This window comes from Leopardus geoffroyi, chromosome E1, assembly GCF_018350155.1.
Source record: "Leopardus geoffroyi isolate Oge1 chromosome E1, O.geoffroyi_Oge1_pat1.0, whole genome shotgun sequence".
In the NCBI taxonomy this organism is placed as follows: Eukaryota; Metazoa; Chordata; class Mammalia; order Carnivora; family Felidae; genus Leopardus; species Leopardus geoffroyi.
In genome coordinates this window covers 1732607-1800620 of record NC_059330.1, presented here as the reverse complement: position 1 = coordinate 1800620, position 68014 = coordinate 1732607, and the positions used below count along the sequence as shown (strand labels likewise).

General features: G+C 57.6%; 3 protein-coding genes, 1 long non-coding RNA gene and 1 pseudogene across 12 annotated transcripts in view; 3 read left to right on the top strand and 2 right to left on the bottom strand.

The window, feature by feature from the left end:
* LOC123604211 (polyunsaturated fatty acid lipoxygenase ALOX15-like) overlaps positions 1-15852 on the bottom strand; it is a 16231-nt gene extending 379 nt beyond the window's left edge. The window contains 13 exon segments of the mRNA XM_045490022.1: positions 1-356; positions 924-1101; positions 2531-2559; positions 2614-2778; positions 2857-2907; positions 2910-3053; positions 5734-5793; positions 7091-7140; positions 14051-14132; positions 14405-14519; positions 14737-14897; positions 14987-15531; positions 15710-15852. The exon segment at positions 1-356 is cut by the window's left edge and continues 81 nt beyond it. Of these exon segments, the coding sequence (XP_045345978.1) occupies positions 1-356; positions 924-1101; positions 2531-2559; positions 2614-2778; positions 2857-2907; positions 2910-3053; positions 5734-5793; positions 7091-7140; positions 14051-14132; positions 14405-14519; positions 14737-14897; positions 14987-15531; positions 15710-15852 (2079 nt within the window).
* LOC123604286 lies at positions 3646-8442 on the top strand. 4 transcript variants are annotated; one of them, XR_006715285.1, is made up of 4 exons: positions 3646-3960; positions 5386-5472; positions 6733-7596; positions 7823-8442. It is a non-coding gene; the product is annotated as an uncharacterized LOC123604286 (long non-coding RNA). The 4 variants fall into 4 exon arrangements; XR_006715283.1 differs by lacking the exon at positions 3646-3960 and having other exon boundaries at positions 5236-5472; positions 6733-7224; positions 7355-7596; XR_006715284.1 differs by lacking the exon at positions 3646-3960 and having other exon boundaries at positions 5236-5472; positions 6880-7596.
* Positions 15853-18048: 2196 nt separating the features above from the next.
* On the top strand, positions 18049-20038 carry LOC123604281 (annotated as a pseudogene).
* Positions 20039-30542: 10504 nt separating this feature from the next.
* On the bottom strand, positions 30543-54156 carry PELP1 (proline, glutamate and leucine rich protein 1). 3 transcript variants are annotated; one of them, XM_045490131.1, is made up of 17 exons: positions 53767-54156; positions 44789-44853; positions 44289-44394; positions 39522-39671; positions 39281-39352; positions 35435-35494; positions 35031-35181; positions 34756-34885; positions 34537-34624; positions 34063-34151; positions 33855-33971; positions 33606-33753; positions 33342-33501; positions 32699-32754; positions 32374-32580; positions 30791-32242; positions 30543-30691 (listed from the first exon to the last, which is right to left on the bottom strand). In XM_045490131.1, the coding sequence occupies exons 1-17, from the start codon at positions 54013-54015 to the stop codon at positions 30599-30601; spliced, it is 3393 nt and encodes a 1130-aa protein (XP_045346087.1). In that variant the 5' UTR covers positions 54016-54156; the 3' UTR covers positions 30543-30598. The 3 variants fall into 3 exon arrangements, with proteins under 3 accessions (XP_045346087.1, XP_045346088.1, XP_045346089.1); XM_045490132.1 differs by lacking the exons at positions 39281-39352; positions 39522-39671 and having other exon boundaries at positions 53767-54063; XM_045490133.1 differs by lacking the exons at positions 44289-44394; positions 44789-44853; positions 53767-54156 and adding an exon at positions 39790-40242.
* A 5453-nt stretch (positions 54157-59609) lies between these two features.
* On the top strand, positions 59610-67806 carry ARRB2 (arrestin beta 2). Of its 4 annotated transcripts, none has more exons than XM_045490135.1 (16): positions 59625-59723; positions 60214-60298; positions 62513-62543; positions 63133-63193; positions 63299-63343; positions 63528-63724; positions 64014-64073; positions 64488-64555; positions 64697-64832; positions 65029-65113; positions 65285-65357; positions 65646-65783; positions 66588-66671; positions 66770-66849; positions 66960-67014; positions 67308-67802. In XM_045490135.1, the coding sequence occupies exons 2-16, from the start codon at positions 60255-60257 to the stop codon at positions 67399-67401; spliced, it is 1251 nt and encodes a 416-aa protein (XP_045346091.1). In that variant the 5' UTR covers positions 59625-59723; positions 60214-60254; the 3' UTR covers positions 67402-67802. The 4 variants fall into 4 exon arrangements, with proteins under 4 accessions (XP_045346092.1, XP_045346094.1, XP_045346091.1 ...); XM_045490137.1 differs by having other exon boundaries at positions 66588-66645; positions 67308-67377; XM_045490136.1 differs by lacking the exon at positions 60214-60298 and having other exon boundaries at positions 59610-59723; positions 67308-67806.
* The last annotated feature ends 208 nt before the right edge of the window (positions 67807-68014 follow it).

Sequence of the window (68014 nt, the reverse complement as noted above, 5' to 3'; positions counted from 1 at the left end):
CCAGCAATACCCCTCCGGCTGCGAGCACGGGAGCCGCTCAGGAACCCAGGCTGGCGAGCCACGCGTTCGCTTCCCCGTCTTCTACGGCCCAGGAGCCCCTGGGGTCTGGCCACAGCGGGTTACCTGGCCCAGGTGGGCAGAAGCATGCTGACCGGTGCACGTGAAGACACACACGGTGACAAAGCGGCAGAGCTGAGCCCAGGAGTCTAAGGAGACAGGGAGCCTGGGTGACACGAAAGACAAGTGAGGCCTCGAGCGCGGGACACGAGAGACCTCGGTGAAAGGTACCTGGAGACACAGAGAAGAGCCGTCTGTGCTCACGGCCCCTGGAGTCCACGGCTCCCGCATGGCGTGTACTCAGATGTGTATGCCCCCGAGAGGAACGTGTCTGGTTCCAGAAGCAGCCCCGAGTGCGTGAGGGCAGGGAAGGCTGTACGGGAGGGCGCGGCAGAAGGGGCGGGAGCGTCGGGAGGGACCGCTGGGATTTCTGGAAGCTCCGGAGGGGCTCCCTGGGATCCTCAGGGAAGCCGGGGTGGGGAGGGATGGGCTAGGACGTCGTGAGAGGGCACGGCTTCCCGACACGCGGGTGGGCAGGGAGGGTCCGGGGCTCCCTGTAGCCCGGTCTCCGTGATCGCTCCGCACCAGGCCCGCACCTCTGGGTCCCCCTCACCGGCTGACGAGTCCCCACGGCCCGAGGGCGTCCGGCCACAGAGAGAAGAGCCCGCCGGCAGCCAGGCCGTCAGGAGGGCCGAGGGAGCAGAGCGGTGGGTCAGGCAAGCTGTGGCCCCACTCCCGGTGCTCACCGCCCGAGGACCCCCCCCCCCACCGGACACACCAGGGTGAGCCGCATCAGAGGGCACGGAGGTCAGGGTCAGATTCCGGGTCGGTGGGCCCGCTCAGGCCCCTCCAAGGAGAAGACCGACTGAGGTGCGAGGCCGACCAGGGAGAGGCCTTCGTGGAGGACAGGGTCAGCCAGCGACCCTTGGGACTCGCCTCTTGGCCCGTGGCTCTCCATACCAGACCAGAAACGCCCCGTGTGGAGACAAGACTCTCCCGGGCCAGGCTGTTGATGTCCGTGGTGTGGCGCAAGGGGACCAGGAGCTGAGGGGGCAAGAGAGAAGCGGGGCCGTTAGCAGGGACCCCAGGACCCACCGCGGGGAGAGGAAATTCAAGGGCCGGGGATAGAGAAGAAGGGACAGGACGGGCCTCCCTGAAAATCACAGACTCCCCTGGGATTGGGTCCAGTCAGGCTGAGATCGGGGAAAAGCGAGGTGCGGGGCCGTCTTCCCGAGGCCTCCCGAGGTCAGGGGTTTTAGAAGTTCACCCGTGGGCACGGTCTCATGTCATTTTTAAGAATGCCGGGAACCCTTGTCTCACGCCACGCAAGTTCACGTTTCCCACGCACAGAACTATACCTCTCGGCCTCTGTCTCTGCTCCCGCCAGAAGCCAATCTCCCCTTCTCTACGGCCTTCCCCGGGACGTCACTCCTGCAGTCTGTCCCTCTCCCTCTCTCTTCTTCACCCTCCCCTGCCCTTCTCCTCCCCCCTCCTCCCCTTCCCTCTCTCTGTCTCCCTTTCCTTCCCCCTCCTTTTCTCCCCCACTTCCCCCCTCCCTCCCCCTCCTTCCCTTCCCTCCCCTTCCTTCTTCTCTCCTCCCCCTCCCTCCTTTCCCCCCTCCCCTTCTTTCCCCTCCCCCATCTCCCTCTCTTTCCCCAATCCCTCCCCTCCCTTCCCCCCTCTTCCCTCCCTTCTCCCTCTCCGTCTCTCCCTCCCTCCTTCCCTTTCCCCATCCTCTACCTCCTCGCCCTTCTGCCTCCCTCTCTCACACACACTTAATCCTGGACACCCTGAGAGAAAGCCCTGACCTCACCCCCCCCCCCTTTCCAGCAGCTTCCTCGATTCTCACTTCCCTCCCACAGTGAGTCGTCTTACAAGAGTCGGCCTGTATCGCCTGCCCTTCCCCTGGGACGTGGCGCATCGGCCGTGCCACCGTGCTGACCTTCGTGCTGACCGCCCGAAGGGGGCTCCTCCGTCATTTCGTTGGCTTCGCAGCAGCATCTAACACAGGTGATCACGCCTCCCTCTTGAAACGCTCTCTCCTCTTGGCTGCCGTGACATCGTGCCTTCGGTCTCCCTCCCACGCCAGTGGGCGTCCCTTCTTTGCTCCTTTTCTTACCTCACTCCTTCCTCTCGATTTATAAGGGCCGAAGCGTGATTCTTCCGTGCACCGAGCAGCACGGCTTCCTGTCATCTGTTGTCACCTCCCTTTTCTCCCACCTGACACTGCGGTCACCCACACCCTACTCCTCGGTCGCCCCTAATGTCAGCCGTGGGTGACGTGTCCCACCGCCCCCCGCAGGCATCTCTCACTGGAACGCCCCAGCGCTCATCATCCCCTGGCAACCTCCTCACCCCAAATTTCCCCTACGCCTTTGTAAAACGCTTTCCCCAGCCCCGGGTGTGGTGGTTCTGTAACACGCTGTGCGCGTGTGCGTGCACATAAGCTAAGATCGCTACTGGCCTCACCTACCACGAGCTCAGACTCCACAGAGATGCTTCCTGAGTGCCGTACTCAGGAGAGATGCCGAAATAGCTCGCAGGTAGGGTGCGGGCCGGGCAGGGTCCTCACTGTGGCCACAGAGGTCACCTCGGCCATCAAGGGTCCCCGCGGCAGGCGTGACTGTAGCTGGGACAGCTGGAAATGGGAGCCGCGGACCCAGGTCTTGGCCAGCAGCCAGGCCACGCGGGGACCGGAGGGCAGGAACAGTGGGGGCGGGGACATCCGTGGCGCGGTGGCTGAAGCCAGAGCAGGGGAGAGAGTGGGGCCTCGGGGCCTGTGCGTCGGAGCCCCTAAAGGAGATCCGTGTCTGTGAAAGACTCGCTGGGCGACGGTGGGCAAGAGTCTCGGTCGGGCTGGAGCGTCAGCATGATCAGAGGGGCCGCCACACCCTGTTGTCTTAAGACGACGTTCGGCTTGACCCCACCCAGCAGGGGGAAGTCGGCTTCAGACAGAGATCCAACCTGCGGGGTGGGGAGCAGGGATAGATCAAGGGCTTGGGGTCGGTTCCGGACCGCCTGTATTTCATTGGCAACGGGCTTCCTTCCTCTCCCCTCCGACACCCCTCCCTTTCCCCACAGCCAAAGCCCCCCCCAACGCAAGGCTTCCACGCCCAGTGTCCCCCATCAGAGTTGGAGCCCCCTGAAGTGAACGTCCCGGTTTTCCGCCACACCGTCTGCCCCCACAACCAAAGTCCTATCACCCCCCCCCTCCAGGTTTTAGCCAAACTTAGCACAAAATAGTTCCTTTATGGGGCGCCCGGGGGGCTCAGTCGGTTAAGCGCCTGACTTCAAGTCAGGTCATGACCTCAAGGTTTTTGGGTTCGAGCCCCGCGTCGGGCTCTGTGCTGACAGCTCGGAGCCTGGCGCCTGCTTCGGATTCTGTGTCTCCCTCCCTTTCTCTGCTTATCCCCCGCCCACACTCTGTCTCTGTCTCAAAAATAAACATTAAAAAAATTCTTCAAAAATAGTTCCTTTTCCCTCCCCTCCAAAAAGCCCCAGAGCTCCAGCTCTCTCCAGGGCTTTGTTCCGTCTCCCTTTCCCTCCCTTTCCTTTCGGCCCCCCCCCCCCCCCAACTAATGTCAGGAGTGACAGAAACGCTCACACGATTCTTGACAAACAGAAGGCTCCCCGGCGGGAGGTGCCACCGAGCCAGGCGTGCTTCTGGCACAGTGTGGCCCCGTCGGCCCCGCCCCCGGCGCTCAGCGTCGGTCACCTGATGAGCCAGTTCGGCGGAGACGATCTGGAAGCTTTCGTGCAAAACCCACTCGTTTTCTGAGGCTACCTCGTCCGCTGCAGCCACCCCCCCGACACTCAAGAGTCGGGGGCCGCGAGCCATCCCGACACTCGCCACCGCACAGCACGTCCCCGGGGGCCTCTCTTCTACAGCTCACACGGTCGCCAGTGACCCTCTTTTCTTCTCCCCCCCCCCCCCAACCGGAAGCACTCTCCTCTCCTCCGCATCGACTCCAACCCCTGACAAACCCCACCTCCGCTGCGCAACCTACCGTTCCCCGCCAGAGCCTCAACCTCCATTTCGGGAAGAACCTTCTTGCTCTCTGGCAACGTGTTCCCTCCGCCAACTCGGCTTCCAGATCCCCACGGGTCACATCCCAGTTGCCCCCCCGCCCCCGCCCCGAGCACAATTTACACGCCATGTATGATCACTCGGAACTGGCCTGCGGTATCACTCTTCCTGCCTCTGGACTGTGGGTTCTCATCCATCCTCCGACGGGGGCCGGGACGGAATGAGGAAACGCCGCTGAAGCCGCCGGTCAGAGGCTCCTGTGCCCCCCACTGCCTGTTGCTCGTGCGGGTAGGATGGTCTGCAGGCCCCGCGCTTGGCTCTTGGAGCAGTGCTCAGCTGCCGGCCGGTGCTGTCGAAAGAACTCCCAGGACAGCAGCCAGGTGTCCTCAGCGCAATATCCCGACGCCGTTTTCAGCTAGACGTGCCATCGTTTGGCCTGGAAGAGAAACCCGTGGTCCCTTGGCTTCTGCCCCTCATGTGGGGCCACGGGGCCCTGATGCCCTCCGCCGTACCCTTTCAGGACGGAGGAGTTGGCAACGGCCCCATCTTCCCCCAGGCTCAAATATATTAAGATTCTTTCAGGCCTTCTGGGAACTCTTTACTAGATCCGAAAGGCTCCAGTAAGATTCCTCCAATCCCAAGGCCTCCAGACCAATAGCAAACACGGGTTTCTCCCTTAAGATATGCCTCCAGGGGCGCCTGGGTGGCTCAGTCGGTTGAGCATCCGACTTCGGTTCAGGTCACGATCTCACGGTGTGTGGGTTCGAGCCCCGCGTCAGGCTCTGTGCTGACAGCTCGGAGCCTGGAGCTGCTTCGGATTCTGTGTCTCCCTCTCTCTCTCTCTGCCCCTCCCCTGCTCGTGTGCGCTCTCTCTCTCTCTCTCTCTCTCAAAAATAAACATTAAAAAAATTTTTTTTTTTTTTTTATAAAATTTTTTTTTTTCAACGTTTATTTATTTTTGGGACAGAGAGAGACAGAGCATGAACGGGGGAGGGGCAGAGAGAGAGGGAGACACAGAATCGGAAACAGGCTCCAGGCTCTGAGCCATCAGCCCAGAGCCCGACGCGGGGCTCAAACTCCCGGACCGCGAGATCGTGACCTGGCTGAAGTCGGACGCTTAACCGACTGCGCCACCCAGGCGCCCCAAAAAAATTTTTTTTAAATATGCCTCCAAATTCAGAAGACAAATTGCTCCCTGTTCTTCCCCAAAATGGAGAAGGACAACTTAAAATGGCAACGCCCTGGGCCCCTGGGCAGTCAGAAACTTACGCGAACTTTTATTTCGCTCTCCTCCACGCCAGTGATGGCACCGAGAGATTCTCACTCTGCTGGTCTCCCTCGCATCAGCCCAGCACCCAACAGAAGACAGAGGACACATTTAAATTCGGGTAAGTGGAGGACAGCTTATTAACAAAGGGACAGCTGGCGGAGGAAGGGTAGGGTGTGACACGACCGGAGGAACAGTACAGGATCCTGAGCCCATCGGCCCTGTAAGCTGTCACCACCCATAAGCCCGAGGAAAAGGGGACTAAAGCCCAGAAAGAGGAAGCTTTCCAGGGAAGGCTTCCTTGAAAGGACCGGTGTCCTTTTTTCAGGTCACACAGCCTAAAAGGAACTTTTAGGGGAGGGACCCAGGGGAATAAACATACCGACCTCACTCTCATCCATCCCCGTGACCTCCCGCTGGGGCGCTGCCTCGGACAAACCCCCTAGAGACCAGGGGGCCTGAGAGCCCGTTGACATAACCCACAAGACCATCCTCCCAGGGAAGACACAACACAAAATGAGGGGCGCCCGGGGGCTCAGTCGGTTGAGTGTAAGACTCTTGATTTCGGCTCAGATCATGATCCCAGGGTCGGGAGATTGAGCCCCAAGTGGGGCCCTGCGCTGACAGCATGGAGCCTGCTTGGGATTCTCTCTCTCCCTCTCTCTCTCTCTGCCCCTTCCCTTTTTTTTCTTTTTGTGCGTGCTCCCACTCTCAAAAACAGAAACAAAAAACAAATCGAACAAACAAAACCACTACAAAGTGGGTCTAGAGGCACAAGAGGAATTTATCCAGAACATTCCCTTTATAGCAGACATCTTTACAAGAGCTTCTCTCACACCCGACTCTCACCCTGGCCTTAGTGAGAACACCACCCTGCCTCTCTCTCATGTTGGTGAGAAGAAAGGAAATAGTTCCCTCCAAAACGCCAAACTCCACGGAATACTAGTGACTTGTTCTATCAGTCTTCTTTTTATATTGACCAGAATGGGGTGGTTGATAATAGAGCCATTTGAATTTTTTTTTTTTTTAATTTTTTTTTTTCAACGTTTATTTATTTTTGGGACAGAGAGAGACAGAGCATGAACGGGGGAGGGGCAGAGAGAGAGGGAGACACAGAATTGGAAACAGGCTCCAGGCTCTGAGCCATCAGCCCAGCGCCTGACGCGGGGCTCGAACTCACGGACCGCGAGATCGTGACCTGGCTGAAGTCGGACGCTTAACCGACTGCGCCACCCAGGCGCCCCTGAAATTTTTTTTAAATTTCATTTGAGAGAGAAAGAGAGAGAGCACAAGTGGGGGGGGGCGGGGGGGGGAGAGAGGGAGAGGCAGAGGGAGAGAGAGAGAGAGAGAGAGAGAGAGAGATTGATTGATTCTTAAGCAGGCTCAACGCTCAGTGTGGAGCCCAACGTGGGGCTCGATCTCACAACCCTGGGATCATGAGCTGAGCTGAAATCAAGAGTCAGACACTCAACTGACTGAGCCAGCCACCCACCCCATAATGGAACCATTTTTGAACTGACGTCTTTAGTAAGCTCTACGTGCGGTGGAAAAATCGAGGTGGAGTGGGGGGCTAGCGAGGGTCCGGCAACAAAGCGCTTGGTTAAGCGCTCACTGGTCGTCTTTCGGGGCTCGTGCCACATGACCACGAAGGCCGCGGCTCTGGGAGACGTCACAGCCGCCTTTGAGAAGAGCAGTCTAGTCCAAGCTCCCCTCCCCCAATGGAAAAGCACCGTACTTACGTGACTCCACGATGGTGCGCTTCTCGACGACAGTCAGTGACCTGGGACCACTGGCGCCAAAGCGAGAAACTGCCTGTGAGTCCGAACGAACGGTGGCATCCAAATCACCTCAGCACCTGGTTTCTGACGGCAAGGTTCGTACCCGACTGTGAAAGCAGAGAGCCTGGCAACCAAAGAGGGTATCTGGCTGGAAGAAGAGATCTTAGGGCGCTGTCTCCCCAGACATTACCGCTCCACCAACCCCGTCTCCGTTTGTGTCCCTAGTGATGACCAAAGGCATCAGGGTATTTCCCTGCCACGTCATTTCCACGCCACGCGATTTCCACCACTGGACGGGAATCCAGCATATGAGCCTATGACGGTGACGTTTCAGGACTGGACCCCCGTGCTGTTTTGCACTTCCCATCGATGGCCCAAGGTCAAGGCGATAAATAGAGCCAAGAGGTCAGCAGAGACGCGTGGAGGTGCCGGGCTCGATGCTAAGACACTTAAACTCCACCTGGCCAGTAAGTCTCTGATGATGGCCCGTGTGCCAAATAGCACGCTAAATTTCTGTGTGGATTTCTCTGTGAATTTCTTTCTCAGGGAGAGGCATCGTGGGGAAGATCGTTAAACACAAATACAGTTAAAGATATACGGAGAGATAGAGATCTACTCTACAGATACAGATCTATAGATACGTATATCTGTCTATCTGTGGAAAGAATACAGAATTTTTTCTCTACGGTTCAGGAGCACGGGTATGCCTGCCAAGAGACCACCATGGTACGACGCCTTCAGCACATATCCCCTTTGGGGGAAAACCTACAGCTACCCGTTACCTCCAGTTAGAAAATATGAATCAAAAGCTTAACATTAAACTTGTCAGGGGGACTTTGGGAATCTCCATCCTCACCGCTGCAACATCTTTAGGCAATGGGAAAGTCCTCCACGTTAAACAGGGTTAAATCAGGTCCAGACGAGGCCATCTGCCTTGAGTGACATCTAAAGATTTGAGACCATCTCAAGGGAAGAACCTCAGGGTGCGAGATGAGGGGGGAAGCCGGAGTGGTGGTTAAGGGCACAAGCTTTTGAGCCAGACACGCTCGAGTCCAATCCCGGCCCCGCCTCTAACTTGTGACCGTGCGACCCATGACACGTTACCGAGCTTCTCAGAGTCTCTGCGTCCTCAGCTACGAAATAAAAACAATCACGCCGACATCATAAAGCTGCTTGGACACTGAAAGGGTTACTGTGGAAACTGCTCTTAACACAATATGTAACGTTTAAGATGCATTCAACAAAGGGGCACCTGGGGGGCTCAGCTGGCTAAGCGTCCAACTCTTGGTTTCAGCCCTGGTCGTGATCTCACCGTTGTGAGATCGAGCCCCACGTCGGGCTCTGCACTGAGTACGGAGTCTGGTTGGGATTCTCTCTCCCCGTCTCTCTGCCCCTCCCCTGTGCGTGCTCGCTCACTCACTCTCTCTCAAAATAAATATTTTTTTTAAAAAAGAAGCATTCGGCAAATGGTAAAGGTCATTATTACACACCAGGAAACCCCGAGATTTAAAGAGGAAGCAGGGCTTGCGACTGAAGCCAAAGGAGACCAATACCGGGCACATGTGGACCCGTCTGAAGTCATCAGTTGCAATGGCTGTCGTGTCGTGGCTTTGTGAAGGGGCAGGTCCGAAATGAAACTATATTGAAGGCAGGGATGTTCTGCGCTATGTGGGTGAGTTTTAGGGTCCTATGGTCAGGGCTTTCAGACCTTTATCAATTAGTACAGTTTCTCAAATTTCTCAAAATTTACAAAATTCATAAAGACGTACAGTTAAACCAAAATACGCTGGGACCTATCACAGAGCTGGAGAGATCATAGGAAAGACTTCAGATTCTGTTTCCACAGCCTTCCATCTAGAATTGACTTGTCTGACAGTGCGGAGCCTGCTCAGGATTCTCTCTCTCCCTCTCTGTCTGCCCTTCCTCGCCCACCCCCAAAAATAAATAAATAAATAAAAATAAAAAGGGCAGCACACCGCATAATTCCAACTATATGGCACTCTGGAAGAAGCAAAACCGCAGAGATAGAAGATGGGTGGTTGCCAAAGAGGCTGTGGGGGAGGCAGGCAGGATGAACAGGGAGAGTTTAGGTCAGCGAGACCGATCTGTAGGATACCGTCGACGAATGCACGTCATCACACCCTTGTCAAAACCTGGTAACTGTAACACCAAGAGTCACCTTTAACGTAAGCTATGGACTTTCGCCAATTCTTGTATCAGTTACTATAGTTGCTGTAGTGTAGTTACTGTATCAGGATCAGTTCAATGATTGTAACAAATGTACAATATCACTGCAAGGTACGTTACGTATTATTATTAATAATGTGTAACATTAATAGGAAAACACACAAGATGGGGGAGCAGAGATGTGTTGGGAACTCTCTGTACTGTCTACTCAATTATTTTCTGTAAATCTAAGACTGCTCTAAAAACTAAAGCCGATTGGGGCGCCTGGGTGGCGCAGTCGGTTAAGCGTCCGACTTCAGCTCAGGTCACGATCTCACGGTCCGTGGGTTCGAGCCCTGCATCGGGCTCTGGGCTGGTGGCCCGGAGCCTGGAGCCTGCTTCCAATTCTGTGTCTCCCTCTCTCTCTGCCCCTCCCCCATTCATGCTCTGTCTCTCTCTGTCTCAAAAATAAATAAATGTTTAAAAAAAAAATTAAAAAAAAAAACAAAAACTAAAGCCGATTATTTTTTTTAAAACCTAATGGGAGGGGCACCTGAGTGGCTCGGTCAGTTGACGGCTCAGGTCATGATCTCACGGTTCACAAGTTTGAGCCCCGCGTCGGGCTCTGTGCTGACCGCTCGGAGCCTGGAACCTGCTTCGGATTCTGTGTCTCCCTCGCTCTCCACCCCTCCCCTGCTCACGCTCTGTCTCTCTTTGTCTCTCAGACATTAAAAAACAAAAACAAAAACAAAACCTTAATGGGAAGAAAGATGTATATGAGTCCAAGACGTGTGGGCCATAAATAAAGAAATAAAGGCCAGATTCCCTCGAGTTTCAAGCCCTCGTGCCACCCTGCCTTCAGTCCTCCCCGAGACCTGTTACGTCACTGTTACTGACTCCTGCTCCCGCCTCACAGAGGGATTCCCAGCACCTGTTTGCCTTCCCCCGGGAGAATCAATGATGCGTCTGGACGGTATGCACCAGGGGTTTACAGCCCATCTCCCCCACCCCACGCCCAACCTTAATGCAGAGGGCTAGAGGTCGGAAAGAATCAAAGAGAATTTCTAGCACTGGGGCACACCCCTTCAGCCAACCTGAAGGAGAGAGACTTTCTGCCCCAAGGGTTTCGTTTGGTTGGTTGGTTGGTTGGTTTTTTGCTCCAAGGTTTGACCACATCGCCACCCCTGGTTCTTTCTAGCTTGAACACTTCTCATACCAGAGAAAATTTCTTTCTGACATTTGAGACACTTGCAGATCTGGTGGTCAAAGTGGTCTCCCCACGCAATACTCTTGAATAATTCCCACCTACTAAAGTCTGGATTTGTTTCCATTTGACAACGATATTGGCAAAGGGGTCCTTTTCCTAAATTGTATTAGATACTAAGTAACTTCGCTCTGAAGGTCCATGTGGTTTAACTGTGGGCAATCCTCTTTTAATCTTCAGGTCTCGAAGTACAAGTTACATATATAAAAGTGCATTGTTACCAGGGTACAACCTGATGGCTTTCTCGGGCTGGACGCACTCATATATAATCAGCACCCAGATAAAAGGGAAAAACAATCACCATGGAAAATGACCAGTCCCCCAGAAGTCTCTCATGACCCCTCCCGGTCAGTACCCTCCTCCAAAGGTAACCACTGTTCCGACCTATGGCACCATGGATTCGTTTTGCCTGTTTCCGTACTTTGTATAAAGTTGCAGCATCCGTACTCTTTCCCGTCTGATTTCTTTTGTTCGACAACGTGTTTGTGAAATTCGTTCCCGTGGTTGCTCATTAGTTGTTCTTTCATTCTCGTGACTGCGTGGCATTCTTTTGTGCAAATTTGCCATCACTAATCCCATTCTTTAAAAAAAAATTTTTTAATGTTTATTAAAACAGAGAGAGGGGCACCTGGGTGGCGCAGTCGGTTAAGCGTCCGACTTCAGCCAGGTCACGATCTCGCGGTCCGTGAGTTCGAGCCCCACGTCGGGCTCTGGGCTGATGGCTCAGAGCCTGGAGCCTGCTTCCGATTCTGTGTCTCCCTCTCTCTCTGCCCCTCCCCCGTTCATGCTCTGTCTCTCTCGGTCCCAAAAATAAATAAACGTTGAAAAAAAAAAAAAAAAAAACAGAGAGAGAGACAGAGCGTGAGTGGGGGAGGGGAAGAGAGAGGGAGACACAGAATCCGAAGCAGCTCCAGGCTCCGAGCTGTCGGCACAGAGCCGGACGCGGGGCTGGAACTCGTGAACCGGGAGATCATGACCTGAGCCGAAGTCGGACGCTTAACCGACTGAGCCACCCAGGCGCCCCACCAGCACGCAGTGAGGAAGTAAAACGTGTGCGTGTGCGGGGACAAAATCAACACCGGACGGAAGACTCTCGGCGTAACAGACCTCGAGTGTTCGGGAAGATTGAGGATTCACACTGCAGACGCTACAAAGTGCAGCAAGGGGCGTTAACAATAAACACCAGGCTGAGGACCGTCCCCGGGAAACTCTCCGAGGCCCAAGCCTGGGAGGTACCGTTTACCCCGGAATGCGTGTGCGTGGCACAGGGCTGGGCCGAAGATCCGTACACGTACAGGCATACAGGTACAGGTGTACGTCCCCCAAGGGCACTGCCCACCTGTCAAGGTTTTCTTCTCCGGAGAAACTGAAACCAAGAGGAAATGAACCTGGAGCAGTAAACGCAGAGACAATCTGGGGCGGGGCGTAAGGCTTACGAGGGGGTGTGATGTGAATGACCCCGGAGAACATATCTCCAAATGTGGACATTCAGTGGGGCGCCCGGGTGGCTCAATCGGTTGAGCGTCCGACTCTGGATTTCGGCTCAGGTCATGATCCCAGGGTCATGGGATCGAGCCCTGCTTAACAGCCTCTCTCTCTCTCTTCTCTGTCCCTCCCCTGCTCATGCGCACACTCTCCCTCTCTCTGAAATAAAAAAACAACACCAAGAAACCAAATCCTGACATTTAGAGACTCCCCCATAGGGGCGCCTGGGTGGCGCAGTCGGTTAAGCGCCCGACTTCAGCCAGGTCACGATCTCGCAGTCCGTGAGTTCGAGCCCCGCGTCGGGCTCTGGGCTGATGGCTCGGAGCCTGGAGCCTGTTTCCGATTCTGTGTCTCCCTCTCTCTCTGCCCCTCCCCCATTCATGCTCTGTCTCTCTCTGTCCCAAAAATAAATAAACGTTAGTGACTCCCCCATAAACAGAGCCAGACCACTCGGAGAGAAAGCCACGGGCCCTTCCTGCGCACATAAAGCTTCCGTGCTGCCTTTTTATTTTTGATGCAGCCAGATGGTTCCTTCATCTCACAAGCAGTTTTTCTAACTTTTCCGCAAATATTGTTTTAGTGCCATTTGTTATCTTTTCCTTGGGTGCAGAACGCAGACGACCCCCACATCCGTGTGTGTCCGGCGTGGATCTTTCCCCGAGCTCCGGACACCCACCCGCGTCTCCGCCCAGGACCCCGTAACTAGCCAAACTGATTTTCGAAAGCTTAGTGGTATCTCCCCCTCAACCCCCTGGTCCCCCTCTCGGCAGTCACTGCCCTCATCCCTACTGACGTTTGGGACTCTGCCATTTCCCCAGACATTCATTCTAGGAGTTTCCGGTTGACTGGCACGTCTCCAACTCTCCTTCTTCTCCCGCCACCCATCACCAAGCCACTTGATTCAGCCCCCACCGTGTTTCTCACACCCGTTCCCCCTCACCTCTCCCTCAGTAGCATCTCCCATTTGGAGGGCTGAGGTACCGTCATAATTGGCCTTTCCCGTTCCACTACCTTTCCCCAATCGCCAAACTTCTGCCAAGTTAAACTTCCGAACCGATCTGATGACGCTTCCATTCCTCAGAAATCAACACTGGCTCCCTGCCATAGCGACCTTCCAAATAATGCCCAGATTAAGCTTCCCATACCTCAGGGGTTCTTAACTACAAAAAGTAATACATAGAGTTCCTGGGAAGGTGGTGGCAATAGGTTTTGGATCTTTCTGAATAGTCACATAAAAACAGAACAGAGAAAATTCTCACACAAAAAGCAGACAGCCACCTAAAACCAGACCAAACAACAAATCAAAACTATAATAAGATTATCATCTCACACCTGTTAGGCAGCTATTGTCAAAAAGACAAGAAAATAATAAGTGTTGGTGAGAAAGGGGCACCTGGGTGGTTCAGTCCGTTAAGCACCCGACTTTGACTCGGGTCATGATCTCACAGTTCGTGAGCTTGAGCCCCGCGTCAGGCTCTGCGCTGACGGCATGGAGTCTGCTTGGGATTCTCTCTCCTCCTCCTCCTCCTCCTCCCCCGCTTGTGCTCTCTCTCAAATAACTAAACTTAAAAAAAAAAAAAAAATACAAGAATTCAGAAAATAAACGCACAACGCTGGTGTTGTCATCCTGCCCCGGATTATAGTCACTAGGTGAGAATCCCCAGCCCTGAGCTCCTCTTGGGGCTGCAGGGAGGAGGTGTTCCAAAGTTCCCTGAGGCCCCAGCAGCTCGCCCCTTTCTCCGAATTTCTGCGCCCAAGGCAGGTCCTCTGTCCAGTACTGCCTGGCGGCCAGCAGGTGGCGCCCAAAGCCCCGTATGGGCCGCGGGGCGCAGGGGGCCGCGCAGGTACCCGCCGGAGGCAGAGAGCAAGTACCCAGAAAGGGGTGCTTTCCGCGGCCGTGCCTTCCGTCGCCCTCTCCTGCATCGCTAGGTCAGGAGGAGTCGGGTGCGGGAGGAGGGCTGTCGGGTGGGGTCGGGAGGAGTCGGGTGCGGGGGGGGAGGGCTGACCGGTACAGCTTCCTCCGCTCCTCCAGCTCGTGTTCCCGGCGCTGCCTGAACAGGCCCTGAGGGTCGTCCAGCACCGTGCGGCCTACGCGTGGGGAGGAGGGGTGGGCAGTGAGGCTCCTCCGGAAAGCCTCTCCCCTGCCCGCCAAGGACGCCTCCCCTGCCGGCCCTGCCCGCTGGCCCTGACCCTTCAGCATCTTGCCCTCCCCCAGCCTCCGGCCGGCAGGTGTATCTCCAGCAACCCGCCTCTTCCAGAACCGCCCCGAACCCCGATTTCCAGGTTCCAGCCCGCGCGCCCTGCCCTCTTTCCTCCGCTCCCCCGACCAGGACTCCTCACACCCCCAGCCCCGCGCTCACCGGTGCCCTCGGGCAGTCCCAGGATGCCAGCGCCCTCCACCCAGCGGTAGCACGGGAACCTGAACTCGTCCCCACTGGCCCCGGGGCCCTGCACGTCCGCCTGAAACTCCACTTCCTGCGGGCGACAGGGGCTCAGCCACCGCGGGGCTCCCCAGAAGCAGCCCGGGACTGAGCCCTACCCGCGCCGGACGCCCTTCCGAGGGCCTCTGGGAAAGGCGCGCGAAAGGAGCCGCACAGCCGAAGGGGCGCGCACGGAGCAGGTGGCCCCACGACCCCACGCGGGTCAGGGTGAGGCGGAGGAGGCGAGACGGGGAGGTGCACCCCTTCCTCACTTCTTCCTCCCTGGAGTCACCGCGCCACGCGCTGCGCCCCGAGGGAGGGCCCCCGGGCGCGGGACCGCGGAGCAGAACGGCAGGGGCGCCCTCGCCAGCGCCCCCAGGATGCAGCGGGCAGTCCCCGGCCCTGGCAGGCCTTCCGAAGCACGACGTGCCGACTAGAGAGACCCCTCCAGGGGGCGGCGCTGGTTCGGGCCGCGAGGGAGAGGGAGAGGGAGAGGCGGGGAGGCGTGCCGCGCAGGGGTACCGGGAGACGGGGCCGAAGCGAGCCGAGCCGCGTCGTGGAGCTGGGGCTCAGGGCAGGGCTGTGGGGAGAGGGGCACGACCACACCGTGCAGCCTCGAGGGTAAGCCACGGGCGTTGGGCTGGTCCCGAGGACACACGGAAGCCACTCCCGTGTTCTGCGCGGGGGCACCTTTGAAGTGGGAACGTTTGGAGAACCGCTCTGGTGGTGGAAGGGCGGCCGGGGCGGGGCGGTGGAGGGCGCGCAGGCGACTCGGGTTCAAGGCGGCCCCGGTGGGCGGGGGCGGGGCTCGGGGCCCGAGAGGTCCGGGAAACAGAACTGAGCGCGCGCACTCCCGGTTAGAGGCGGCGGAAGGGAAGCGGGAGGAGGGGGGGCGCCGCGGGGAGGGCTGGGAAGAGGGGCAGGCGGTGAGGCCCGGCGGGTCGGAGCCGGGCGAGTGGCAGGTGGATGCGGCGAGAGCAGGGAAAAGGCTGGGAAACGCGGGCTTCGCATCTCGGGCTTCCTCCCCGGCGCCCGCATCCCCCGGGGAGGGCCCGCAGGTCCCCCACCTAGCGACGCTGCAGAAGGCTTGAAACGGCAGCTTTTAAGAACGGGGGACACGGGAGGACGGACGGCCTATTCGAGGAAAGGCCGAGCTCTGCGCCACGATGGGCGGGCGCGCACTGGTCACCTCCAAGGAGGCCGCGGGGGAGCGCGCTGTGCGCCCCGTCGGGGCCCTTGTGTCACCTGTCCCCGCCGTCTCCTGTTCCCGCGGCGCCGGTCTTGAGCGCCGCCTCCCTGTGCTGGCCCACCAGCCACAGCTGCACTTGGTTGTTGGAACCCGCGCACAGCGAGGAGCCGGTGGACACGCGGCGGCGGCGGGCACCCATCCTGCCGGAAGACAAGTCGCGGTCTCAGGGGGAAGAGCGGACTCTCTGAAGAGCAGAGCCCGGACCCCTCCCCCTCGGAAGCCCAGCGGGCCCCCGGGTGTGGGGGCCCCCGGGTCTCCACCAGCCCAGAGCCCAAGAAGGCGGGCCTGGCGGGGGTGGGGGTGGGGGGCCAGGGAGGCACACAGCGACCCCGGCTGGGGGAGGAGGAGGGAAGGGGGCCTCCCAGTGTGGGGCTGGGAAGGCCTCCCCATCTAATTTCTTTTAATCTTTTTGACGCTTATTTATTTTTGAGAGAGAGACAGCGCGAGCTGGAGACGTGCAGAGCGAGGGGGAGACGCAGAATCGGAAGCGGGCTCCAGGCTCCGAGCCGTCAGCCCAGAGCCGGTCACGGGGCTTGAACCCACAAACCAGGTGATATTGACCTGAGCCGAAGATGGACGCCCAACTGACTGAGCCCCCCAGGTACCCCCCCCCACCTAATTTTTTAGATGTTCTTTTATTTTTGACAGAGAGAATGTGCCACAAGCAGGGGAGGGGCAGAGAGGTGGGGGGGGGGGGATGGACAGAGGATCCAAAGTGGGTTCTGTGCTGACAACAGAGCCGGATACGGGGCTCAAAGTCACCAACTTTGAGGCCGGTGACCTGAGCCGGAAGTGGGACGCTCAACCGACTGAGCCACCCAGGGGCCCCAAGGCCTCCCCATCCGCACACACACACTGGCCTCACGAGGTGGCTCTTCTCCGGGAGGGTCATGCTTAAGGTTGCAGGGGAGGAGGGCGGGGGGCGGGGGGCTGGTCCACAGGAGCTCCTCAGTGAGGTACAGCGTGGCCTCGGAACTAACTTGGTCAACTTCCAACACTTACAGGCCTTCCCTGCGCCAAGTTCGGGGGCTCATCGCTACCCGCCTGTTGCCTGCGGGATAAAAATCCAAGCTTCTTGGCCTTCGACGCTCTTTCCGCTTGGCCCGCCCCTCTCCCACCTTATTCCACGACACCCCATCCTCACCTCCCGTCTCCCCACGTGGGCCGGACCCCTGTGTTTCCCAGAACCCACTCTGCAGTTTGCTTGTAGTCCCTGTTTCTGGGACGTTCTGTTCAGCCTTCTAATCCCTGGTCGGATTCCGGTTTTTCGGAGTCCTCCCCGGTGATCCCGCCGCCCCCCGCCAGACCTCATCGGCTTTGCTCTCTACCGCTTTCGCCCTGTGCATACTTCATTACCGCACACTTAATGCCACAGTAATTGGTGCCAACGGCCGGATCCCCAACCGCGGTGAGCCAGCTTCCCTCGGCAGGGACCACATTCCCAGCAGGACGTCCTCATTTTGGTTTCTTCTGGATACAGCACGGTATCAGGCTTGCGGGTGCTGAGAGGTGTTTGCTAAAACACACTGGGCACAAAGGCCCATTAAAAATAAGTCCTTCCCTCGGGAGAGACACAGGCAAACGAGTAACTCCCAGGCAACGTAAATAATAAAGGAATAGCCAGATGGACTCCAGTAGCCGTGACGCCGAGTCCCATAAGCCTGACAAAACAAGTGACGTCAACAGAAACAGGGACAGCATCGTTTCTGGTTTACTTTTCTCGTGGGCGGTAACTTTCCATGATGCAAAGTGGGAACGGCAGAAAGAAAGTGGCATTCGCTAGGGTCTCCCGCTCAGCCCCGCGCCACCCGGTGTCTCCACCTCCTGTGGTCGCTGTACGTCTTCCCTACGCACGTTCACGAGCGGAGACACGCCTATCGCCCTCGTCCTCTTCCCGCACGTGGTAGCATATTCTCCACGCTGTTCCGCAGCTTGGTTTTTCCACCTTGCAGATTAAACCAGGAGATCATCGTGTACCAGCACTTAAAGAGCTTCCTTGTGCTTAAGGGTGTCACTGTTTGGGGGCGCCCGGGGGGCTCAGTAGGTGGAGCGTCCGACTTCGGCTCAGGTCATGATCTCAGGTTCGTGACTTTGAGCCCCACATCCGGCTCTGTGCTGACAGTGTGGAGCCTGCTTGAGATTCTGTGTCTCCTGTCTCCCTGCCCCTCTCCTGCGCGCGTGCGCGCGCTCTCTCTCTCTCTCTCTCAAAAATAAATATTTTAATTGAAATAAATCTCTCTTAAAAAGGGTGCCACTGTTTTGATGTAGCAAAACACAGTCTACCAGCTTTGTCTAAGTGGACATTTAGGACGCTGGCAATCTTGTGTAAATATAAAAAAGAAGTGTTTTGCTACAAGAAATCGCCGGGCACATACTTAGGTATACACGTAGCACGATATCCTAAAAATGGAATTTCTGGGCCACAAGCCTGTGTGCATTTGGCACGTGTAAAGCTGCCCCCCACAGATGTTGTGGCAATTTACGCTTCCATCAGTGAGGCCAGTGGTGTGTGAGGGTGCCCCCTTTCCCTCAGTCTCGCCAACACCGTGCTGATGAACGCCCTCGCCGCAGCCAGTGTGACAGGTGAGAAACGGTACACTCGTGTCATTTTAATTTCCGTTTCTCTTACGCTGAGTAAAGTTGGGCATCTTTCCGTATCGTAGAAGCCACTGGTATTTCCTTTTCTGTGGACCGGCCGCTCCGTTTCTCTCTGGGATTTTGGTCTTTTTCTTACTGATTTGTAAGAACTATGGACACGTGAAGGAAAGGATTTTTCCAGCTCTGTCACAACGAAAAGAGTCCCGACAGCAACAATGGTCTTTTCTACCTACACCAGCTCCTTGGAAACCGGACTGTGGTCTACAATATTATTCTCCACTAAAACGCGGGCTCCTTGGAGGGCAGCTGACTCCATACCTTCGAGCAGGCAAACCTCAGGATATGCCTGGAACGTACTATTGTCACTAAAAAAAAAAAAGTAAGGGCGTTCTCAAGAAAGTCAGAGGCAGTACTGAAAGGGCGTGTTTCCAATTAGAGGGGCTCCCACTGGCTGTGTCGTGACATTTCAGGGAGCAAAACCTAGATAATGGGAATGACTGAAATAAGTGAATTATTTCACTTACATATAGAATGTTTTCTCTTGCCAGTAACCAAAAAAAAAAAAAAAAAAAAAAAAAATCTATTCAAAATGGCTCAGACAGTAGGGAAAAACTATTATCTCAGAAGATAAGACGCCCATGAGGTAGGTTGAGTCTAGGGTTGTCCAGGTCAGCGTCACCGAGGAGCTGGGGTTTTGTTTTCCTATCCGTCCATCCTTCGTGAATTAGCTCCTCCAGTGACTTACCTCCTTGGCAAGATGGCGCTCCTACTCCAATGATCCCATGCAGACCCAACACCATCCAGTGGCGGAAAGAAAGACCATCTCTTCTTGGGCCTTTTTAAGAGCAGGGGAGGCCGGAGTGCCCTCTGCCAGCAGCACGTTCAAGGTAACTCCGAGGTCTGTGGGGCCGGCCAGCCTGAGTCGGCTCACCTTCGAGGTCTACGCCTCCCCTGAAAAGGGCTCACCTCACCAAACCTCCGTGGAAGTCAATGGGCTTTCGCTCTACTCCGTCCCCGGGGGTCAATCTAAATGTGTGGAGGAGCTGAGGGCCCGCCTTGAAGGAAGCGTCTCACACCTCCAACGTTACCGTGAGCCACAGACCAGCTGGGATCCGGAAATACCCTCACACACGAAACCCGAGATGCAGAGTTTGCTCGATGGGGGCCAGACAGCCGAGGAGATCCCCAAGGTGCGCCTTCCGGATCTTTTCCGAGACTTGGTGTTATTGGCTTTGCTGGCATTGTTGGATTTCTTTCGGCTAAAGGTTCAAAACTAAAGAAGCTGGGGTGTCCTCTGGGTTCGCGAGATGAACTGCCTCTCTTGATTCCCCACAACAGCCACTGTATCTGTCCAGATCGGTGGAGAGAAATTACACGACGGGGCTTTACGAGGATACACGGTCATAGAAGATTTCTGGAAGGAGAACTTCCAAAAGCCAGGAAATGTGAAGAATTCACCTGGAAATAACTAGAGTGTTCCACGTTCTGCCCATTTTAATCAGTTCTAGGTAAACGGGGGGGAAGTCCCTGCAGGAAACCAGTATTTCTATAGGAAAACGGCAGAGAACGTAGAGGCTGGGTTTAGGCAAACAGGCTTGAGCGATGGAATGCACACAGGCCCATCAGACGACCCGCCCCGGGGTATCCACAGGCCCTAAGTGACCAGTGGGCTACTTACAACCAGGCCCAGCTACCAAAAAAGAATCCCCCGCATCACCGTACCTCAACTTCCCCCTTTATCAACGTTTATTTATTTTTGGGACAGAGAGAGACAGAGCATGAACGGGGGAGGGGCAGAGAGAGAGGGAGACGCAGAATCAGAAACAGGCTCCAGGCTCTGAGCCATCAGCCCAGAGCCCGACGCGGGGCTCGAACTCACGGACCGCGAGATCGTGACCTGGCTGAAGTCGGACGCTTAACCGACTGCGCCACCCAGGCGCCCCATCAACTTCCCCCTTTAAAAACAGCCCCCAACCACTGCCTCCTTGCAGACAGCCTCCCCTCCGCTGTCTTGTCCACCGCTCCCTTGCAAACGATCAGCTCACCCCACATCTGGGGGCCCCCATCTGATCAAGAGTCACCCCAGTGGGGCGCCTGGGTGGCTCAGTCGGTTGGGCGTCTGGCTTCAGCTCAGGTCACGATCTCACAGCCCGTGAGTTCGAGCCCCATGTCAGGCTCTGTGCTGCCAGCTCGGAGCCTGGAGCCTGCTTTGGATTCTGTGTCTCCCTCTCTCTCTGCCCCTCCCCTGCTCGCACTCTGTCCCAAAGAGACACCCCAGTTAGACACGGCAGAGAAGCCAGTCCTGAATGTCATAGATCGGCTTTCTTCTTCAGGAGGAAATACACTAGCCTTCTCTGTTATCCTGGGTGATGCCAATTACGAGTGAACTGTTAGTAATCTTTTCACCTAGAGACAGTGTCCAGCCTCGGAACTCCCCATTCTCCTGCTGTTACTCATGTACATAATTAAAATTCCAAGTTAAAAAAAATTAAAAAAAATAAAAATAAAAACATAAATAAAATTCCAAGTTAAAAAAAAAAAGGGGGCGGGGGGGGGAGTTTTCCCAGAAACCATCCAGCAGGCCTCTTCCTATCTATTTTGGCCAAAACCGGACACCAAACCCAAATCCTTCAAGCAGGCAGTGGGGACGGAAGCGTGTGATCCCCTAGCCTAGTCAGGATTTACCCGAGCCACCTGAGGAAGCGTGGACTGAAAAATGCAACGTGGGTCCCACCACCAAGTGAACGGGGGTAATGGATGGGGGGGGTAGGCACCCAAGGGTGTCTGCTACAATTCATTTGGGAAAAACCTAAATTCACAGTAACAGCAAAAAGAGAAGAGTCACTGTAAACCGTTACAAAAAAGTACAACACAATACAGAAGAGAGGGATTATATTCGAATTTTTGAAGTTGTTATAGGTGGGTTTTTTTAATGTTTATTTACTTTTGAGAGAGAGAGGGAGAGAGAGAGACAGAGTGTGAGCAGGGTAGGAGCAGAGACAGAGGCAGACACAGAATCCGAAACAGGCTCCAGGCTCTGAGCTGTCAGCACAGAGCCCGACGCGGGGCTCGAACCCACGAGCGGTGAGATCATGACCTGAGCCAAAGTCAGATGCTTAACCGAATGAGCCACCCAGGTGCCCCTATAGGTTTTAATAAGAAAGGGGATGTTGCTGCATATGAACGTGTGTGCTTCTAAGTACGTTTCTGTTTATACCAAACAGGGAAATGTTCATTCCCATCGGTAAATAGTAAAGGATATAAACAGGGAACTGTATGTGAGTCAAACAGTCCTGGAAAAAACGGGAACCGTTCCGAGAACAGGAGGAAGGACTGATCAGCAGGTGTGGTGACCCAGGTAGAGAGGAGGTCCGGCCAGTGTGCCAGCACGTGGCACTCACAGTCCACCGGAGGTCGGGGGGTGGGGGGTGGTCGGTCCTGAGATGCTCAATTTAGGACCCAAGTCCTAAAGAGGAACATTAACGTGCAAACACAGCCCTACCCCCTCCCGGGAGACGAACCTACTACCCGCCCCCTCAAGCACAGTAAGACACTCATAACGCATGCATACTTTTTAAGTAACACTAACAAAGCAAGTCAGTATATCGTAATGACAGTACAGACGTTCCATAACTCTGGCCAAGCGAAACTAAAGGAACGTGCCATCCGGGCAGGAAAGACAGATCGCAGAAGCTACAACTTATGAGGAAGATAAGCTTCAGAGCCCCAGCCAAGCATACGCCAACCTGCCGAGACCCTCGGCGCCCACGAGGATCTGAGACCGTATTCTCTGGGGGTGCTGGGGCGGGGGTGTCTGACAAGGTTTCAGTAACACCGAGAAAACATCAGAACAAGTATTTTAGCAACTTGAAGAACGGATCTTATTTCTAGAGAAAAACAAGAACAAGTAGGAACCGATGAAGCCACGAATTGGATCCATGACGTTGGTGTTTTAAAACAGACTGAGGGCGCCTGGGTGGCTCAGTCGGTTAAGCATCCGACTTCGGCTCAGGTCATGATCTCGCGGGTTCAAGCCCCGCGTCGGGCTCTGTGCGGACACCTCGGAGCCTGGAGCCCGCTTCGGATTCTGTGTCTCCCTCTCTCTCTGTCCTTCACCCGCTCATGCTGTCTCTCTCTCTCGCTCTCAAAAATAAATAAAAAACATTAAAATAAATAAAATAAAATAACAAATAAAATAAAATAAAATAAAATAAAATAAAATAAAATAAAATAAAAAATTCTTTGTAACTGAAGCACCTCGTTTGCTACAAACAAACCAAGTGCGAAGGTCAGAATGCCCTGCTTCTGGGCTCCCTCCGGTCACTTGGCGTCGGTGCGACTCGTCCACCCTCCTCTACCCAGAATGCCTGACCCCTGAGGTGCTGGTGCAGCAGGCACTGCCCCCAAAGCCCTCTGACGCCCTCGCATCCCACTGCCCCCACCCCACCCCCCCCCCGGACCCAACCGCACTCCCCGGGGCTCCCATCGGCCGGGGCTCTTTCCCCGGACGGACGCGGCGATGTCCTTGGACGAAGGGGATGAGGCCGCACCTCTGGCATCTCCCACACCTGGGGGGACGTGTGGCCACACACGTGTAGCAGAAGCAGCGAGTGAATGGCTCACTGGATGGACAGACAGACAGACGGTAAGCGGAGTAACCTCCTGGCTGGTTGACGGCGACAGAAATGGTCAAAGTGTAAATGGACTTGGATTCTTGGTGTTTGAGACCCAAAAATGTGGCCTAAACTCTATGCTCCCACATGGGAGCTGGAGACCAAGGGGCACCCTCGCAGGGGTCAGGGAGGAGAGGAAGGGGAGGCACGAAGGAGAGACACAAGCACCCTGAGGGCAGGGAGACCCAGGGGACTCACGAGGGACTGAAAACGGGCAGCTTCCCCTTGAACTCGGATCCCACCAGGGGCAGCCGCTCACGGGCACAGGAACCCTCTGGGCAGAGCACGGGGCCAGGGAGCGCAGGCCCCAAGAGGACGCCTCGCACACAGCCCCGCGCAGAGGGTGCTTCGGGTGGGCAGCTCGTGAGGGAAGCCCACGGGCAGGTGGACGATGAAGGGGAGAGTGAGCCAGGCCCTCGGGCTGGAGACCAAGGTGACCCCAGGAGACAAAGGCTGGGGCTGGGGACAAGGGGCAGCGCAGTCCCAGGGCCACCCGGGCAGCCCCAGGCCCTCCTTCCATTGTTGCGTTCGGCCTTGGAAGACGGAAAGGGCTGGAACAGACCCTGGGGGAGGCCACTGCTGGTGACCCCTCCAGATGGCATGACATCAGCGAGCGGGTCACACCTGCCAGCCTGTTCCTAAGTCCCCTCCCAGGCAGGTGGGTGGCCGCAGGGACAGCTGGGTGGCCGCAGGGGCAGGTGGGTGACCACAGGGGCAGGTGGGTGGTTGTAGGAGCAGGTGGGTGGCCGCAGGGACAGCTGGGTGGCCGCAGTCCCTGGGTGGAGAGGGGCTGGTGCAAAGAGGGGGTCCACACCACCCTACCTGCTCCCCTCCACTCCCCATGTAGAATCTCGTCCCTCCCCTCTTCTCCTGGGGAGCAGGCCCCCCCAGCCTTCTGAGACTGCTCTCCCTGAGCCTGCCAGTGGTGGGCAAATCCCACGACATTTCTCCACAGCACTGTTTTCCCCTCCCGTTCAAAACTCTTGTCTCATTTTCTGGGACATCACCCCTTCCGTGGTCTCCTCTTTCCGTTAAGGGCTCTCCTTGCCCCTAAAATGTTGGTATGTTGGTGTTATGGAGTTCCGCTGCCCTCACTGCCCCACCCCTGGGAGCTGCGTCCCCCCCCCCCCCCACCAGGGCGCTCTGAGCTCCCGACCCCACACACCCAGCCGCTCGCTCTCCTAGAGGTGCTGCTCACTCAGTGTTCCGATTATCGCCGGGTCGTGGACTCCTTCAGGGCAAGACTGAGCGATGCATCATTTCCCCAACGCCTGCCACTCAAGCCACTCCTCTGCTGGCTACAGCCCCGGCCACGTGGGGGATGCTCGATGGCTTCCCACTCTCTGCTCGCCCAAAGCCCATCTCTAGAGAACAGTCAGCAGCAAGGAACGACGGGGCTAACGGCCTGGGCCAGGCGGCCAGCTGCTCCCAGATGAGGCCCGGCCAGCCTTTGGCAAGGGTCCCCGGCGAGGAAGCATTCGTGACGGCGGGTCAAAGGGCACTCGTGGACGCCGGGCCGCCTGCCTTCCCGTTCCGCCGACGGCCGCGGCGCAAAGCCACGCTCCGGCACCCCCGCCCCCGCCGACCACTGCCCATTTCCCGTTTGCCCCCTCGGGCTCAGCTCTCCTCCGCAGGCCGACGGAAAACACAACTAGTCCCGTCTCTCCTCTCCGTGAGGTTAAACTTGAAAGGGATCCCCAACGGGGCACCTGGGTGGCTCAGTCAGTTAAGCGTCCAAATTCGGTTCAGGTCATGATCTCACAGTTTGTGAGTTCGAGCCCCGCATCGGGCTCTGTGTCAACAGCTCGGAGCCTGAAGCCTGCTTCCGATTCTGTGTCTCATTCTCTGCCCCTCCCCCACTTGTGCTCTGTCTCTGTCTCTCAAAAATAAATAAAAAAAAAAAATTTAAAAAGAAAGGGATCCCCGCCACCTGCAGAACAGCGCCCAAACTCGGGAGCACAGCCTTCCGGTGTGCCCGTGGCCCCTGCACCTTGCCCTGGAGGAGAAGGGCTCTCCCGCGTGCCCCAACCACCCGATTCCCCCCTTCCGCTAAGCCACAGCCTCTTCCCCTGTCACACAGGAGCCCGAAGGCAACCCGTGCAGACGTGCGGTAGCCTTCCAAGTCAGTGTCCCGTGAAAACATTAACACAGGTCCACATCCCGGTTGCTTACAGGGGTTTTGAGTAAGGTCTAGGGCACACCCCAAACACTCTTGTCCAGAATAACCCTGATCTCTTAACCCTTTGGGCAGGATTATTAACTGCTGGGAGACCTCAATCAGCTATCCTAGCATCTGGCCAACCTTCCCCACCTTGGCCACACACATGCTGTGGGGCTGCTGAAGAGTTGGCTGAGACCCGTGCCCTCACATCGCCACAACTGTCAACCCCAGAGGGGCTAGTCTGCCGGGCCCTGTCCTCCACTGTGAACCCTTTCCGGCTCCTACTAATGACCTGTTCCAAGGTCAAACCAAAACACGCTGAAAACCTACTCTTTGGACCAGATACTGGAACATAACATAAAGCCCCAATGGGGAAGTGTATATGGGCAGATGAGTGGAATAAATACAAGGTCAAGAAACAGACCCAGATACAATAGAAATCCAGAACAGGGCAAAGGGGGGGCTTCAGAGCAGCAAAAGACAGACTGTTTGATTCAAGACATTTGGATGACAGATGGCCAACCGACACGTGAGAAAATGCTCCACATCACTCATCATCAGGGAAATACAAATCAAAACCACAATGGGATGCCACCTCACACCTGTCAGAATGGCTCACGTGAACAACTCAGGCAACAACAGATGGCAAGAATGCGGAGAAAAGGGATCTCTTTTGCATTGCTGGTGGGAATGCAAGCTAATGCAGCCACTCTGGAAAACAGTATGGAGGTTCCTCAAAAAACTAAAAACAGAACTACCCTACAACCCAGCAATTGCACTACTAGGCATTTATCCAAGGGATAGAGGTGTGCTGTTTCGAAGGGACACATGCATCCCCATTGTTTATAGCAGCACTATCAACAATAGCCAAAATATGGAAACAGCCCAAATGTCCATCGATGGATGAATGGATAAAGAAAATGTGGCATATATATACAATGGAGTATTAGTCACCAATCAAAAAGAAGGAAATCTTGCCATTTGCAACTACGTGGATGGAACTGGAGAGTATCATGCTAAGTGAAATTAGAGAAAGACAAAAATCATATGACTTCACTCATATGAGGACTTTAAGAGACAGAACAGATGAACATAAGAGAAGGGAAACAAAAGTAACATAAAAACAGGGAGGGGGACAAAGCATAAGAGACTCACAAATATGGAGAACAAACTGAGGGTTACTGGAGGGGTTGTGGGAGGGGGGATGGGCTAAATGGGGAAGGGGCATTAAGGAATCTACTCCTGAAATCATTGTTGCGCCATATGCTAACTAATTTGGATGTAAATTTTTAAAAATAAAAAATAAAATAAAAGACTTTTGGATAAAACAGTAAAGTCAGATCTGTATCTCAAGCCTTATATTGGGATAAATTCCAAACGGATGAAAGACTTACATATAAAAACCAAAACTGTCAAAGGATCCGTAGCATGAGATCGCAGCAGCACAAAAATGCTGAAAACATAGTAAGTCTCCTAAAAATCTCACAAAGGTGATAGCGTTTTTTTCTTAAAAATGTTTTTTTTTTTATTTTAATTTTTTTTTTCAACGTTTATTTATTTTTGGGACAGAGAGAGACAGAGCATGGATGGGGGAGGGGCAGAGAGAGAGGGAGACACAGAATCGGAAACAGGCTCCAGGCTCTGAGCCATCAGCCCAGAGCCTGACGCGGGGCTCGAACTCATGGACCGCGAGATCGTGACCTGGCTGAAGTCGGACGCTTAACCGACTGCGCCACCCAGGCGCCCCTCTTAAAAATGTTTTAATGTTTTATTTTTGAGAGAGAGAGAGAGCGCGCGCGCGCGAGCGCACGTGCAAGCAGGGAAGGGGCCAAGAGAGAGAGGGAGACACAGAATCCGAAGCAGGCTCCAGGCTCTGAGCTGTCAGCACGGAGCCCGACGTGGGGCTGGAACCCACAAACCAAGAGATCATGACCTAAGCTGAATTTGGCACTTAACCGACTGCGCCACCCAGCTGCCCCAAGGTGATGGCCTTTAAAAACAGGACTCAAAGTGGCTCCTGGGTGACTTAGTCGGTTGAGCGACCCACTTCGGCTCTGCTCATGATCTCGTGGTTCATGAGTTTGAGCCCAGAAGAGGGCTTGGGATTCTCTCTCTGCCCCCCTCACTCTCTCTCTCAAAAATAAACACAACCAGGGGCGCCGGTGGCTCAGTTGGTTAAGTGTCTGACTTCGGCTCAGGTCATGATCTCGCAGTTCGTGAGTTCGAGCCCTGCGTTGGACTCTGTGCGGACAGCTCAGAGCCTGGAACCTGCTTCAGATTCTGTGTCTCCCTCTCTCTCAGCCCCACCCCTGCTTACACTCTCTGTGTCTCAATAATAAAAATTAAAAAAAAATTTTTTTTTAAATAAATAAACACAATCAATCAATCAATCAATAATAAAAATAGGATTGAAGACCCGAGAGCTAAAAGACTTATTGATAAACACACTTCCTAAAAACGTCCAGCAGGTCGGAAACTACCACGCGCAGATGAGAGCCAAAGCGTCAGGAAGGTTGGTGCAAGGCTTGGACACGAAGGGCAAACTTCCCCGCCACATAAAGATAGCCACGAAACCACAAGCAAGTAAAAGTAGCACTTTCGCAGGCACGGCACACGCCCGTTCTGCAGAACAGGAAGTTCAAAGGCCCTGAACACTGAGAAGAACGCGAGGCCGGGACGTTTCCCGTCTAGCACGCGGGCGCAGAGAAGAGCGCAGGTGGGCAAGGTCCGGGCCCCCAACCGGGACAGCATCCGAGAGGGCTCCGCGATTCTCTTTCCAGCACCTGGTGCTACGGCCAAATAACCGCATGCACGACACGTGCACGTCATCTGCGTGCTCCGCGGCAGAAGCCAGGGGCCGAAATGCCCACGCGTCAGGGGCCGGTCGCATACATGCTGGCAAACGCACCCCGGGCAGCTGGAAAAGAGAACGAGGAGACTCTGCACGGACAGAGACGGAACCATCCGCACGTCGTCAACTCCTCCCTCAAACGTTACCTAGAAATCAACCACTTGCGCACCGACTCGGCCTCCTGGCCGGCGCCCCTGCTCCCAGCCGGACCCTCACCTGCATCCACTTCCCCAGAGTGGACGAATCCTATTAGGTCGCCTGCCCGAACCCTCCAAGCGGCCTCCTCTCATCGCCGCCCGCTCCTGCCCCCACCCTCCACGCCTCACCCCGCTCTCTCGGCCCCTCCGGCGCCCCTGGGTACCTTCAACACCGCGAGAACACTCTTACCTGCTGTGCCCTCTGCCCTCGGCCTGGAGCACCTCCCCACCCCGGACAGAGCCCTGCCGCCCGACCGCTCCTTCGGGTCTGTAATGACCATCGCCTTCTCAGCGAGACCCTCCCGGTCTGTCCTGCTTCCCACTGTGCACGCCCGCATGCAGTCGCAGTAATGGGGGGGGGGGGGTGCGCTCTATAAATCCCCCCACGTTTAACGTCTGCAAATTCCCGTCCAATGTTAACAACACACCCCGCACCCCTTCCCCTGTCCTCCGCTGCACTCGGCACCACCTGACACACGCTCATTTACAGTCCGCCCCCCACACGCACCTGGAACGTAAACGGCCGGGAGCAGGACAGCGATTCTTAGACGTTTTGTTCACGTCTGTGCCTCCGGCTCGCGACGGCGCCCAGCGCTGTGCCAACATCAAATCCTGGTCTCAACGCCGTGCCCTAGTCACGCAGAGGCAACCACCAAGGGACACGGGGGAGGCCGCCCCGTCGCTCCCCCACGCTCCGCACTCCTTCCAGAACCTCCTGTCGTCTAGGACCACGTCCAAAGTGCACGGCAACGAGAACGCAGTGCCTACCACGTGACTGGCACTCCGCGTGTGACGAGGAACCCCACGGCTCGGCCAGACGGACTTAGGCTAAGTGATTCCACGCCCGGCTCGGGGGCAGATTAAAGGGAAGCTTGGGCACGTGCGCTGGTGCGCGGCAGGAGTACGTACACGACCACGGTGGGGACGCGCACGCAGCCGCGGCAGGAGCGCGCACGCAGTCACGGTGGGGGTGGGACGGCGCACACGGTCGCGGTAGGAGCGCGCATGCGCACACGGTTGCGGCAGGAGCGTGCGCGCGCGGTCATGGTGGGAACGCGCGCGCAGGGTCGCGGCGGGAGGGCACAGGTCAGGCTGCCCTCTGCCTAACTGAAGGGCAGGCAGGGACGAGAAGGCTTTTGAACAAACCCGAACCTGCCGGGTTCTGAACCACGTGAACGTATTTTCTACTCAGAACACAATTTAAATCATAAAACTTCTGTGCCAGCCTCTTCCTCGGAGTCCGTGTCAACTTATCTACAGTTTCCAGAATTCAGGGTCTTTCTATTTGTTAAAAATCACCACTGCAGGATTCCTGCACCTTCGTCCTTCCAGTGGTCCGTAAGCCTCAAGTGGCCTTCACCTAAAAACCTCTTGAACTTGAAACAGCAAATAAAAAAAAAAGAAAAAGCACAACTACAGAACACGTCTCAAGAATGAGGAAATCTGAATATCACAGTCTATGTACATTGTTATTTAATTACTGTTACTCTTCTTGGGTTTGATAGTGGTATTGCGATTACACAGAGAAATCTCTGGAGAGAGAACGTTGAAGAATTTAGAGGTGAAGGGCCAGGTCTGTATGTATGTGTACACATACATATACATGCATATATAGACACACAATGGGATACTACTCAGCGATGAAAAAGAATGAAATCTTGCCAACTGCAGCAATATGGATGGAACTAGAGTGTATTATGCTAAGCGAAACAAGTCAAAGACATACCATCTCACTCGTGCAATTTGAGAAAGCCCCCTCACACGTGCACCTGACAAGGCCCCATGCGTTTCAGGGGACCAGACACAGGCCGGGACACATCCACGTCTCAAGATGGGGGAGGAAACCCCTGAGGAGGGTGGATACAGCCACTGGAGACCCGCAGCAAGGTTCGAACCTCCTAGAAGCCACGGACCAGACCCCTCCGTACCCTTCCCGCTTCTCCAAGTCCTACCACATCCCTCAGCCTTTCAGACCAAGGGGGCAGGTGTGCAGGCGAGCGCGTCTACAAACTCGCTCACGAGGACGAGGACACGTAGGACGGCCACACACGGACAAGCAAGGCCGGGTCCTCTCACCCCTCCCGGTCTCACCCACACGGGCAGCCCGGCTCCGGGCGCAGCAGCAGCAGCAAGAGTGCGGGGCAGATCACAGAAAACCCCGGCCTGGCCCCGTTGAGCAAGAGGACAGTCCATCACCCTCTCGGTCAGCGGCTCCTCTTCTGGACAACGGAGACCACAGGACGGCTGCGCAGACGCGTGGGGAGCACCACGGGCACCCCTGCGGAGCCCAGTGGACGGCGGGGCTTCTGGACGGGGACACGGTGGTGTAAAAGGCAAAAGAAGCAGCAGTCGATAGCCGAAGACACAACTTTATTGGAAACAGGAGTGGGGGGCGCAGGGGAAGACTAGGACTCAGGCTCGGGGGCCGCTGGGGGCTTCTCGTCATCAGGGGGACAATCGATGAAGTCAGCCAGCATGGCAGCCGTGTCATCCTGCTCCTTTCGGGGCAAAGACACGCGATTAGAAGCGGTCACACGGGGAAGGGCGGGGCAGCCGAGGTCGCCAGGGCACCCGCAGCCCCCGCCCGCCCGCCTCACCTTCTCCTGCAGGGCCGCTGTCTCTGCCTCTGCCGCCGCCTCCATTTCTTCGGCCGCAGGCGTCTCCGGTGGGGGTGGCACCTTGTCTCCCCCGTTCTCAGTCCCCTCTTCCAGCAGGGGCGGGGGAGCCGAGGGCTCCTCCTCCACCAGCTCCTGGGGCGGCGGCCCGGCCGGGGGGCTCCCCGCTTCCCTCTGCCCCTCGCCCTGGGTGGGGAGCACCTCGGGGGCCAGCGTGGGGGCGGCCTCGGCCTCCGGCTCGTCCTCGGGCCCGGGCTCCTCCACCTCCAGCAGCAGCCCAGGCTCCACTCCGGACTCGGGCGGGGCCTCAGGGGGCTGGGCAGGGGGCAGGGCAGGGGCCGGGCTGGGGGGCGGAGGGCCCCCTTCTTCGGCCTGGCCGCCTGCCGGGCCAAACCCCACCTCTTCCAGCTCCTCCAACTCGTCCTCCTCCTCCTCGTCCTCGTCCTCCTCTTCTTCCTCCAGCTCACCTTCCTCCTCCTCAAACTCCTCCTCAAACTCCTCTTCCTCCTCTTCTTCCTCCTCAAAATACTCCTCTTCCTCCTCCTCTTCCTCCTCGAAATCCTCCTCCTCCTCCTCTTCTTCCTCCTCCTCTTCTTCCTCCTCCTCCTCCTCCTCCTCCTCCTCATCGCTGCTGTTGATGTTAATAACTGTCAAGTCTTCTTCCAGCGCGGGGGGTCCTCCGCCACCAGGCGGCCCCTCGGGGACCAGCTGGGGTGGCGGCAGCGCCACGGGGCCCGGCACGGGGGGCGGCGGTGGGGGTGGGAGAGGCCCCGGGGCCGCGGGAAGCTCTTCAGGCTCCTCCTTGGCCGGCACAGGAGGGGAGGCTGTCGGTGGCCCAGCCGGAGCTGCAGGGGGGGGCGTGGTCCCCGTGGGGGGAGGGGGCGGCAGGGGCGGCAGCCCCTCGGGCACGATCACCACGCTGTCGTCGGAGTCGCTCTCCAGGGAGATCTCCACGTCGGAGGCCTCCTCCTTATCATAGTGAACAAAGGCTGGTCTTGGCACTCGGCCCCCGAAAGTTTCATCTGGGGGCACGGCTGGTGGAGGGGTGCCACTAGGGGCAAGGACGGGGTCGTCATTTGAGCCTGCCCGGTGGTTCTCAGGGCCAGGCAGGAGCCGGGGGGGTACAGACACCAGGCCGGGGACAGACAGGCCTAAGTGGTTGGCTGTGGCTGGAGGCCCGGGGCGTGTGGGGGGCATGGGGCCCGCCGGGGGCATGGGGCCCACGGAGGGCATGGGGCCCACGGAGGGCATGGGACCCACGGAGGGCATGGGGCCCGGGGGGTGGAAGGGTGGGGCCCTGAATGGAGACAGGGCCTCGGGAGGGGGAGCCGGGGCAGGCGCGGGACAGGCAGGGCCCATGGACTGCAGGGGGGGAACGCGGGGGTGGGTCAGAGCGGCACAGGTCACCAGTGCTTCTGAACAGAAGGACGAGACCTGAGGAAAGACGGAGGCAGGCGTGGCATCAGGGACACGACAGGGGTTCACGGCCCCAGAGAGGGCGGGCCCGTGGCGTCAGGAACAGGACACTCCCGACAGCGCAGGGGTGGGCTCAGGTGGGCAGTTACCTCCAGGCTGTCCTCTCTCTGGCCCAGCGAGAAGGCTTGCAGGGCACAGGCGAGGGGAGGCGGGCAGCGGGGAGACGGCGCCAGCAGCAGGGCCAGCAGCAGGCGATAGAGCTCCCGGCGGCAGCGGGAGCTGGTATATGGGGAGCTGCCCAGGACCTCGCCCTGCTGGACCCCCATGACCAGGGGGAGCACCAGGTCGTGCAGTCTCTGAAAAGGACACGGAGCGCACCTCGAGACGTCGCCAAGCCCACCCGAGCCTTGTCCGGGTCTGCACACCCCACCTCGGGGGGCAGCCCCGCGCATGGCAGCGCCCGTCTCCACTGACCCTGTGAGTCTCCTCCTTGATGAGAGGCCCGCACATGAGGACGGTCCGGCTGAGGCCTGAGGGAGGAGAGGGCGTCTCAGGCGGGCCAGTGGGGCTTCCGCAGCCCGAGCCGGGCGGCGGCCCTGGCCCTCACTGGCTCGGTCGAGTCGCTGGGCTTCTCGACAGCACACCGGGGGTCACAGGAGCGCCTCCGGTGCCCAGGGCCACGGACAGCACGGGCGGGTGAGGAGGCATGCTGCGCACGCACACGCAGACGCACTCGCAGACGCGGGGAGAGGGACCTTCCTCTCCATGTGGCAGGTGGCGGGCCATGCCACAGACAAGACCCAGAGGAAAGTCACCCTCGAACCACACGATACTGACTATGCTCCTGCTTGCTGATCAGTGACTGCGAAAGCAGGAAGCCCCGCTGAACAGCCTGCTGGGGGGGGGGGGGGGAGGGACACAAGCTCCGAGGGGCAGGGACCCCCCCACCCTGTGCTGCGGCAGCACGGGGCAGGTAGCGGAGACCCTGCGGGAGCAGGAAGAGCCCGGAGCCCCATGTGACGCAGGAGCCCAGGCGTCCGCAGCCCCAGGCCGGCCCTGGGCCTTACGGGCACCGCTTCAACAACGGCCCCAGGCTGCCGGGCACGGCCTCACCCACCTCTCAGCGCGGCCGCGCACACATCGCTGTTGGCGTTGCTGTCCCCCTTCCGGTGCCCGGGCGGGGCCGTGGCCTCCCCCATATCCAGCTTCAGCTTCTTGGGGGCGCTGGGCTTCCCGGACTGCAGTCCCCCATCAGGGCTCCCCCGGGGGCTGCGCAGCTGGTGGAGGAGGGAAGCGGGAGTCACACACGTGGGCAGACACAGAGATTAGGGAGCAGGGGCGCGGGGGACGGTCCCCGGCCAGGAGCACGGGCCTCGCTCACCTTGAGAGCGTCGGCAGGCGGGGCGATGTCACTGAGCAGGTGGGAGAGCAGGGCCTCCCCCGAGGCGCCCCCCTGCAGCACTCCCGCCGAGGCCCCGCACACCTGCACCCACAGATCTAACACGGCATACACCTTGGTCCGCACGGCACTGAGGGGCGAGCGGAGACAAGCCTGTCAGGGGGCCGCCGGCCAGGTCCCCTCGGCGTTCCCGGCCCACCCTCCCCTCTCTACCCCTCCTTCACCGGTCACCTGTAAGGCCTCTCCTGGCCCGGAGGGAGGGCATCCCTGCCGAGGTTCCAGGCACTGAGGACCTGGGGAAGCAGGCGGCTGATCAGGGCCCCGAAGCGCAGGAGGCGGCTTCCACACCTGGGGGTGAAGACACAACAGGGACCCCGTTCTGGCCCCGCCCCTTCACGACACCCCACCCCTTCACGACACGCCGCCCCGTCCCACTCACGCGAGGATGAGCGCGGAGAGCAGGTCCAGGGCGTCCAGGTGGATGGAAGGCAGGAGCAGAAGACGCAGGGGACCGTCCCCAAGCAAGCTCTGCAGGACACACAGCAGAGGGAAGGCGCGTGCGGGAGGGAAGGGGGACCGCACACGTGTGCACACAGGGAGGAGCCCGCCCTGCACCACAAACCCGTCCCCGGAGACAGACCCCGGAGAGAGGAGGGGAGGCACGGCTGACCCCGGGTTCGCCGTCCCCTAGGGAAGCATGTGCCAGAAGCATTCCTAGAAATGTGAGCGAACCCACTGGGATGCGCATGTGTGTCGCGAGAAGCCCAGGGAGCAGTGGCGTCTGGACAAGAGGAAGGCGCTGGCCGGCACAGCCTCAGGGAGGGCCCGATTTGGGGGCTTCGCCTCCTGCACGGTTCTCCCAGTCACCCCAGTCCCGAGGAAGGGCTGCGGACAGAGCACGAGGTCCACTTACGATGTTCTTGGCACTGATGCTGAGGGTCCGGCAGATGATGTCCAGGATCTCCTGCACGGGGACGGACACGGGAGCCCCAAACTCAGAGCTAATGGGAACGAGAGCGGGGACACCCTCAGCACGGGCTCCCCGACAGGCTCCCCGACGGGACCCCCTCCCTGGCCCCCCGCCTCCGCCCCAAGGAGGATGACCCCCCCCTCCGCACCCTCACTCACACACCTGAGCAGGAGCCCCAGGCAGCGTGCCAGGCCCGAAAACCTGTGCCGAAGCCGGAGGAGGGTGTGGGCGTCACTGTCTTCCGAGGGCGCGAGCAGCACATCCAGCCCGGGGCCCTCACACTGCACAGGGGCTGTGCAGAAACATCGGCACTTCGCACCCCGACATCCCTCTTCCGTCCCCGTCCCTCTCTCTCACGGGAGGTGACCCACGTGCTGAGCCACACCACCCCACACCGCCAGGAGCTCCTCCCGGGCCCCTCCTGCAGCAGCCCCTACCCGTGTCCGCTCCCTCGTACAGGGCCCCCAGCAGGCCGTGCAGGGAGGCCAGCAGGCTGTGCAGTTCCTGTTCCCAGCTCTCCGTGTGCTTCAGGCCCTGGGAAAAGCCGGCCCCCAGCGAGGGCAGCCTGGCGTAGCACTCACAGGCCAACTGCAGAAGAAACGTCAGAAAGCAGTCAGACAGGAATGCGGCCCAGCGCCAGGGCCACCCCCCAACCGCCGGCCCCAATGGGCCGAGAAAGAGAGCTCGGAGGGGAACAGGAAGGGACGGTGGGGCGGAACACAGATGGGGAGGGGAGGTGACGTCACAGTCCAATGGCAGTGACAGCAAGAAAAGCCAAGGAAGAGAGAAGAAAGCTCCAGCTCAGGCCCCCAGAGTCTCCACCCCCCTCCTTTCCCTTTACCTGCTGGAGCTGAGGGCTCAAAGCATCCACGCGAGACAAGAAGAATGAGGCCAGCTTGCCCTGGGCCAGGGGACAGAGAGGAAGAGGCTGGTGAGCCAGCGCCCAGGCCCTTCCGTCCTGCAGACCCAGGACGCAAGGCAGGCTAACGGGCTCCGTGCCTGGAGCGCACCCGCTCTGGGGTCCAAAGACATCCCAAACGTCAGCCCTCACCCTCAGCCTGCCTCCCGTTTGGCCCCACAGACACTGGGCTCCCTCCCATTGATTTCTGCAAAATGAGGGTCCTCTCCCTCAGGCCAAAGGGACGCAGTACTGAAAAAGCGGCAACCACCACACTCCCACCCCTGCGGCTGAGACACGACGACAGGTGCACGCAGGGAAGTGTGGCCCCAAGCCAAGGTGCGGAGGGGCGAGGGCAGGGCAGGGCAGGGCAGGGTCAGGCAAGAGGAGAAGGCAGTATGGCAGGGCCAGGTCCCCGCCCTGGGCCGCGGTGTCACAGCGCCCACACGAGGCCTCACTGGGGGGCCACAAGCTCTCTGGGGCCAGAATCGGGGCCTGCGAACATGGCAGGGAAAGAAATATCTTTATCGTCTTCACTAACCCGTAAGTGAAACGCAGGGTTTCTTTCCGTTATAAACGGAGACAAAAAGCCACGGTGCCGTCGGCAGTGCCCCTGACGGTCACCGGCAGAAACCGCTTGTTTTCACAGCACGTTATATTTACAGGCGTCCTGAAACATCGCTCCGCTAATCTGAAACGTCAGCAGCTATTAGGTCCTGTGATCTGATGCGTTAACGGCGAACTACACGCTGCTCCGTCACAATTTTTTAAACCACCCATTTCGATCAGAATCGGTCTCCCTCGCAATTCCACGTATTTTATGGCTGTGAAAACACTGGCACAAATGAGGGCAAGAACGCTGACGTGAGGACACAGAAAGAGGGGACGGACCCCACCTGCAGGGGCAGAGTCAGGAGGACTCAGGCATCAGCAGGGGCAGGGGCTGGGAGGGGGCGGGCCGGCCAGGCTGAGGAAGGGGATCCACCTGGGGACACACGTCAGGAGCAGACGCGGCCTCCACCCCAGGCCGGGGGGTCCTGTGGGGGCGGGGCCCCACGCACACAAGGGTGAACTTGCAGGAGAAAAGAGCGGCTGTGGCTGTGGCGCCGGGCCCTCGGCAGGGCCTCGCGGATGGAAGCGGGTGGAAGCGGCGCATGTGGTTGGGAAACCAAGCAGACGGCTCCCTCCCACCTGCCCCGTGGCAAGCGCAGTTCTTGCGGACCGGTCCCACCGGGACGGGGACAGCGCTCTCGCTCTCACGGCTGGTGTGGTGTGGGAGGGTTCGGGACACTTCACGGAAGACGGAAACCGCCCGCGGGGGTCTGGACTCCCCGGCCCCCAAGGAGGACATTTCCTGGAGAGCGGCCAGAGGCCCAGGTGCGGTGGCGCCCTGCCCTTCCGGTCACCTTCCCCGAGACGCTGGTGCAAAAGGGCTGGGCCGAGGCCAACACAAGTCTGCATATGCGATCGTGACGGAGCACAGCTCAGGGACGCGGCTCTGAGCAGGAGGCTGCCCCAGATGACCCAGCAGGCCAACCACAGCAACGTCTCACTCGGAGAGCGCACGTGCGCACCCACGCAAAGGGCGGGAGCCTCTCCAGGGGCTTACTGTCCCGGCTCATCCCGAGGAACTACTCGCCCATTCGGCAGGGGGAGGAGAGCCTCCGCGGGGCTGACCTCACAGACTCGGGAGGCTGGAGGCCCGTCATCTGGGAGGGGTCATCCCGGACTCAGACGCCGCCACTGCCCTGGGACGAGCCAGGGGGCAGACGGACACTCCAAACAGCACTTATCGGTTTCCCAAGTACAAGCCGCCCTGGAGCCTCTCACAGACTATTGTCTGAAACGTGGCGTCCACAGGGGGACGCTCTCCAGATGACACTGTGTTCTCAGCGAGCCGGAGGCAGGGACACAGGGCCTGGAACATCTGGAAGTCCTGCTGTGACCTTTGGGAAGACACTCAAAACGCAGGCCAGAACGTGTCCCCAAGGCTGGGGATTAGCGTGGATGACTGTCCTCTCACAGGGAGATCAGAGGCACCCACGCAGGATCCCCTGGCGTCCATCCCCCCGACTGCGGGAGTCCAGCAGGCGGCGACACCCCAGCTCCCGCCTCGGGGCACAGGTGAGGGCGGGGGCGGGAGGACGCGGGCCCTCAGGAGCCGCACCAGAACGGACACCCGCCATGACCGGTGGGGGCTCGGGGACAAACACACGGCCTGCGTGGTTCCAGACGCTAATTTACAGAGCACTCCGGAAGGAAAGCAGTTTTTACTGAACTTAGCACGACTTAGGCTGAACTTTATAAAAACAACCCAACTCGACTTTAGAAAAATCTAGCATTTACTCCAAAGGCCTTCTTGACAAAATCTTGCCCTGACTACGCAGAGATCCCGTCACCTGCCATCAGGGTAGCCTGTGAAAACCCAGACTGATGAGGACCTGACCCCGTGACACTGAGAAACAGCTCGAGGAACCGGTGCTACCCTAACCCTAACCGTAACCCTAACCGTAACCCTAACCCTAACCCAGCCTCAGCAGACACGCTCCCGGCCCACGGCACGTCCGCCCCCAGGGCTCCGCGTGGCCCTCCCTCCCCCAGCCGAGACAGCCGACCGGAGCCAGCATCCCCGTGGATGCCTATCGAGGATGCCTATCCCCGTGGAAGCCTATCGGCCCATCCAGGCTACATTCTTAAGAGCTTCTGGGGTCTCTCCCGCGGGAAAAGCACGGGCTCGAGGGGCCGACCGACGTGGCACCCGCCCTGGCTTCAGAGCTACGAGGCTTGCAGACCTGACGGGTAGGTCGGGGAAACCGCTCCTGGCCCGCGTCCTCGTCTGTCTCACCCACCGACACCAACCCCCCGGGACCACCGCCGTGACAGGGTGTCGGCCCTGTGGCCGCACTCGGCAGGTGCCGCCATCAGTTCTCTCGCTTTCCTTTACTTTCTCGACTCGATCGCAGAACCAGGGGATCTTCCTTTCAACGTAAGATCCCCTAACGGCAAACTCCCCTAACTGGTAACGATGGGGCCGACAGGCAACCACACCGCTGAGCGCACAAGGAGCCACCAATCTGCCACGCATTCCAGTTCCCTACAGCTCTGTGCGTCCCTCTGAGTGGCGGGACGCCCGACGGTCTGCCGAGCAGCGCGGAGTATGACGAAGGAAGAAAAACCACAACGAACGGGCCACCCGTTTGTTCCCGGGTACGAGGCTGGCGTCCAAGGACACGAGCCGGTTACGCGGCACTCTTTAACGTACTGCTCTGACACAACGTGTTGTTACTGTGTCTCCTGGACAGTAAAACTGCAGTTCTCTCCCTGACCTCCCCCCTCCCTGACCCACTGATACCCTGCCCACGTGACCTAGTAAGGCTTCATCGAACAGCCGCCTTGCGCGGGTCATGACAGCTTGGGGGAAAGGGTGGGGAAGGGACAGAGAGCTCAGTCAGGAATACAAGTTGATACGGGGAAGTGAGAAGTCAGGAAGGCTTCCTGGAGGAGATTACGCGAGCTTCAGGAACAGAGTACGGCGGGAGGGTAGGAAGGCGGGGAGGGGAGGAGGGCAGAAGGGCCGAGTCGGGGTCAACAGCCTAGACTCTGGCCACAGACAAGGGTTCCGAGCTTTCTCGACCTCAGGGAAGTTATTTCGTTCCTTCAGCCGTGAGGACGCGATGAAAGAGCGTTTAAGCGCTAGGAGGCGGCACGGTCACAGCTGCTCGGAACGCTCCGCAACGCGACCCGACGGTCTGCGGTGAGACAGCCACCGTGCTGCGCATGATCACTTACCTTGAGAGACCCACAGGCCCGAGGAAAGTAGGTCATGCAAGCCTTCATCCCCTCCATCGCGGAGAGCTCACACTGTGGGCAGAACAGAAAGTGAGGCCGGGCCAGAGAGCCCGACGCGCCCACCCACACCCCATCTGCACGCCCCCACTCCCCCCGCTCCCCCCCCCCACTGCCCGCTGCCGCCCCCCCCCCTCACCCCCGCTCTAGCTCCACGGAGGGTAAGCGCTATGAGGGCTCTCACCTCTGGCCTGAGGCCCAGCAGGGAGGTGAGGAGGCCGGGCAGGTGGTTCGTGGAGATGTCCCGGAAGAGCGTGGGCAGCTGGGCCGCGTACCGGAGTAGGTCCCTCAGGACGGCCACGGCCAGCTCCATCGTCGGGGGCGGGTCCTGGGACTGAAAGCAGCGACACCCGTGCTCCCAACCTCACCTCTGCGGTCGCGGAGAGGAGGCGGCGTGACACGGGGCTTCTGGGAAACACCACGGGGAAGGTCACCACCGGCAGCAAACCCACCAGGGAAAGGCGCGCTGGCGACACGGGGCACCCCAAGGCAGCGCCATGGTCCACAGAAAGGACGCGTGTCTACATGTCAGCATCACGGGCGTCTGGGGGCCCCGAAATCTGGGAACGCGCCTTCCAGAACCCACTGACGGAAGTCTCAGATCCTCCCGTGCTGCGCGTCCCTGCTAGGAACGGAGAGGAGCGCTTCGCACCGACGCTTCAGCCGTAACAACACCGCCCCGTGTCGCCACGCTGGCTCCTGCCTGGCTCAGACCCACCCTGGGCTCACGGAGGAAAATGCGTCTGGATCTAGAAGGGCCTCCCAGAAGGGGCAGGAAGCACCTCTCTCCCGCCAGACCAGAGGCCCCCGGCAACCGAAGCAGTGAGAACACTTGGTGGGAAAGTGAGGGCGGGGGGCCTCCTCCAGTTACCCCACCGCACCCTCCCCTCGACCGGAACCTTCTCCACCACTGCCACTGTCACAGAGGAAGCCCCCGGCTTCCCGCCGCCGCGACTCCCGTGCGAGGACTAGTCCCCTCTCCTCAGAACCTGACACCATCACCCGGCCCCAGGGCTGATCTCCGGCCAGTCCCCCCGAAGGACTCCCACGGACGCTTAGCGGCACGCGGGTGCCCCCACCGGAAAACCCTTCTCCGAGCCCCTCCTGGCTCTGCCCAATTCCTCTCCATCTTGAAAGGATTGTCCGGCTTCCCGACCTCATTCCATCTCCCCACTCGCTTCCCCATCCCCGGGTCAACCCGGCCTCAGAGTCCCCCGCTCGGCCAGAAGCACTTCCCGGGCCTCATAACCCAAGCTGCCAGATTGGAAACCAGTATTCGTCCTCGCCTCCCTCCACCTCGGAGGGGCGTAAACACCTTCCCCATTTCCACACCACCCGCAGTCCGGGTGTCCCCGTGAGCTCAGCCTCCCCCACCTGACCGCTACGTGTGGTGCGCCTCCGAATCCCGTGCGGGTCGGCACTCCAGGGCACTCGCACCCGCCCCCCCACCCAGCTTCAGCAGCCACCCACTGCTGAAGGGGGCTCTTCCCCCTCGTAAGACGCACCAACAAAAGCCCGCAACTGCTGAACCCCCGGGGTCACGCTCTGAGATCCGGGGTACGCTTGCCAAGAGGGCTTCTGACCAAGAGGATGGCCAAGGCCATGAGCCCGGTGCTTCCACCCGTCCCCTACGAGCCTGGCTGCCCCCGCCTCCCCCCCGCCCCCGTGCCCTGAAATCCGGGAGTCGTCCCGGACACGTCCTCCCCTGAAGGGTTCTGCCATCGGGACCTGTCCACTGTGCCTCCGACCCTCTCTTGCACTCAATCTACTTCTCATCGTGTCTACGGCCTCTTGTCCAGTCCCAGCTACCCTGACGTCTCCCTTCTGTGTGGTCTCCCTGCCTCCAACCCGGCCCCCTCCTAGTCCCTTCTCCACACAGCAGCCCAAGCAACCCTTCCAAATGCAAATCCGATCACGTCACTGCCACCACCTCCTTCTCCTCACCCCTACGCAAAACCTTCCATGAACTCCCACCGTTGCGAGAATAAACACCAAACGCCTTCACATGCCTACGAGGCCATACGTGGTTTGGGCCCGCCTGCCTGCCTGCCTCCCCAGTCGCGCCTCGCCAACCCCACCCAGCCACAGCAGCTTGCTCAGAATCCTTCAGAGGGGCCAAACTCCTCTTTTCTCCCTTTCCTAGTCCAATCCACTCCGACAAACCCTCCCTGAACTACTGGCCCTGATCGCAAAGGTGCCCACGTCACCCCGGCCTGGGCCACACTCTCGTTACGCCTTCTCAAGAGAACCGTGCCCTTCACTTCCGACAGCACCCGCTGTCGTGCGTCATCTCACACGCGTTGTATAGTTCTTGATTTTTGTTTAAAGTAGGCTCCATGCCCAACGTGGGGCCTGAACTCACAACCCTGAGGTTGAGTCATACGCTCTACCCACTGAGCCGGCCGGAAGCCCCGACTTACAATAATTCAAGCAAAGTCTCTTGAGTCACCAGACTCTACGGTCTGTGGGTGCCTGGTGCCTGTTATTGCAAGGCCCACAAGCTAAAAACGACTTCTGCGTTTTTAAATGGGTAGGAAACAAAAAAAAAAAAAGGAACAAAACATAACAACACCCATGTGTGGTCTGCGCAGCCTAAAACACTTACCATCTGTATCACAGAACATACAGAATTTTCCAACCACCATACGGTACACCTGAAACTGCTACAACGCCGTAGGTCAACCACACTTCGATAACACAGTTTGGGGAAAAAAAAAAAAAAAACAGGTTGCCTGGGGGAGCATCTGGGTGGCTCAATCAGAGAAGCATCCGACTCCCGGTTTCAGCTCAGGTCTCGGTCTCGGGGTCCTGAGTTCAAGTTCCACGCTGGGCTCCACTGTGGGCCTGAAGCTTACTTAAAAAAATAAAATAAAACGGAGCACCTGGGTGGCTCAGCTGGTTAAGTGTCCCAACTCTTGATCTCCGCTCAGGTTATGATCTCACGGTTCGTGAGACTGAGTCCCACGTTGGGCTCTGTGCTGACAGAGCAGAGCCTGCTTGAGATCCTTTCTTTCCCTCTCTCTCTGCTCCTCACCTTACACTCTCTCACTTGCAAGATAAATTTTAAAAATAATAAAAATAAATTTTTATTGAAATATATATTTTAACAAAATACAATTTAAAGAGGTGGCCCAAGATAGGATAAAAAACTGCCCTTCGGTTATTTTGTTGAGGGAGAAATCAAAGGAATTATGTTGAAATGACGCACTCAAAATAACTCTTAACGATAAACAGCACGATCTAAAGAGCTTCTGAAGAAACAGAAATACAATTACGTTAAGGCCTTTGGTATCTACTCCATATAAGTATTTGAGAAAGTTTTCAGTAGTTTAAAAATTCAGAAGCTAATTAAAACCAGCTGAGATCTGGGGTGCCTGGGTGGCTCAGTCGTTTAGCATCCGACTCTTGATTTCGGCTCAGGTGATGATCTCACAGTTCGTGCGTTCGAGCCCCCACATCAGGCTCTATGGTTAAAGTGTAGAGCCTGCTTAGGATTCTCTCTCCCTCTGTCTCTGCCCCTCCCAGCTTGCGTGCATGAGCGCACTCTCTCTCTCAAAAAATAAAAAACAGGGGCGCCTGGGTGGCGCAGTCGGTGAAGCGTCCGACTTCAGCCAGGTCACGATCTCGCGGTCCGTGAGTTCGAGCCCCGCGTTGGGCTCTGGGCTGATGGCTCAGAGCCTGGAGCCTGTTTCCGATTCTGTGTCTCCCTCTCTCTCTGCCCCTCCCCCATTCATGCTCTGTCTCTCTCTGTCCCAAAAATGAATAAACGTTGAAAAAAAAATTTTTTTTTTAAAAATAAAAAACAAAAAACAAAAAAAATTTTAACTCGCTGACATTTGAAAGCTTTCACGTGCATTTACAACAGGGTCCGCAAAGTACGGTACATTTCGAGAGCAAGATGGATATAAGTATGCTTTGGTTTCAGGGGAAAATTAGAATGACCACAACTGAGTCTATTGAAGAAGAACATCCTTCACTCGGATACACGGATTTCTATGAAGGGGTAAACTGTTTAAGGCCACCACAGAGGTAAGATTCATCAATCTGCTCCAAATACATCCTCTAAAAATATGAGTACCAGGGCGCCTGGGTGGCGCAGTCGGTTAAGCGTCTGACTTCAGCCAGGTCACAATCTCGCGGTCCGTGAGTTCGAGCCCCGCGTCGGGCTCTGGGCTGATGGCTCAGAGCCTGGAGCCTGTTTCCGATTCTGTGTCTCCCTCTCTCTCTGCCCCTCCCCCGTTCATGCTCTGTCTCTCTCTGTCCCAAAAATAAATAAAAACGTGGAAAAAAAAAATTTTTTTTTAAATAAATAAAATAAAAATATGAGTACCAACTCATTAGAATGAACTCTTAGGGGATGGTTTATATGCTGTCTTTTCCAAATAAAAGTTGCCGTTTTTCTTCATTTCCTCCATCTGTAAACATTCACTCCACAGAAAGCTCCCCGACCCCTGGATTCCAGGGACCATGAAGGCAGGGTTCAAGTCCGCCTTACCACCGTCCCCCAGAGCTCAGCACTCGGCCACAAGTGCTCTGAACATGCTCACTGAAGAACCGGGTGGGGAGGCCATCAAAGGACAGAAGAGTAGAAAAAAATTAAAATGTTAAGAAAGGAAGAAAGGAGCAGCAAAAAGTAAGAATACTAATAAATAAAAACAAAAATAAAATACCGGGGAAAAGGAATTTTCGAGATGTCACGTGTTAGAAAGGCTAGCGAGGAAGTGCAAACGGTCAAGGGTCGCGGTGTGCGAAAGGTCAAATGAATTAAAACCCCGTGGAGAAAAATATCAAACGGTCTCCCGCAACGTTCCCACGTGCAGCCGTGCTCCCTGTTCGCGGGAGACCGCCAGTCCTCTCTGTCCTCACGAGCCCGAGCCCAGGCCCAGCGCCCACAGCGCACCGGGAGCACCGGGATGGCGCCAGGGCGGGGGCGGGGCGGGGGGAGCCTCACCTGTAGGACCTGCTGGAGGCTGCGAAGCCAGGACACACAGTGCTGCTGGAACAGCTCCGTGGGGCTCTCCCCCACCAGCAGGGACAGCAGACACAGCCCTTCGAACCTTGCAGGAGACGAGGGCGTGAGGACAAGCCTGGCCGCGGAGGAAGCTTGTTCTATGCTAACCGGGCAGAGCCAGGCGCTGCCGCAGACCCCCCCCCCCCCCCCGGGCGCTCTAACTCCCACAGCGCCGGGAGGGCTCCCGGCGAGGGGTGCGCAGTGGGGACGCGGGGGCCCGGGTGGTCCCACGGGGGGGCTGAGGAAACTCGGGAGCTGGAAGGGGGAGGGGGGAACTCAACTCAAGGGAGCCCGTGGAGAGAACGAAGCCCTCCCCGCGCTGGGAACGGAGAAGTCTCCGGAATCCACGGGGCGCTGACAATGGAGGGACAGAAGGACAGACGCACGGCCCACTTCCTAAGGAAACCTCCCCCTAGAGGAAGAACGGGGCGCACACTTACCGAGTTTTCACGGAACCGAGACGGGCATTGCTGAGACCCACCAGCGCCCCGACAGCCGAAAGGTTCTGGGGGAGAGAAAGCAGGGAAGAGCGTGGGGATCAGGATTCTCCCAACCCCTCTCGGCCCCACGGACCCTTTTCCTGACGTCACACCTCCTCTGAGTCCGACCGCCGTCCCTCAAGGAGTTCAGCCTCTGCCCGCTTTCCAGCAGCCGAGTCCCGTCCCGGCTCCCCGCCCGACAACGGGAGCGCCACACGGGGGCAGCCCAACTCGTCCAGCGACCGGACTGCCAAGACGCGGCTCCCTCAGCCCGGTCACCCTGAAGGGCACCCGGCACGGAGGAGACCCCACAAATGCTTGCTGATCGGACGCGGGCTTACTTGGGACCCCCTTCTTCCTTCACCCCCAACCCCTTCTGCTCCCGGCTTCCAGAGAGCCACCGAGGCCAACGCAGACCGAGTCGGCCAGAGTCTCCCTTCCATGTACTCTGGGGGCCCTGAGAGAGGGGTGCTCCCCAGCCCTCCCACGAGTAATTTCCCGACCCCTGGAAAGCCAGCCTCCCCTCACAGCCCCCGGGCCCACGACCGCGCTCGCCGCTCCTTCTGCCAACAACACCTGCTACGCACAGAGGCGGACCGAGAACAGAGCTGGACAAGTTGGGGGCCCCGCTCTCGCGAAGGGAAACGTTTACTCGCTTATCCCGCAAACATTCACCCCACATCCGCTTCACGGGGGACGCCGTGTTCGGTGCTGCGGAGCCGACGTTCTAGGTGCAGGGGACAGAAGAGACACAGACACCCCGACCAGAGACCAGGCGGGATGGCGCGAAGCACCAGGGGGCCCAAAAGAGCGGACTCGGGAAGAAAAGCGGCGGCCGGGGCGGGAAGGGAAGGGAGACGGCGTTCCGTGCGGAGGGGGCACCGAAGCCCTCGCTGAACCCGCCATCTGGGCCAAGCGAAAGCAAGACACGGTCACGCCCGCACGCACTGCTGGGGAGAACGTCAACCGTCAGGCGGTTCCTCGCGAGGTCGAACGGGCTCGCACGACCCAGCAGGTCCCCTCCTCGGCTCCTGCCCCAGCGACCTGAAAACGTGCGCGCCCACACCTGCGCGTGAGGGTTCACAGCATCCTCCCCGAGAGCCGCAAGGTGGAAACCACCCCCGCCCACCCACTGGTGTACGGGAAACACAGTGTGGCGTGCCCACACGGCCGAGGGTCGTAAAGGGAAGTTCTGAGACACGGGGGAACCTCTAAAAACGTGACGCTAAGGGAAAGAAGCCACATGTTGTAGAACTCGTTGACGCGAAATGGTCCAAGCAGGCAAACATAGAGACAAAAAGTAGAGAGCGGCCGCCTCGGGCTGAGGGCCAGAGAGGGGCTGCGGGGAAACGGGCGGTAACTGCCAGCGGGTACGGGGCTTCCTTCTGGAGTGCTCTCAAATTGGTCAGAGCGGGGACGCCCGGGCCCGGCTCGGTCGGTGGAGCGTGCAGCTCTTGATCTCAGGGTCGGGAGTTCGAGCCCCACGGTGGGTACAGAGATTACTTAAAAATACAGTCTTTAATGATAACAATAACAATCAATCAATAAAATTGATCGCAGTGACAGGTGCGCCCTGTTCTTCTTGGTAAAGGACAGCAAGGAGGTGAACTGTCTCAAGGAGAGCGCGAGGCCAGAGTCATAGAAGACGCAGGTCCCTGGGGCTGGGCCAGCGCCTGGCGCCATGCAGGCACCTGGTGACTCTTACTCTGAAAAAGATAAAGACTGTGGGGGGGAGGGGGGGAGAGAACTGGGCAGAGGAGTGATATCGTCCGACTTTTTGTTGTTTTTTTTTAAAGCTTATTTTGAGAGAGAGAACAAGTAGGATAAAGACAGAGAGAGAGGCTGGGGCACCTGGGTGGCTCAGTTGGTTGAGCGTCCGACTTCAGCTCAGGTCATGATCTCACAGTTTGTGGGTTCAAGCCCCGCGTCGGACTCTGTGCTGACAGCTCAGAGCCTGGAACCTGCTTCGGATTCTATGTCTCCCTCTCTCTCTGCCCCTCCCCTGCTCACGCTCTCTCTCCTTCAAAAATAAATAAATGTTAAAAAAAAAAAAAAAAAAAGACAGAGAGAGAGTGAGAGAAAGAATCCCAAGCAGGCTCCACACTGTCAGGTCAGAGCCCGATGTGGGGCTCCAACCCATGAACCGTGACATCGTGACCTGAGCTGAAATCAAGAGCCAGATGCTTACCTGACTGAGCCACCAAGGCACCCCTTGCCTGACTTATTTTTGAAAACGCAGCCCCAGGGCCGAGCTGCCTCACTGGGTGGCAGACGCAGACAGGAGGAGGCTGAGACGTGGTGCTGCTTAACCAGCTCAGCACAGAGTCGAATTCCAGATGTACTCTGAAGGCAGAGCCCAAGGACGTGCTGGCAAACGGCAGGGGCGCGAGACAGGGAGACGCAGAGACAACGGAGGTTTGCTGGCAGGGGCCCCGCGGGAGGGGCGGGCTGGGTCACACATGTGGCACCTGGGCTCCTACTTAACACCAGAATGGATGTGCCACACAGGCACTGGGTGGGTGGGTCGGGAGAGAGAAGGCTTGGTCGGAGCACGGATCCGGGAAGCTGTCGGCCACGAGACTGGGTCAGCTCTCCAGGGACAGCGCCCACACAGAGGAAATCGGCCCGGGTTCTCGGACCGCCAATCACCCAGAGGTGGGAAGCGAGGAGGACCCGGTAAAGGCTGGAAAGGAGTGAGCAGAACGGGTGAAAAGAAATCAGGATGCTGTGCCGGAAGCAGAGGAAAGTCTCAAGAAGGAAGGAGGGGCCAACTGTATGAAATGCCTTGAAAAGGACCGGGGGGGGGGGGGGCCACATTGACCTTTGAACTTCACACCCTGAAGAGCACGGGTGGTCTTCAAGAACCGCCACGGGCCCCTGCAAAGGGGTGATTCGGTGAAGGGGTGAGGCCGAAAGCCCCAGGAGAACGAGTTCGGGAGGTGACCACCGGAGCCAGGACTCAAATGAGAAGACGCTTACACGGACACGGAATCGCGGGGCAGAAGGCTGACAAGACACAGACGTGCATGTGATCTCCGCACGGCACACATACCAGTTACAGACAAGCCACGCTTCACAGTGAGGAAACCGGGCAGGTACCGTCCTGATCCAGTGACCGAAGTCACCACCACCAGTGGAGGGGCAGAGACACCATGTGCCTCCGATGTGACACACCAAAATGACACACGGCCGCATCATTCCTGCCGAATCCCGTTACCGAGGGGCATCCTCAAACAGAACTGCCCTGCGGCTCTCCAAAACCGTCGTGATCGTAAGACAAAGAAACCGCTTCAGTTTAAAGAAGACTAAAGAGGAGGCACCTGGCTGGCTCCGTCAAAAGAGCGTGCGACTCCTGACCTCGGGGTTGTGAGCTCGAGCCCCACGATGGGGGTAGTACTTTATTTTATTCTGATGTTTTTATTTATTTTTGAAACAGAGAGAGACAGAGCATGTGCAGGGGAAGGGGAGAAAGAAAGAAAGAGAGAGAGAGAGAGAGAGACAGACAGACAGAATCCGAAGCAGGCTCCAGGCTCCGAGCTGTCAGCCCAGAGCCTGACACGGGGCTCAAACTCACAGACCGCGAGATCATGACCTGAGCCAAAGTCAGAAGCTTAACTCATTGAGCCACCCAGGCGCCCCTGGGGTTAGAGTACCTTAAACAATCCCAGGGCGCCTGGGTGCAGCTCAGGTCATGATCTCATGGTTCATGAGTTCAAGCACCACATTGGGCTCCAAGCTAGCAGTGGAGAGCCTGCTTGGGATTATCTCTCCCTCTCTCTCCGGTCCTCCCTCGTGCTATCTCTCTCAATAATAAACACATTAAAAAAAAAAAAAAAAAAAAAAAGACTGTTACTTTAAAAAATTTTTTTTTTTTTATTTATTTTTGGGACAGAGAGAGACAGAGCATGAACAGGGGAGGGGCAGAGAGAGAGGGAGACACAGAATCAGAAACAGGCTCCAGGCTCTGAGCCATCAGCCCAGAGCCCGACGCGGGGCTCGAACTCACGGACCGCGAGATCGTGACCTGGCTGAAGTCGGACGCTTAACCGACTGCGCCACCCAGGCGCCCCTAAAAATTTTTTTTAAAAAGAGGCCTAATCCTAAGGGCCTGAATGGTCATGGAAAGTTTTTAAAAAAAAAAAGGGGGGGGGGGGAGTGCCTGGGTAGCTCAGTCGGTTAAGTGTCCGATTTTGGCTCAGGTCACGATCTCACGGTTTGTGAGTTTGAGCCCCGTGTCCGCCTCTGTGCTGACAGCTCGGAGCCTGGAGCCTGCTTCAGATTCTGTCTCCCTCTCTCTGTCCCTCCCCCATTTGTGCTCTGTCTCTCTCTCTCTCTCTCTCTCTCTCAAAAATAAACATTTTTTTTAAAAGTTTCTTTAAGGGGCACCTGGGTGGCTCAGTCGGTTAAGCGGCCGACTTCGGCTCAGGTCACGATCTCGCGGTCCGTGAGTTCGAGCCCCGTGTCGGGCTCTGTGCTGACAGCTCAGAGCCTGGAGCCTGTTTCAGATTCTGTGTCTCCCTCTCTCTGACCCTCCCCCGTTTATGCTCTGTCTCTCTCTGTCTCAAAAATAAAAATAAACGTTAAAAAAATTTTTTTTTTAAATAAATAGAAGTTTCTTTAATAAAAAATTTAAAAAAATATAATGTTGACATTTGGGGCATCTGGGGGAAAGATACACAAGAAGTCTATTATTCTTTCAAATTGGGCATAAACTTTAAGTTATCTCAAAATGTGGGGCGCCTGGGTGGCTCAGTCGGTTAAGCGTCCGGCTTAAGCTCAGGTCATGATCTCATGGTTGGTGGGTTCGAGCCCCATGTCGGGCTCTGTGCTGACAGCTCAGAGCCTGGAGCCTGCTTCAGACTCTGTCTCCCTCTCTTTCTACCCCTCCTCTACTCACGCTCTTTCTCTCTCAAAAATAAACATTAAAAAAAAAACAAATTTTTTTTAATTATCTCAAAACATTATTAAACAAAAGAAAAATGGGTGAAGAATCGGAGGCAGGAAGTACGAACAATTCTTTTGAGGAGCGTTGCCATGAAGACGAGAGGAGAAATGGGGCACGAGGTGGGGACGGCTAAAAGCCGCTTGGAGATGCGTGCTGAGAGGCAAGGCCCCGACAGAGAGGAATATCGGACGAAGGAGGGGGCACAGGCTAGCCCTAGTGCACAAGCAGTCGCCGGGGCCAGCTCGCCCCTCGCCCCAGGAGAGAACGCAGAGAGCCAGCTACAGTTACCCTGGCAGATGTGGTGGCGGGAGCCTACGGGACTGCCCACCGACTGCCTACCGGCGCGGAGAAGTGGGAAGCAGGTGATCAGCTAAGAGTGAGGGTGCAGAGAAGTAATCGGAAGTTGTCCAGGAGAGCGGAAATGTAGCAGGACTGCTGGGCAACACTAAGGGTCCGCTTGCCATGATGACAGCCAGGAGTTTTAACTGAGACCAGTCAGCAAGGTTACGTGTTCCTCTCCAGCTATACTGAGCTGCGCGGGTGTAGGCACAGAACAAACGGAGTTGAACTGGACACAGACGTGGTATTGCCGGGCCAGCACGGTGCAGGGAGGGGGCAAGAAAGTGATTATAATGGAATTTAAATCGGGTACGAGGAGAAGGGAGAACGTGACCGATAACAAACAAACGTGACCGAAACAGGGGCAGATAAGCTGAGCCCTAAGGGAGAAGCTCACCTTCCCGGGAGTTTCACATCAAGAGGGTAGCGTGGGCGGCCACGGTCCAGACAGACGGAGAGCTGTACGAGATGAGGTCGAGAGGCAAGCAGAGGTCACACAGGGTGGGGCCTCACGCAAAGGTAAATGTATGGTTTGGAGCAAGAGAATGCTGTCACCTTGTTGATGACGTTTTTAAACAGATGGCGCGACTGGCTGCGGAACGCAACAGGGCAAAGCCCTGGGGTACAAGGCAGAATAAGACACCTGTCCTTCTAAGAAGACGCGGCCACAGGGGAAATGAGATCTCGGATTTGCTTTAAGATGCCCGGTGCGGGGGAGGGAGAAGAGCTGGGAGGGTGGCCATTAAGCAATGTTGGCAAAACGTTCATTGTTAAATTGGGGTGATGGGGACAGCATAGGATGGGATACTTCAAAATACTATTTCCTCTACTTTTGTGTAATCTGAAGTAAGCTCCCTACATCTTTTTCAATTACGTGTAAAAAAATAAATCAAAGCCTGGCCGTGTAGATGGGAGGGAAGGAGATTGTATACATGCGAAACGAATAACTAGATCACTTCGATATGGTCTAAGAACGGACAGTGAATCATACGGTGGTTTGGAAAGGTTTCCCAAAGGCAGTGACAAATAAACAGAGAACTGAAACGACTTTTGTGGGGAGCGGGGAAGCAGGACAGGGAGGGATCCCAAGCAGAGACCTACAAGTACGAAGGCCAAGGGCCGAGAAAGTCCAGCTACTGAAGGATTTAAAATGTTTTTTAACATTTATTCATTCATAAGAGACGGACAGCATGAGCAGGGGAGGGGCAGACAGAGAGGGGGAGACACAGAATTGGAAGCAGGCTCCAGGCTCCAAGCTGTCAGCACAGAGCCCAATGTGGGGCTCGAACTCATGAACTGCGAGATCATGACCTGAGCGGAAGTCGGACGCTCAACTGACTGAGCCACCCAGGCGCCCCTGAAAGATTTTAAAAGACAGCAAACGGGATCAGAATTTTACTTTGGAAAGCTCACTCCGGGGGTGCCTGGATGGCTCAGAAGGTTAAGCGTCTGACTTCAGCTCAGGTCATGATCTCACGGTTCGTGGGTTCGAGTCCCCCCCATCAGGCTCTGCACTGGCAGCGCGGCTTGGGATTCTCCCTCTCTTTCTCTCTCTCTCTCTGCCCCTCCCTGCCTCGTGCACGCACACACACACACACACACACACACACACTTTCTCTCGATAAATAAATTAAAAAAAAAATAGCTTAAAAAAAAGAAAGAAAAAGAAAAGCTCACCGCAGCTGCTGTGTGAGAAATGGATGAGATACAACAGAATGAGGCAAGGAGACGAGGCAAGGAGGCAAGGAGACAAGTCAGGGGATTGTGGCTGGATCGGTGCCAGAAACTGTGAACCAATCCAGCTTCACTGTGGGGCTACCGAGTAACCTGCGGGAAAGCAGAGTCATTGAGTAGGTCAACACAGACGGTCCAATCAGGGGATCTATCCGTCTTTCCAATAAGCTCCGACCCATTTACTTTCCCTCAGTTCTCATCTCGACTGGGCTAGAAAGCCTCTGAGGGAAAAGATCATGCCTGTTTATCTGCCTAGGGTAGAGAAACAATAGCTAGCCCATAACAGATACTTGATAAAGGTCTGTTGAATACAAGTGTACGGGGAAGCTAAGAAAACCCGTGTACTGAGGGTCCAATATGAGACACACAAGCAGGAAAAAAGTGAAGGCAGAATATGCCCCCCCCCCAAAAAAGGCGACACAAGCAATATTAAAAGGGGTCTGGTTTTCCACATCACTTTCAGCTTTGCTCAAAATTCTACTACACTTAGACACTTGGCAGAAAATAAGAAAGACGATAAGTTCATGGGCTTAATGGGCACTTGAGGGAGGAGTGAAAACTTGAAAGACAATGAAAGAAACCACACATGTATAGGCAGAATACATAATATTTCAGAAATACCTAAAACCACATGAATTAGACAAGGAGGACTTAGAAGAGAAAATGCATAATCGGCTCCCGCTTCCAAAAGTGGGCTGAGATAGCAGAGGCCCAGTTCTGTCACCGTCAATAGTGAGGAGTAATGTTAAAATCAATGATGAGATTGTCCCTGATAAAAGTGGGGCTAAGACTATAGAACCATCCAGTGGGTTGTGACCACCCTCTTCCTGGAAGGAAGCACAGGGCTGGGAAGGTCCCAGTAACAAAGACCAGTCAAGGAAGACCATCTTGAAGGATGGGTAAAATCTGGGGGGGCGGGTTAGGAGAGGATGGAGAGCAGGAGATATCAAAGGAGCGCCCGACGTTAGGAGACATCATGTTGGACACGTTATGCATTCTTACAGTCAGTGCCTTCACCTGGGCAAGAGGATGGGCGTTCAAGCGAGGATGGGGGCAAAGGGAAGGATACGGAAAGGAGTGGGCAGGTCTGAAAGCTACTTAAATAATAAAATCAACAGGACTGCATATGAGGCATGTGAGCAAGAGTTCAGGATGACATCTGGGTTTCTAGTTTGCAGAACTGCATGGATGTTAGATTCTTCCCTTAGTATAACCCAAAGGACCCTTCTAGGCCAGTCTAGAAAGCTCTGCATGACCTGCCCACCGCCTACTCACCTCACCAGCCTCATCGTGTCCACTCTCTTCCCCCACCACCTCTGAGGCCCAGACACAACGCCCTTCTTTTCAGTTCCTTCCTACCACATGAGCTTTCCACTGCCTGAACCGCTTCTCCCATTTTCTTTCCCTACCCAACCCTTACTCATCCGGGGGGTGGGGAGGGGTCTCAGCTTAGGGCCTCGGGAAAATCTCTGTAGTTCTCCAGGTTAGCTTAGGGGTCCCTACCATACAATTCTCACAGCGTTTGAAAACATTTTGCTCGTCGCCACTGCCATCCGTAAAAAGGCGCACCCTGAGCTCACCCCTTCGTAAGAGCTCAGTAAGTATCTGTCGACTACATTCACTCACGCCGTCGAAACAATCCCCAAAACCAGATACGCCGGGGCCTGAGATCGAACCCGCTCTTGTTCGAACCCGCTCGAACCACCAAGAGCCTAGCGGTGGAGAAAAACGAGGCCCTTCCTCTTGCCTGAGTTTCTACCGACGGCTTTCCCAGGGCGTGAATGTGGCCCAGAGCGACACGGGCTCCGCTCTCCGCCCCAGGCCCCCTGCCCGCCACCTCCCCGGCGCGGCGGCGGGGCCCCGCGACCCCGGCCCCCGGGAGCTGCGCCCGCTTTCCTCCAGGGCCGCGGGCCACACTCACCTGGGCCCCGCCCACCGTCCCATGCAGCCGCAGGAGGCACATGAGCCCGGGCAAGTGCGCGGCCGAGCGGACCGGGGGATGTACCGGAGCCACGGCGCTCCCCGCGCGCGGCTGCAGCAACCCGGACACGCTCTCCAGCAGCAGCAGGCGCAGACGCGGGCCCGAGCCCACCGCCGAGAGCCCCCCGGTCCCGCCGGGAACCCCGGCCGCGGAGCCCGCCGAGGGCCCGCTGAGAACGGCTGCCGCCATCTTCACCCGGGCTCCGTGGTGGCGTGGCGCGATGACGCAAACGCACCGCGACGGGCGCCGGGTGGGGAGGGGGCGTGAGGAGGGGGCCGCGTCCCCGCGCACTGGGCGGGCGGAGGTTGGGCTCGCGGCGCGGGCTGCGAGGGAGCATGCGCGAGCAGCGGGGCGCCGCGCTCGCGGGGCGGACCACGTGGTCGGGACAAAAGGCGCCAGCGTCCCGGGCCTCCGCGGGCTGTGCCCGGGGCTCGCGGCGTCTCCGCTCTCGGCGCGGCCGGCGTCCTGGGACCCGGCCTCTCGCCTGGAGTCCGGGACGGCCGTTCGCGCCCTGCAAACGCGAATGCAAGCAGCACGCGGCATGAAGGACGAGCCGCCTCCGGTCTTCCCAGCTCCGTGCCCCAGGGGGGGGGTGTGTGCTCTGCTGACCTTAGTCGGTGCACAAACACGTGAACGCAAAGTTTGTTTCCCAACAGCAGGGTCTGCGCTCGAATCGTCTCACTAGGTGCGCGTCGTGACGCCTTTACGCCGCTTTTTAAGCTGCGGGGTGCGCTGAAATGGGTGCACCGTGGTCTCGTTCTGTGGCCCGATATGGTATTTCCAGCTGCTCCGGCTTTTCACTAATACACTTCACTGAACACTCATACTTCCCTCTTTGTGCACAAAGATAATTAATAATTTGAACTGGCAAAAAAAAAAAAAAAAATCCTAGTCTAAGGGCCTTTATTCCTCTCTGCTTGCCCCTCTGTCTAATCCTTCTTCAAGTCCAAAATACGTTAACCCAGTACCACTACTTTTTTTCTATTTCTTCATCTCCGGTGCCACTGTGGTCCCAGTCACCATTCTCTCTCATCTGGCCTCTTACAGTGGCCTCCTCATTGCTTCCCTCTTGGCCTTGTGTCCTCCCTTTGCAAAGTCTTTTCACATGTCAAGTCAGTTCTCGTCACTCCCGGCTTGAAGGCCTGCAGTGGCTTCCAAATCTGATGTGAATGAAACCCCATCTCTTCACCCGGGTCACTGGAATCCGTGTGATCTGACCCATACCTACCTACTTCTCTGTCCTCAAAGTATACCACGAGTATCCCCAGTTTCTCTGTTTTTTGTTTTTTGTTTTCTGATCCTTGAGCCAAACTAGCCTTCTTTCTATCCCCTAGCTAGCCCACTGCCACCTCAGGACCTTTGCACATGTTGCTGTTTCTGCCTAGAGAAATTTTTCTTTCATTCCCTGTGACTGATATCATCTTGCCATCCTCAAAGAGGGCTTCTTTTTAAGTAGTTCCTTTAAAGTAGTCCCTTATTATTTATAGCCCTGGGGTTTGATGTCTTATGAAGCTCTCCAACCCCCATCATCCTTTACCATGTCACCCTGCTTATCTTTTCTTAATAACTAACTCCTAACACTATCCAAAATGTATTTCTTTTCTTACTGACAATCTCTTCTAGCTAAAAGACAAATCTCAGGAGAGGAGTCTTCTCCCCATCACCTAGAGCAGTGCCTGGCACATAAAAGGTGCTTGATATCTGTTGAGTGTAAATGAGAGTTGGATAAAAGAGAAAACCTACGTTTAATTTTGACGGGAACCGGCCAAATGCCCGCTAGAAAGGTTGCATTGACTTAACACCCTACCGACCATGTAAAATAGTGCCTTGTACATAATCCTAATTAATGCCAGGTTTATTCGTTTGTAGGACCTCTTTGTAGATGTGGAGACTTATTCTTGATCGCGACATGTGTTGCAGGGTTGCAAGAGGCTTCTTCCAATTTGTCATTTTATTTATTTTAGCCTCTTAGTCTCTTAGAAGTAAGGTGTTAACGGTACAGACCACAGGCCCTGGGCTAGACTGCTGGGTTCAATCACCAGCTTTGCCTCTTGCTAGTTGTGTGAGCCTGCAAGTTACTTCACTGAGCCTCCATTTCTTCATTTCTTAATGTTTATTTTTTAGAGCAAGCGAGTGGGGGAGGGGCAGAGAGAGAGAATCCCAAGCTGGCCACACACCGTCAGCTGGGAGCCCAACCCCGGGCTCGAACTCACGAACCATGAGATCATGACCTGAGCCAAAATCAGGAGTCAGACCCTTAACCAACTGAGTCAGCCAGGCGCCCCCTCCCCCTGAATAATTATAAGGATAATTATAAACCCTTAATGCATTGGGCTGCATTAAATGAACTGATATTTGTAAACGGCTTGGAACAATGTTTGGCATGTGGTTAAGTACTATAAAGTGCTAGCTGTTACTATTTACAGCCCTGGGGTCTGATGTCTTATGGGGCTTTCCCCAACCTCCGAGATTATAAAAATATTTTCCTATACTTTCTCCTTATACTTTTATAGTTCTAGTCCATGCATTTAGATCTTTAACCCATCTGGAATTTATTTTGTGTCAGGTGTGAGATGGAGACAGAACTTTTTTCTCCCAAATGAATAGCCAACTGTCTCAACCCAATTTCGTGAATATGCCATTCTTTCCCCCATTGCCTTGAAATGCTGCCCTGTGTGTCTGTATCTGGACATTCTATTCTGTTTCATTGCTCTGCTTAGTATTACCGCACGGATAACACAATTTTAATTATTGTGACATAATAAATTACCTTAGCGGTAAGACAAATGCCTGCTTTATTCTTATTTTTTCAGAATTATCCTGGAATTTTCCAGAATTATCCTGGAATTATTCTTGCCTGGATCCTTGCAAGAATCAACTTGCAAGTTGATTCTTATGATTATTTAGAATCAAGTTCCCCCCAAAAAGTCCCATTGTTATTTATTTAATTTTTTTATTTTTATTTAATTTTATTTCTTAATTTTATTTATTTTTTAAATTTACATCCAAATTAGTCAGCATATAGTGCAACCATGATTTCGAGAATAGATTCCTTAATGCCCCTCCCCCATTTAGCCCATTCCCCCTCCCACACCCTCCAGTAACCCTCTGTTTGTTCTCCATATTTATGAGTCTCTTCTGTTTTGTTCCCCTCCCTGTTTGTATATTATTTTTGTTTCCCTTCCCTTATGTTCATCTGTTTTGTCTCTTAAAGTCCTCACATGACTGAAGTCATATGATTTTTGTCTTTCTCTGACTAATTTCACTTAGCATAATACCCTCCAGTTCCAGCCACGTAGTTGCCAATGGCAAGATTTCATTCTTTTTTGATTGCCGAGTAATACTCCATTGTATCTATATACCGCATTTTCTTTGTCCATTCATCCATCGATGGACATTTGAGCTCTTTCCACACTTTGGCTGTTGTCGATAGTGCTGCCATAAACATGGGGGTGCATGTGTCCCTTCGAAACAGCACACCTGTATCCCGTGGATAAACGCCTGGTGGTGCAGTTGCTGGGTCGTAGGGTAGTTCCGTTTTTAGTTTTTTGAGGAGCCTCCACACTGTTTTCCAGGGTGGCTGCACCAGCTTGCATTCCCATTATTTATTTATTTTTAAAGTCTAATCAGGTGCAGTAGTGAGAGAGGGTTGGGGGGAGGGAGTCAAATGAGGAGTTCGATCAGACTGGGAACAATCACTTGAGATAAGTCACGACCTTTGGACCAGCCTCCCACTGCTATTTTCATATGGTGTTAAATCTAAGGATAACTTGTAAAGAAATGACATCTTTATACTGATGGTTTTTCCCATCATCGTAAAGTAAAATGGTGTATCTCTTTCATTCTTTCTAGTCTTCTTTAGTATCTTTCTGAAATTTTCTTTATATTAGTATCTTTTAATGCAGTCGCGTTCGTGCCATAAGACCACTACCCAAAATCACTTTCGAGAGGTAGCAATATAGGTCTCATTACCTTCTGGTCATGACCCTTTGGCAAAAGTGATTCGTGAGTCTAAATTGTTTTAAATTTTTTTTAATTTTTGAGACAGAGTGAGACAGAGCACGAGCAGGGGAGGAGCAGAGAGAGAGGGAGACACAGAATCCGAAGCAGGCTCCAGGCTGTGAGCTGTCCGCACAGAGCCCGATGCGGGACTCAAACTCACGGAATGTGAGATCATGACCTGAGCCGAAGGCACCCTGTGATTTGTGAGTCTAAAAGGAGTGTCTGATCTACAGCTTGAAAGGTGTGAAAAGCGAGCTTAGAAGGTGGTGATGGAACTGAGAGCCTGTGTTTGAGCCTTAAAGGTGATCTCAGAAACTGTCGTGTTGTGCATATTACTTTTTGTCACATCGAAGATGGAGGGGGGGAGCGTGAAGTTAGTTCACCTGGCTGGGAAGGACGGGGAGAATGGGAAAAGAGATGGAAGGAAGAAGGAGAAATACATGAGCCCCTTAAGTCCAGAAATGTCAGGAATCTACCATCCTTCCCCGTCTCTGGAAATGACTCTCAGCCCAGCCCCTCCATCATTCACCATCTCTTGACTAGTTTTGGTCTAGACAACCCTGCCCCGCTCTCTCCACCCTCCACCTTGCCCGGAACTATCCTCCTAAAGGAGAAGTCTCATCATGCCGGTCTTTTGCTTGAAAAAAACCACTACTGGATCCATGTGTCCCCCCCACCCCGCCTCCTCCAGGGAGGACCTCAGTCTCGTTCCTTCACCGGCTCTGCGGAATCCTTCACACTCTGTTCCAGTCGCTCTCCTCCCACCGACCCCCACGAACACTTCAGAACAGGACGTGCCTTGCCTGCCTCTGGGGGAACACCCTTTCTGCCCACCCGTCAGAAAGATTGTCCTCAAATGTCTCCTCCTTCGGACAGCGTGCAGTCCCCTCCGTCCCTGCCCCAGTCAAGCGCTGGCAGTCGCTGTGTCTTCTGAGTCATACCTCTTTTCTTGTGTTCTTGGGATCATGATGCCTGTTTATGGGTCTCCCGAACTGTACTAGGGAAGCAGGGGCCATGCTAATTCGTGTCTGTGTCCCCATCGCCCAGCACGGTGACTAGCACATTACAGGCATGGATGGACGCACGGATGCTCGCTGCAAAGACGGCAGATGGAAAGGCCTGGGTGGTCAGAGAAATTAGGCAAAGGAACCCCGCGAAGACCAAAGACGGACACCAGAGGGCGCTGACACACCACGACCGAGAGGCGGGAGGGCGGGCCAAGGCTGCGAGCACGCGCGAGCGGCGCGCGCTGAAGCGAGCATCACGCAACTGGAACCGCTCACCCACGTGTGAGTCCCCGAGCCCTCCTTCCCAGACTGTGTCGGCACCCGCTCCTCCGCCCCCGCCGCCTCCCTCGCCTCCGCCGCCGCCGAGAAAGCAAACAAAGGGGAGGGGACCCCCGCCGCGTCCTGGACGCGGGGAGCCAATCAGCGGGCTCTAAGCTCCCGGCAGGCGGGCGCCGTCGTTCCAGGGGGCCCAATCGTTCCTAAGCGGGTGCGGAGGGGCGGAGAGATGGGCGGGCAGAGCGGGGAGCAGGGACCGCGCGCGCGGGAGGGACCCCCCCGCCCCTTCCTACCGCTCGGGACGGCAGGAGGGGCTGCGGAGGGGCGGGCGCGGGGGCGGAGCCAATCAGCTCGCGGGTCTGAGCGGAGGGGGCGGGCGGCGGCGCGGCGCGCGCGAGCCGGGCTGACGCATCTGGCCGCGGTTCCCCGGGCCCGGAGGGGGGCCGGAGGGGCGGGAGGTGGGGGGGGGGGGGGGGGAGGAGAAAGAGCCGCGCGTGCGCAGTGGCGCGGGGAGGAGCGGGGGACCTGGCAGCAGGGCTGCGAGGCTGCGAGCGAGCCGCGGACCGGGCGGGCGGCGGGCGCGCGCACCATGGGGGAGAAACCGGGCACCAGGTAAGGGAGGTGGGGCCACGCGGCGGGACGTGGGCGGCGGCTCCGAGCTGGTGCCGGGACGGTCCCCAGACAAGGACACCCGGGAGAGAATCCGGGGGCCGGACGCCTGGGTCCCTAGGGGGCAGCCATCCGGGGCCGCACGCCCAGGTCCTCGAGGATAACGAGGGGGACGCATGCCGGGCCCCTGTGCAGAAAGCGAGGGCTGAAGAGGACCAGGAAACCGGCGCCTGGGTTCTCGCAGGGATGTGGGGGCCGAACGACTGGGCTCTCCGGTGCGGGCTGCGATGCAGGGGCGGAGGAAGGAGGAGCAGGTGGCCAGCCCCGAGGGGTCGGGTATGGGAAGGCTGGATGCCGGGAGGGGATCTCCTCCCGCCCCCCCCCCCCCGACTCGTCCCGAGCTGCTGGAAAGCCTCCTGTCCAATGCCCCACGGGCAGTCTGGCTGTCCCAAGGGCCAGGTGGCTCTGCTTCCAAACTTCTGCCTTACCCCAGGTTGCCAGGAGCAACAGCTTCATCTTGGGGGAGCGGAGTGCATGACGACCCTCCCCGCTTATGGGCCTCACTCCTCTTCCCGGAGGTGAGGGAAGCCAGTATCTGCCCTGGGCACGCCATCCACTCCCCGGATGTTTTCTGTGCAATCGAGGCTCCTTCCTTCCACTGATACCCCGAGTTCTCTTTTTTGGTCTCTAGCAAAATCCACTTCCTGTTGTGGCCCAGCACCCCCAAGGGGGCAGTGGGTGAATGCCTGAGTCCCTGGGGAGCAGGAGGAAAAGAGGAGAAGATTGGGGCTGTGTGCCTCTGTCCAGAAGGGATCGGGAACAGGGCCCTGGTACTGGGCTGTCACTCGTTCCGCCAAAGATGATCATAGGAGCCCTGCCGCTCCCCAGCCACAGAGTAGGAGAACCCAGGCTTCTGAGCAGCAAGACGAGCAGTAGTGGAGAGAGATGACCAGAGGCAGGCCTGATGTCCCAGATCAGGGCTCAAATACCCCCCGGAGAAAGGGGAAGTCGCTGACTTGAGGGAGGCCCCCAATTTCCGTTATGTGGTTCAGGGAGGGGAATGGATGGACCAGAGGGGGGACTGCTGACTTGGCACAATTCCTGCCACCCCCATCCAGTTCTGGGCCACAGGAAACGGAGAGAACATCTGCTTCTGCGGGCCCCCTCCGGTCACCCCCATGATCTGCCTCCTTGGCCAGCCTCGGTGTGCACGTGCTGTGCCTCCCTAGCCCGGGCTCCAAAGGGCAGGTGCCCAGCAGCCGCTCCGGGGCAGTTACCTCAAACCACAGCCCGGTGGCTTTCCTCCTAATAGGGAGAAACACCGGGACAAGGAGGAAAGCTAGAAGCAAAGGGGAGGGAGAGCTGGATGCCACGGCAGTCAGCCCCCAGGTTGGGTCAAGAGGTGGTGCTTTATTCTAGCTGCCGCCGTATCAGTGCTTACTCTCCCTTATTGCATGGGGATACCCAGGGATTTCCATACCCTTTGCCTTATGGCCTTTGGATACCTTGACCTTCTGGGAAGAAGGGGGAAGTGAAATTATAAGAGCAAAACTAGGTGGGGAGAAGGCAGGGTTGGAGGAAGGATAGGCCGGTTGGCAGGATATCCGAGGACCCTTCCAGGGATCGCGGCTGAGCGGATTGGGATAAGTGATGTCAGGCCCGCGAGTGGCCAGAGCACAGGGGTCTCTGGACACCTACCTACCGTCTCAGCGACGGGTAGAGTCCGGGCTTCGAGTGTTTCAGCTCTGGGAAGCGAGAATCCCCCTCAACTCAAGGAACTTAAGCCCAACGGCAGAGACAGGAGAGCGTAACGGCTTCCTGACAAAGAGCATGGGCTCAGAGCCAGACTGCCTCTGATTCATCTGAATCCCACCATTTACTTGCTCTGGGGCTCTGGGCAAAATCCTTCCCCTCTCCCGTGCCCTCGTCTTCCTCACCTGTGAAATAGAACTATTAGGCCCTCCATCGTTAGGTTGCTAAGACTGTTAAATGAGATAACACATGCCCCCGCTAAATGTCAGCCCGCACCATCATCTTCATGGTCCGGCGGGCATTGTGCTGGGGATGCCCGACTGGATAAGGTCTGTGACGTCCACGGTCTACCTAGTGACACATGGTCCACAGCTAACTGCCCGGACACGCTATCACAAGTTTTACCACCAGTGAAACATCAGCAAGTGTGACGGGAGCCCCCCCGAAAAAAGGGGGGTAACGGGAGTCCGGGCTGGCTCTGCCTTCTGGAGGAGGTGATATCTGGGCTCGGCCTTCAAAGACAAGTGAGCTTCGAGGCTGCTGAGATCAGGGATGGGGAACCCTTGGAGGTTAACGGAGTAGGGCCGTGCTTAAGTAGTGCCTCCAGGTAGAAACCATTTCAGGAGCGAAAGCCAGGGCCACTGCCCTCCAGGTCCTCTGGCTGTCTTTGGAGCCCAGAGAAGCCAGGTGGAGGGTTCGGTCTTAGACCGACACAACTACCACCTGCCTATTCGGGTCCCTCCGGGGGATGTCCTCTGGGAAGAGCCTGGGTGGTTTCTGGGCAACCAGTGACTACTGACTGCCACAGGAGGGGACCTAGAGTGAGAGTGCACGGAGAGGGGGGGGGGGGGCCCGGGAACATTAAGGACCTATGGCCGCCCTTCTGGTGAGAAGTGGGAGGGGTAGGGCTGGCAAAGCCCAGAAGCCTCCAGGCTGAATCCTGGTGGGGGGGGGGAGGCAAACCCTGCTTCTCAGGCCGGCTCGGGAGGTCCCTGCCGAGTCTGACGGAGGCAGTGGGGCTTCCCTTTCTGTCTTGTTAGGGTCTTCAAGAAGTCGAGCCCTAACTGCAAGGTGAGTCGGTCTGCCATGCTGCTTCTCCTTCCAGTCCTCTGTGGGCCCGAGCAAGGCCCGGCCCGCGCCTAGATGATCCCCAACCTCTAGCCCCCACTTCCTGTGACAGCCGAGAGCCCACTTCCTTCCCTCCTGAAGCCCCTTGCCGCCGCAAAGGCTGCTCGCCCCTGCACTCAGCCACGGGCTGGGTGGGCCAGATGAAGGGGGAGGAGCCCCAAGCCCCAGCTGTGACCCTCTTAGGAGCCGAGCTCAGGGTGCCTGGGGTGGGAACAGCACCCCCCAGGCTATGGCCTGTGTATCCCAGAGGAGTGACACCACAGCCTGCTTTCTAACTGGCTGCCTGGGGCAAGTCCTCCCCAAGCCCCACCACCCCACCCCACACACACACACTTGCTTGACTTGTGGGCAGAGGTGTGACAAAAGCCTCAAGGTCGGGTAGTCTGGGAAACCCCACTATTGTCCCCCGCTCTGAAGGAAACCCGGGGGGGCATCCCAGCCTGGGGAGGCCATGGGCAGGACGGCCCCTCCAGGGTTCTGCTGCCCTGCACCCGCCTGCCCTGTCTTCCCTGTGTCCCTTCTGCATCCTCAGCTCACCGTGTACTTGGGCAAGCGGGACTTTGTAGACCACCTGGACAGAGTGGACCCCGTAGGTAAGTGTGCCCATGTCCCCCAAGACGGGCAAAAGTCCCCGGGCCGAGGGATGGAGGAGAGGCCCTGACAGGAAATGAGCTCATGCAGCGGCGTCCCTTTCCCAGATGGCGTGGTGCTCGTGGACCCCGACTACTTGAAGGACCGCAAAGGTACCGGCCGAGGGGAGGTCGGGGCGGCAGAGGAGGACGGGGCCCCAGAAAGAGGGCGGAGAAGGCAGCGGGAGTGGGATCCGGGCAGGTTTCGCGCTGCCCAGGAAGGAGCCGCTGCAGCTAGGTGCTGGGGGGCTGGGGAAGGGGGGGGTCCTGACCGCCCCGCCCGGCCCTCCCTCGCCAGTGTTCGTGACCCTCACCTGCGCCTTCCGCTATGGCCGCGAGGACCTGGACGTGCTGGGCCTGTCCTTCCGCAAAGACCTGTTCATCGCCACCTACCAGGCCTTCCCCCCCATGCCCAACCCGCCCCGGCCCCCCACCCGCCTTCAGGACCGGCTGCTGAGGAAGCTGGGCCAGCACGCCCACCCCTTTTTTTTCACAGTGAGGACGCCCCTCACCCTCTGCAGGGCAAGGGGTCTGGGACTGAGGTGGGGGGAGGGGGTGGCCAGGCGCCTGTCAGGTGCAGATCTAGAAGAAGGGTGGGAGGGGGAGCAGACCCACCTCCCTCACTCAGCCTGCCTTCAGGAAGCCCCTGTCTCCGTCTCCTCCCAGGGGCCCCTTCCTTCTTACTTTCTCACCCCCCGGCCTCCTCCAGCCTCTGGGCTGAGATTGGGAGAGAGGTTTGGGGGCTCTCTGGGAGAACTGAAGCCCCCTCTTTTCTCTGCTGCAGATCCCCCAGAACCTGCCCTGCTCCGTCACGCTGCAGCCGGGCCCAGAGGACACAGGGAAGGTACAGCAGGAAAGGCTCTGAGGGCTCCCGGGACGGAACAGGGCCCAGTAGGAGCCTGGGGCACAGCCGAGAGGGGGGCTGTCCGGGAGAAGCGGGGTGGGAACCGTCCCCAGTGGAAATACGGGGCATGTGGGAGGGTCACCGCTCACGTGTGACTCAGGAGCTGCACGCCCATGGGGAGTATGCCCATGGGGAGTATGCCCATGAGCACGCCCATGGGGGGCTCGCCCAGAACAGCCCCGGGGCTCACTCGGCCAGGAACTGGGCCTTTAGCAGAGGCGGGGGGACGGAGCCCCAGGCCCCACACTCCTCAGACTGTGATGGGGCAAGAGTCCCTGATGAAGAGGAGGGAAGGAAGGGCGTGGTGGCAGAGGGGACCTTGTGTAAGACGTGACCTTTTCTCCTCCTCCTGAGGCCTGTGGAGTAGACTTTGAGATTCGAGCCTTCTGTGCCAAATCGCTAGAAGAGAAAAGCCACAAAAGGTGAGGGAACTGAGCCCCTGTATGGTTTGATCGTGTCCTCCCCTCTCCCAGGAGCCCCAGGCCCGTGGGAGGTGGTGGCGGGGGGGGGGGGGTCTGGGTGTCTGAGGCCCGGCCCCTCCCACCCCTCCTCCCCACCCCCAGGAACTCTGTGCGGCTGGTGATCCGAAAGGTGCAGTTTGCCCCAGAGAAACCCGGCCCCCAGCCCTCAGCAGAAACCACACGCCACTTCCTCATGTCTGACCGGTCCCTGCACCTCGAGGCTTCCCTGGACAAGGAGGTGGGGTGCAGGAGGGTGACGCAGGTGCTACAGTGCAGAGGGATCCCCGGGGGAGGGCTGGAGCCGCTCGTCAGGGCAGCACGGCCACCGGTCTTGGGCCTGGGTTTAGAGGAAGAGGGAGCCACGTGTCTGCGTGGCCGGAGGGGGGCACGCTAACAACAGGGACCCGCAAAAATCGACCGCATCCCCTCAAAAGCTGTACTACCACGGGGAGCCCCTGAACGTCAACGTCCACGTCACCAACAACTCCACCAAGACCGTCAAGAAGATCAAAGTCTCTGGTAGGAGGTGGGGGATGGAAGGGGGTCTCGGGGGAGCGATTTTCAGCCCCAGGACATACCCTGACGTGAGAGGCCCAGCCGGGGGGCGGCGGGGGGCCGGCCAGTGGTCCGAGTGCGGCGGGCGGCAGTCTGCGCCCCATGCTCAGCCGCTGAACCCCCCCCACCCCACAGTGAGACAGTATGCCGACATCTGCCTCTTCAGCACCGCCCAGTACAAGTGTCCTGTGGCTCAGGTCGAACAAGAGTGAGTATCAGAATGGCCTCGGGCCCCCGCCTCAGAGCAGAACAGCAGGCCCCGGAGGGTGTGAGGTGGGGATGGCATTGTCCCCAACTGTCTCCACCTGCGGGGGGGGGGGGGGGGGGGCCTTCCCTCCGCAGGCTGGTGGCTCTGAGCCGTTCGTTTCCTTGGGCGGTCGAGCTGTGCCCAAAGGGAGAAGGGCTGGCGTGGGGTCAAAGCCCCCGGGGGTGGGAGCGACCTCGTCACCTGGCCCGGCCCCTCCTGGAGCCTCGTCCTCTCGCCCCCGCTCCCCAGTGACCAGGTGTCGCCCAGCTCCACGTTCTGCAAGGTATACACCATCACCCCGCTGCTCAGCGACAACCGGGAGAAGCGGGGTCTTGCCCTGGACGGGAAGCTCAAACACGAGGACACCAACCTGGCTTCCAGCACCATGTGAGGGGGGCGGGGTGGGGGCAGGGGGTTGTCCTGCAGACCAGGAGCCACTGGCGCGGTCAGTGCCGGCTGCGCCTCGGGCTCTGTCCTGGGAGCCAGGGCTGTGTCCGGGCACAGGACAGACCGGAGATGCTAGGCAGGGCGGGCAGGCAGATCGGAGACCGGCGTTGAGAAAAAGCAAGGCAGAGAAGACAGATATAAGGCAGGGGTGTGGGCAGGGGGGGTCTTAACTTTAAGCAGGGTGGCTGGGGAAGGCATAACCCAGATGTGAATTCGGAGTAAGGACCCAGAGGCATAGGAGACGTGCCTACGCAAGGAAGGGGTGTTCCGGGCAGAGGGAGCGGCAGGCCCACTCCAAGGTGGCCCGGGCCCGGTCTGTGGGAGGAAGCAAGAGGGAGGGGCGCGGGGGCAGCCCCCGACGGCCATAGCTTCGCAGAGTCAGGGCTGGGTCCTGTTCTCCCCGCCCCCCGGCACTGGCACCCGTGTGCGAGGGCACACTGCATGAGCACACACAGCAGGCCGGAGGGCTGGAGGCCAGCGTGGTGACAGCGAACCACAGGACAGGGGTCGGGGTGGGGTCAGGGTAACAGAACCAGACAGCGCGGACTGTCAGGTCACAAGGACTTCAGCTTTTACTGCGAGCGATGAGAAGCCACCAGAGGGTTCTGTGCAGAGGGGTGCTCGGCCCTGAGGACAGCACAGCCCTGGCGGCCGGCGCCCGGACACTGATGGGAGCCCGCGGGGGAGACCTCGGGGCGCAGGGGTGCGGGGGGGCCGTGGTCTAGCTCCTCCCCCTGATTGCAGCGTGAAGGAGGGCGCCAACAAGGAGGTGCTGGGAATCCTGGTGTCCTACAGGGTCAAGGTGAAGCTGGTGGTGGCTCGTGGCGGGTGAGTGCGGCGGGGCAGCGCGGGGTCGCACTGTTTCCCGGGCGTGGCCGCGCTGGCCCCTCATGCTGCGTCTCCCCGCCCCCCCCCCGCCAACCCAGGGATGTCTCTGTGGAGCTGCCTTTTGTCCTCATGCACCCCAAGCCCCACGATCACATCACCCTCCCCAGGCCCCAGACAGGTGAGTATGCCACCCACCCCGAGTCCCCAAAGGGACGGCCTGAAGCCAGGCCGGTGGAGGAAAGCTGGCCCTTCCAGCACCCACCCACCCGCCCCCTCTCCTCGCCTCAGCTGCTCCTGAGACAGACGCCCCCGTGGACACCAACCTCATTGAATTTGACACCAAGTAAGAGACCCTCCCCTGCCTTCCTAGTCTGAGCCCTTTGGACAGGGATTCCGGGACTCCCAGACCTGCCCTCTCCCCGCGGTCCCCTGTGGGGGCGGGCGAGGGCTGGAACATCACCTCCCCAGGGCCTAGCCTTCCGTGGGAGGCTGCCTGCCACCGTCCCTTCTTTGTCCCTTCTCGCCCACACGCCCAGTCCTGTTGCTGCTGGGGCCCCCCTGTCTCTGGGGGGGGCGGCGGGGGCACCGAGAAGAGGGTCTCGAGCCCTCACCTCACCCCTGCTTCCCACCATCAAGCTACGCCACAGACGACGACATCGTGTTCGAGGACTTCGCCCGCCTGCGGCTGAAGGGGATGAAGGACGAGGATTACGAGGACCAGTTCTGCTAGAGGGGGTGGAGGGGGCGGGGCCGGAGGGGGAGGGTCCCAGCCCGGCCACCCTCCCTGCGCTCAGCACCGAGTCCTTGGCGGACCCCTCCGTCCTCCCTCGCCTGTGGCTCCCGGACACGCACTGGACCCTTCTCTTGTTGACCGTGGGCATTACTTGTTTGACCCCAGCTGTGCCTCCACAGCCCCCCCAGCGGGTGGCTCAAACCTGCATCTTCTGGAGGGGGTCCTGGAAAGGGGAATGACAGTAGGGAGAAGGGGAGAGAGCTCCCACATCCGACATCCCCCCCCCCCCCACACACACACACACACTCTGCCTCCTTCTCCTTCAAGAGGAGACCCTGGGGTGGGGGGCGAGGCCACTTCTTTGTTTCTGAGCATAAAGAAGAAAATAAACGTTTTAATAGGCGCGAGCGTATGTGCTTTCTCTGCAGCTGCTGAGGGCACACAGGTGCTCGTCTGTGACTGGTGCTCGTGGCCGAGCACCCACCCAGCCTCTCCTGTGTCCCGGCACAGTGCCGGGCACAAGGCTTGTCAATAAACGTCCCATCGAATGGGCTGTGACTGTGTTCCAGGGGCAACACAGAAACTGACTCGGTCAGTCCAGACTCACAGG

What these genes read in the sequence shown, in the direction of transcription:
- PELP1 (XM_045490131.1), bottom strand. Translation starts at nt 54,015, where the DNA reads ATGGCGGCAGCCGTTCTCAGCGGGCCCTCGGCGGGCTCCGCGGCCGGG. An exon ending in GTACGAGGGAGCGGACACGG is followed by an intron (nt 34,886 to 35,030) that starts GTAGGGGCTGCT and finishes GTTTCTGCACAG; the next exon opens with CCCCTGTGCAGTGTGAGGGC. An exon ending in GGCCAGGAGAGGCCTTACAG is followed by an intron (nt 33,754 to 33,854) that starts GTGACCGGTGAA and finishes CTCGCCCCTCAG; the next exon opens with TGCCGTGCGGACCAAGGTGT.
- ARRB2 (XM_045490135.1), top strand. Translation starts at nt 60,255, where the DNA reads ATGACGACCCTCCCCGCTTATGGGCCTCACTCCTCTTCCCGGAG. An exon ending in AACCTGGCTTCCAGCACCAT is followed by an intron (nt 65,784 to 66,587) that starts GTGAGGGGGGCG and finishes CCCTGATTGCAG; the next exon opens with CGTGAAGGAGGGCGCCAACA. An exon ending in CTGGTGGTGGCTCGTGGCGG is followed by an intron (nt 66,672 to 66,769) that starts GTGAGTGCGGCG and finishes CCGCCAACCCAG; the next exon opens with GGATGTCTCTGTGGAGCTGC.